At 41.2% G+C, this 72089-nt stretch overlaps 2 protein-coding genes and 1 long non-coding RNA gene across 3 annotated transcripts; 1 reads left to right on the top strand and 2 right to left on the bottom strand.

Annotated features, from left to right (window-relative positions):
* Nucleotides 1-40172: 40172 nt before the first annotated feature.
* LOC146566585 (uncharacterized) lies at nt 40173-65950 on the bottom strand. Its single transcript, XM_085286147.1, has 14 exons — nt 65761-65950; nt 63970-64106; nt 47508-47636; nt 46440-46617; nt 45712-45794; nt 45466-45518; nt 45144-45186; nt 43898-43968; nt 43605-43694; nt 43196-43506; nt 41708-41886; nt 41253-41422; nt 40508-40722; nt 40173-40408 (listed from the first exon to the last, which is right to left on the bottom strand). The coding sequence occupies exons 1-14, from the start codon at nt 65948-65950 to the stop codon at nt 40173-40175; spliced, it is 2085 nt and encodes a 694-aa protein (XP_085142273.1).
* LOC146566587 (uncharacterized) lies at nt 53662-55529 on the top strand. Its single transcript, XM_085285883.1, has 6 exons — nt 53662-53695; nt 53797-53911; nt 54282-54383; nt 54585-54752; nt 54878-55033; nt 55267-55529. Exons 4-6 carry the CDS (start codon nt 54713-54715, stop codon nt 55479-55481), a joined length of 411 nt encoding a protein of 136 aa, XP_085142009.1. The 5' UTR covers nt 53662-53695; nt 53797-53911; nt 54282-54383; nt 54585-54712; the 3' UTR covers nt 55482-55529.
* On the bottom strand, nt 58567-60136 carry LOC146566586 (uncharacterized). Its single transcript, XR_014893734.1, has 3 exons — nt 59997-60136; nt 59793-59860; nt 58567-59282 (listed from the first exon to the last, which is right to left on the bottom strand). It is a non-coding gene; the product is annotated as an uncharacterized LOC146566586 (long non-coding RNA).
* Nucleotides 65951-72089: the final 6139 nt, after the last annotated feature.

Below are 72089 nucleotides of genomic sequence, written 5' to 3'. Positions count from 1 at the left end.
AATTAACTTATGAACAATACTTGGATTGTGTCTTCAATTTAAGCAATGGTCATGTCATCCTCTTACAACGTGAACCTAATGACTGCTGGGTGAATGCATACAATGCAGATCTGCTGAGGGCCTGGAATGCCAACATGGACATCCAATATGTCATTGATGACTACAGCTGCCTGATGTACATGATGTCTTATGTCTCTAAACCTGAATTTGAGATGACACAATTTCTTAATGGCGTCATCCAGGAAGTAAAAAAGTCCAATGTCAATGAAAGAGATGAAATGAAACAGATAATGCAGGCATATGCTAAACACAGAGAAGTCAGTGCCCAAGAATCCGTGGCAAGGACATGCAGCCTGCCACTAAAAAAGTGTTCACGCAGTGTGGTCTTCATACAGACTGATGATGATGCCCTGAAAATGAGTCTCCCGATGAGCAGGTTGCAGAGCATGGCACCAGATGATGAAAATGTGTGGATGTCCGGATTGCCAGAAAAATATGCAAACAGACCCAGAACACCTGACTTTGAAAGAATGTGTTTGGGTGAATTTGCTTCAGAGTACAGGATTCTCTACGGCCGTCAAACAGAGTCCAAAAATGCCATCCCTCTTTTGAATAACATGGGTTATATTCAAAAAAGAACAAGAGGGAAACCTGCAATAATCAGATATCCTCGGTTCTCAGAAAAGAAACAACCAGAAAAGTTTTATAGCAGACTACTAAAACTTTATTATCCACATCGATCAAATGATGACCTTAAAAACACAGAATACCCCACATCCGAGCAGTTCTACAAAAGTGGACGAAAACATGGTTTTGCAGTACGGCCAATTGTTACCTTTAACAAAAAGCGTTATGAAGGCCATGGCAAAACAATGGAAAGGGCACTGGAACAGATTGAACAACAAGGCCCACTTATCAATGCATGGAACACCTTTGCACCTGAGGTTGAAGTAGATCGTTTAGAGTGTGTGGCCTAACGACAATCCAGACATGACACTGACGAAAATGAAATGGACATTGTTCCTGACTACCAAGTCAGTGGTAGCAGCAGTGGAACCATGCCAGCAATCATAGCACCAAAGCTGAGCCCAGACTTTGTCAGAAAAATGTACCAAAGTCTGAATGAAACCCAAGCATCCATATTCTACGCAGTGCGTGAGTGGTGTTTCAAACTTGTGTGGGGTCACTGTCCTGAGCAGTTCTTTTATTTTGTCTCTGGAGGAGCTGGCTGTGGAAAATCACATGTTATCAAGTGCATATATGAGGAGGCAACAAAGATTTTGCACCAACTCCCCAGATTCCGAGACCAAGCAGACATGTCCTACCCTGCAGTACTGCTGACTGCATTTACTGGCACTGCAGCTTTTAACATATCTGGGAAAACACTGCACTCTCTGCTAAAGCTGCCAAGATCTTTAAAACCGCCTTATCAGGGACTGGGGAATGCACTGGATGAAGTGAGAGCTTCACTTTCAAATGCAGAGATTCTGATCATTGATGAGATATCTATGGTTTCTAAAGACCTTTTTGCCTACATCCACTGGAGACTTCAGCAGATCAAAGGAAACAAGAAACCTTTTGGTGGGATGTCTATCCTTGCAGTAGGAGACTTTTATCAGCTGCCACCCCTTGGAAAAGCCAAACCACTCTGTGTGTACGAGGACAATGTCCTTGATCTCTGGAAAGACTATTTCCACATGGTCAACCTGACAGAAATCATGCGACAGAAAGATGATCATTCTTTTGCTGAAGTTCTGAACGGGATAAGAGTGAAGCAAAAAACAGATTCTCTTGAAGCCGATGACAAAGCCTTGCTCACACAGGCTATCCATGACATAAAAGACTGTCCATCTAATGTATTACACATTTATGCTACAAACAAAGAGGTCGACAAACACAATTCAGCAACTGTAACTGCTCTTCATTCTGATATCATAAATATTCAGGCAGAAGACTACAGAAAAGACCCACGAACGGGTGAGATGGTCCTCCTGGCAGAAATGATGAAAGGCAACAAAGGAGATTTACCTGATAACATACAAGCTGCACCTGGAGTGCGTGTTATGATTATCAGAAATTTGGATGTTGAAGATGGGCTTGTTAATGGGACATTTGGAACAATCACGAACATTGTGACAGCCACACAGGATGGACCAAAAACTGTGAATCTCATTGGACTCACGCTGGACAATGAAAATTCTGGGCAAAAATTTCGCAGAAAAATACAAGGATCCTCAGACAATCTTGTGTATATTGAGAAATGTGAAGAATGCACAAGTAAAAAAGGAGTGGTTCGCAGGCAATTTCCAATGAAGTTGGCCTTTGCATGTACAGCTCACAAAGTACAAGGCATGACAATGGAATCAGCAGTAGTATGCTTGAAGCGTGTTTTTGAACCTGGAATGGCCTATGTTGCACTCAGCCGCACAACCTCACTTAAAGGACTGTACATCACAGACTTTGATGAAAAGAAAATCTATGCTGATCCTGCCATCACAGATGCACTCAAAAATATGAGACATGCATCATTTGAGAATGCAAGACCACTGTTGCAATTCTTAAAATCAGTAGATCCCACAGTCCCCACGTTGACAATTATCCATCATAATGCACAAGGTCTCCCAACTCACATGGAGGACATGAGATGCCACCATGAACTCAGCCTTGCTGATGTTTTATGTATAACAGAAACACACTTGTCTGGATCATCGGTTTCTCCCGGCTTCCAGCTGGAACAATACAACATGGCCACACGCAACAGACACGTCTCTTACACAAATCATACAGACATGGCAAAGGTAAATGGCGGTGGAGTTGCAATTTACTACAACACAATTCTTACAGCAGAGTCCCGAAAATACCTGCAAAATGTGACTGACCTTGAATTTGTTGTTGTCAAGGTTGAATCGCCAGTTACAGCTTTGATAGCAACTGTATACAGGCCACCAAATTACAGCCATGTGAGGTTTTTACCACAAATGCAATGTCTTTTGGACTCGTTGGAAATGATGAATCACCAACCAATTATTGTTTGTGGAGACTTCAATGAGGACCTTATGAGCAGAGGAAAAAAACCCATCCAAGAACTGTTGCAGTCAAGAGGATATGCACAACTGATTACTGCTGCAACTACCGAAAAACACATATTGATTGATCACATTTACATATCACAGCCATACGCCTGCCTCCAATCAGGTGTTCTGAATACATATCACAGTTATCATAACCCCATTTATTGTGTTATTCACTAACACAAAATGACTGCAAGGGTATGAGGGATATGGACTTGCCAAGTGTCACTCCCTATTGGCCTACTCTCGGCTAGAAGTCATACAGATGGACCTAAATATGGATATCAGCATCTACAACAAGAAGTACAGGTGAGTCCTCTTGTAACATTCTTTAATGTACTTCTATTTTATTAATTCCTATACACTCTGAACCGAATTTGTTGAAAAATAAAGTCAATCATGTTCTCTTATACGCAGACACAACAGAACACCAGCCTCTACGTGGTGCAAAGCCTACTGCAACCAAAACGTGATCTTCATGTCTTTGCGACTGAGCACATTGAAGAGCTGACCAGAAACGTGAACAGAAAAACTGCAACTGCACCTGATGGGATCCCTGCCATAACAGGTAATTGTATTTTTGTTTCTTTCTTTATATTGTAACATTTGATATTGATAGTGTTTGAAACAAACTATAATCTCATCCATTCATTAAGTCATCCATTCATTCATAACTCCTCAGATGTGTTCTGTCCAGTGAAGGCAGTGGAGAAGCCCTACACTGATGTTGAAACTGTGCCACTCTTCTAGAAACCAGCTACAAGGATGGGCAGGTATAGTGAAATTAAAATGCATCTTTTGTTCAACAGGTTTATATACAGTCAAGTGATCAAAAGACACCAGTATTAAACCCATTTAAGCCAACTATACGCTTTGATTGGAACTATATACAGGCCACCAAATTACAGCCACATGTGGTTTTACCTCACATGGCAACTTACTTAATCAAAAGACACCAGTATTAAACAAATTTCTCTTTTTTACTTCCTTTTTAATTTAGTTTTGGGTTATTTAGTTCTAAAGTTACATTTGTTTTTGCAATTATTTATTAGAACATCATGACTTGCCAGTTCGCTAACTGAAGACCTGCACTTTGTGATGTCTCTTGTTTTGTTTTAAATTGTGTTTTGCTTTTATCTGTTTTCTAGCTGTTTTTGCAAAGTCAGCCAACCTCTTGCTTCCAAATGACCCTTATCCAGAAGTATCCGTGAATGCCTCATGAGAAGAAACTAAAGTGGAGACCTACCTCTCAGAGAAAAACGCACACATAAGAAAAGCGACCCACTTCAGTACTGGAAAGAACATCCTAATCTGTCTCCCTCTATGGCTGCTGTTGCGATCCCAGTGTTCCCCCTGTAGCTCTGTGGACAGTTTTTGATTTGATTACATCTCACCCCAACCGGTCGCGGCAGATGGCTGCCCCTCCCTGAGCCTGGTTCTGCCGGAGGTTTCTTCCTGTCAAAAGGGAGTTTTTCCTTCCCACTGTCGCCAAAGTGCTTGCTCATAGGGGGTCATATGATTGTTGGGTTTATCTATATACATTAATGCTTGTATGCTTTTCATTTATACTTTTGCCTTACTCTTCGGTTCATAATATAAAGTTACTTGAATGGTTTCCTTTTTCCTTTTTATATTGCTTTGCTGTTTACCACAATCTAAATATCATGTTTAAATGGAATACATTATTGTAAATGGTATTTGTACAAAATATAGTTTGAATACGATAAGATACCTTTATTAGTCCCACAAGGGGAAATTTCATAATTTGCATAATTTTCCCTTTTCACATTAAAATACCTTTGAAATACAAATTGAACACCGCTTAATGGACTTTTTTTTTCTACTAAGAAAACTTACTTTGGTTTACAATCTGTTAAACTGTTCACTTTAAACGACTCAAAACTGTAAAATCTAAATTGTAACTTCTCTTGAACACCTCAGACTTAAACATAATTTCTTTTATATCTATTAACTTCTTTTGTAATGGTGTAACTGGAGCATCTTTCTCTCATCTATGTATGCTGCACTGCATATAGCAGAGATCACAATACAGCTTACTTTTCTTTAACTTCAAAATCAGCTGTATTCAATTTCCCTCCCTCTTGTGGTATAAATAGCAAACTATGCTCATGTTGCATATTGCTCCCCCTAGTATTATAAATGGCAACCTGCACTAATTGCACGACATTAAAGGCAAACTACACTCATTGGCAGTAGCATAGGCACACTTAAAATTTCTTCAGAAATTTTCGCTTTCTAGTTTTATCTACTGTTCTGATTTTATCTGTTTTGATTTTTTTTTACATACTGTTTTGTTTGTTTGTTTGTTATTTAGTTAGTTAGTTTGTTTGCTTGTGTTAATCAATTTTAAATCATGCTTTTTATTTGTTTTTGCTTCTAATGTCTCTGTAAAGCACTTTGAACCACCTTGTTGTTGAATTGTGCTATACAAATAAACTTGCCTTGCCTTGCCTAAAGAAAACAAAAAAGGAAAAGGCTATGAATAAGATAGGAAATAAATATGAAAAATTAAAAAGGGTAAATTTAACTTGGAAGGAATAAAATATAAATTAAGGTTAAAAATGAAATAACTGTACAACACAAATTAGAATGAAGGGTAAATTTAACTGGGAAAGAATAAGATAAAATATATAAATTAAAGTTGAAAATAAAATAACTGTACAACAAAATACACAATATAGAACTATATAAGAATGTATGAAGAAATCTAAATATAAATAAATATATACACAATAACAGCAGCTGTACAGTATTAACTGGAAATGAAGAATATAGTGACCAGTGTTGTGCAATCCACATTATGTCTTGTGCAGTGCAAATATGCTTAAAGTGATTAAGTGATGAAGTGAAAACAATGTCCAGAAAGTCCAGTGTGTGTGTAAGAACCATATGTGTGGGTCAGTACTGTGTGGTGGTGTGATTGAGAGACCGTATCGCCTGCGGGAAGAAGCTCCTCCTCAGTCTCTCTGTGTTGGTCTTCAGGGAGCGGAATCGCTTTCCTGACCTCAACAGAGAGAACAGTCTGTTGTTGGGATGGCTGAGGTCCTTCACGATCTTCCTGGCCTTGGTCCAGCACCGCCTGCTGTAGATTGAGTGCAGGTCAGGGAGCTCGGAGCGGATGGTGCGCTCAGCTGACCGCACAACTCTCTGTAGAGCTTGACTGTCCTGCATGGTGCTGTTCCCGAACCAGGTTAAGATGTTTCCCGTCAGGATGCTCTCTATGGTGCACGAGTAAAAGTTCCTGAGCACCTTGGAGGGCAGTTGGAAGTCTCCCAAGCGTCTGAGGTGGTAGAGACGCTGACGGGCCTTTTTCACCACGGTGTTGATGTGACAGGACCATGACAGGTCCTGCGTGATGTGAACTCCGAGGTATTTGAAGCTGTCCACTCTCTCCACTGGGCACTCGTTGATGACGGGGGTCTGGTAGTTCCTCTCCTGCTTAGTGCTGAAGTCCACTATCAGCTCCTTTGTCTTACTGATGTTTAGAAGGAGGTTGTTCCTCTGGCACCAGTTCTCCAGATTCCTAATCTCCTTCAGGTAGGCCGTCTCGTTGTTATCAGAGATCAGGCCCACCATGACGGTGTCGTCAGCAAACTTGATGATGGTGGTGGAGCTGGTAGTGGCCACACAGTCATATGTGTACAAAGAGTACTCCAGGGGGCTCAGAACACACCCCTGGGGGGCTCCAGTGCTGAGAGTGGTGGAGGCTGAGACATGTCCGCCCATCCTTACTGCCTGTGGTCTGCCAGTTAGGAAGTTGGAGATCCACTGACACATAGATGAGCTGAGTCCCAGATGCTCCAGCTTGGTGGTGAGTGTGGAGGGAATTATGGTGTTAAATGCAGAGCTGTAGTCTATGAAGAGCATTTTAACATAATTCCCCCTTCTAGTGTCCAAGTGAGTGAGTGATGTGTGGAGGAGATGAGAGATGGCATCGTCTGTGGAACGATTTGGACGGTAAGCGAACTGTAGTGGGTCCAGTGTGTCTGGTAGTGAAGAAATGATTAAGTCTCTGACCAGGCGTTCAAAGCACTTCATCACTACTGAGGTGAGGGCTACAGGGCGATAGTCATTGAGAGAAGCAGGGTGGGGTTTCTTCGGGACAGGAACAATGATGGACTCTTTGAAGCATGTGGGGATCACCGACTGAGATAAAGAGACGTTGAATATCTCAGTGAACACAGGAGCTAGCTGGTATGCGCAGTCTCTGAGGATGCGACCTGGGATGCCGTCTGGTCCTGCTGCTTTCCTGGCGTTCACTCTTTTGAAGGCTCACCTTACTTCATGCTCGGAGATGACGAGCACGTTTCCGGTGCTGGCAGTATCTTCCTGTCTGCAGCCGTTAGCGCCGCTACCACTAGCATTGTTGGAGTCCTTAGCTGCCCTTAGCTACATATGCTCAAAGGTGTTATTCTGAGCATTGACTGCAGTCATAAGCGCCTCCAAGCTCTTAACCATGCTGCCTTCAGTGAGCCCTTTCTGAGAAGTCGCACCTGTCGTTCCAATCCCAGCGGGCAGCCTTGGGGGGGTTTGAACAGCCGGTTCCGCTTCCTTAATTCTCCGATAAGCCAGGGCCAAGCCAGCTCCAATCAGCAAGAACCCTGTTATCATGGTTCCGAATAGGTAGATATCTTCAGCATCCTCGATCGACAGTCCCGCCAGGGACACGATCCTCTGCCACCGTCCATCGTGTATCCGACAGGGAAAGTCCCCCCAGGGCACTTCGGTTCTCCCGAGCCCAGACTTCTTGTTAAAGGGTGTCAATAGCATTCAGAGACCAGTTGATCAAATCCATAATTCTCTTTTAGGTTTTAGACACAGACTGTGAGAGAGTGTTCCAGGGAAAGTAATACAAAAAAAGCATGAGACTAGACAAGCACATCAGAACTAGCAGGGAAGATAAGGGAGAGGAGAAAAAGTGCGTCCGCCACCTCCGAGAGCCAAAGAAAAGTTGAACAGTTTAAGAAAAACTTCATAAAGCTGGAGGGCACAGGTCTTGAGGAGATAGGGACTCGTGTAGTTTGGTCCAGGAGACTTGCCTGAGTGGAGTCTCCTCATTTAGCTCTGGACCTGGTCATGAATGAAAGTAACAGGTGGGGAGGGGTTTGAGGACTTTCACATGTCTTCATGCCACTCCACACCTCTCTCATGCGGTTTCCACTCCAGCTTTCTACTGTAAGCCTCTTTGATCTTGCCCTTCAGTAACACCTCAACCATTCTCACCACCTCTCTATTGCCCACTCTGAAGCCCCTCTTCTTGTCACCGAGGAGGGATTTGATTTCCTTAGTCACCCACAGCTTGTTATTTGGGTAAAAATGGACAGTCCATGCTGGGACAATGGATATGTGAATGCAGAAGCTGCAGAGAGGTGTTTAAGAGTGCAACTCTGCATCCTGATCGCAACTCTGTATAGTCAGGTTTTGGGTGGTTTAATAAATTTGTCCAGATTTCTAGAAATGAGAGCTGCTCCATCCAAAGTGCAATAGATGCCATCTCTACCAACAAGACCAGGTTTTCAGACAGCCAGCAATTTAATGCGGCTAACTGGACTCCTGGTCCAGTTCGGGAGGAGACCAAACATAGTTCCAGTGTTACACTAAGAACTCATTTAATTTACTAAAACATAATCACAAGCTGCTGTCAAGGTGAACTGCAAAAACCTCCCTGTCTATTTCTAGTTTGGATAGCTCTGTGCTGTCACGTAGGATTGCATGAAAAGAGCAGCAGGGCACTAGTTGGGTCCAGCTGGATGAGTGGTGTCTTGTTTTTGAAGTGCCTGGCCTTCTATAGCATCAATGCAGTTGTATGCGTCATTTACACAAAAGAAATTAAATTTTGCCAGTGTCATTGTGACATAACTGTGAAACCAAACTAAAGAAAAAACTGAAGGTTGCTGCCACAGTGACAAAAGTATAATAAGGTATTTTATTTATTCATCTAACTTGTTTTATTCACTAGTCTCACTAATTTCACTGGTTAACATAACAATGTAAGCAGCAACTATCTCTGTCTGTCTTTTTGTCTTTTTCTTATTTCTCTTCCGCTAGATTTGCTCGCATACTGTTTTCCTTCTCACTTTGTCTGCTTCCTCTCAGACAGACAGGGCTTTTGGTCTTATTTCCTCTCATAAGAAAAAACTATTAAGAAAAGACATTGGCTTATGAATAAACAAATAGATGGCAGGAGAAGAAAAGAATGGGGGGGGGGGGGCGGGGAAGCACAAGCGATGGGTGAGAAGCATAATAATTGTGTGATTCATCCTCAGTGAACCTCCACAGTCATAGCATAATTACACATGAAAAGCTAAATTTATCGTAGTGTGCTGAGCCTCCTCATTAATTTAAAGCTGAGACAGCCATAGTGAAGGCCTTTTCTAATCCACCCACTGTTTTTCTTTTCGTTTTTTTCTTCCTCTTTCTCCTCCTCTGCCATTCTCTATCTCCTCCCATTATGGAGCATTAAAATGTATATTACCCTCAGAGCTCCATTATCATAAACCACAGAGTCCCTGTGGGGTGGGGTAGCTCAGAAGAAGACCACGAGAAAAGGAGAAACAGTGAGTTAGGCTCATTATGGACAAGAAAGGCTCTCATTTACACAGCACTATCTTGGCCCCATGTCCTGCATGATAGCCACCTATTTGTTGCCTAATACCTAATAACCGCTGCAAACTTGGGAGATCCATCTCCTATAATGAGAAGTAGCACGCCTTTCCCACTCAGAAACCTGATTGTGTGGCATCATTAACAATCACACCAACATGCACTAATTGACCGCTGTGTGCTTTTTCTCTCCCTTCCCCCTCTACACCTACTCCTTTTGAATACATATTCACCCTGTAAGACACAAACTTTTCAGTAGTTTGATTTGTTTATATGTTCTATTTGTTTTTCCTTGCTTCCTTAAACTGTAAATCAGAGAAGCAGTGTAGCACGGGGAGCTAATAACCCACCTTCTACATCTGCCTTTATAAATTATGCAGCAAGCCACACTGCAGCTTGTTGTCTGGCAGGACCTATTGGTAAAAGCTGGAAAGATCATTATCAGTTCAGCTCAAACCTGGGTCATAGAGAAGGAAGAGTGGAAACTGTCATTTGTCAGTATTTAAATCTTGAAAAACAGGCAACCAAAGGAGCAACTGTGTGAATTTTGCTTCTTTGTATTAGTCATCATTTCATTTCAATCAGGTTTGGTTTTATGAATGGAAAGAAAGAAAAATGTTATTTACATTAGCTACAACAAAGCAATACTGGTATATTTTTGTCTTTTTTTTCACGTGCTGTAGCAGTAGCAGATTCTGATATAAAAGGCAACAGAAAAAGAAAGTACAAATATTAATAGGAGTTACAATGATAAGTCAGCCTCCTAACAAAGTCACCTGTTTAGGATTATGTATCAAGTTTAGCTTCTTATATAGATACTACTCCATTCTGCTGGTTCCACAGAAGAGGGGCCTGAAAACTGAAGGCTCTGCCTCCCATTCTACTTTTAAATACTCTAGGAACAACAAGTAGGCCTGCAGAGCGAGAGCAAAGTGCTCTAATGGGGTGATATGGTACTACAAGGTCATTAAGATAAGATGGGGCCTGATTATTTAAGACCTTGTATGTGAGGAGCAGGATTTTAAATTCTGGATTTAACAGGAAGCCAAAAAAGGAGAAATCTGCTCTCTCTTTCTAGTCCCTGTCAGGACTCTTGCTGCAGCACTTTGGATTAGCTGAAGGCTTTTCAGGGAATTTTTGGACATCCTGATAATAATGAATTACAGTCGTCCAGCCTGGAAGTAATAAATGCATGAACTAGTTTTTCAGCGTCACTCTGAGACAGGATATTTTCCTAATTTTAGAGATGTTGCACAAATGGAAGAAAACAGTCTTACATATTTGTTTAATATGTGCATTGAAGGACATGTCCTGGTCAAAAATGACTCCAAGGTTCCTCACAGCGTTACTGGAGGCCAAGGTAATGCCATCCAGAGTAAGAGTCTGGTTAGATATCATATTTCTAACAATTTCAGGGCCGAGTACAATAACCTCAGTTTGCTTCCTGCAGTTTAACTCATTGGGGTGTGTTATCTTTTTTCATGGACAGATAGAGCTGGGTGTCTTCTGCATAGCAGTGTAAATGTATGCTATGTCTTCTGATGATGCTGCCTAAGGGGAGCATGTATAATGTAATGTACAGCATGTTCTAATCGCTCTAATAGGATATTATGGTCGATAGTATCGAACGCTACACTGAGGTCTAGCAGGACAAGCACAGAGATGAGTCCACTGTCAGAGGCCATAAGAAGATCATTTGTAACCTTCACTAAAGCTGTTTCTGTGCTGTGATGAGCTCTGAAACCTGACTGAAACTCTTCAAATAAACCATTCCTCTGCAGATGATCTGTTAGCTGTTTGACAACTACTCTTTCAAGGATGATTGATATGAAAGGAAGATTGGAGATTGGCCTATAATTAGCTAAGACTGCTGGGTCTAGAGATGCTTTTTGAGTAAAGGTTTACTACAGCTAGCTTGAAGGCCTGCGGTACATAGCTGATTATTAGAGATAGGTTGATCATATTTAAGATCGAAGAATTAATTAATGGCAGGACTTCTTTGAGCAGTTTTGTAGGAATGGGGTCTAAAAGACAAGTTGATGGTTTGGAGGAAGTAATTATTGAAGTTAACTCAGAAAGATCAATTGGAGAAAAAGAGTCTAACTTAACATCAATGGTACTAAGAGTAGCTGTAGATAATATTACATCTGTGGGATGATTATTAGGGCCCGAGCACCGAGAGTGCGAAGGCCCTATTGTATCTGCTCCGTTTCTTATTATTATTATTAGGGCCCGAGCACCGAGAGTGCGAAGGCCCTATTGTATCTGCTCTGTTTCTTATTATTAGGGCCCGAGCACTGATAGTGCGAAGGCCCTATTGTAATTGCTCCGTTTATTAGGGCCCGAGCACTGACAGTGCGAAGGCCCTATTGTAATTGCTCTGTTTATTAGGGCCCGAGCACTGACTGTGCGAAGGCCCTATTGTATCTGCTCTGTTTCTTATTATTAGGGCCCGAGCACTGATAGTGCGAAGGCCCTATTGTAATTGCTCTGTTTATTATTAGGGCCCGAGCACTGACTGTGCGAAGGCCCTATTGTATCTGCTCTGTTTCTTATTATTATTATTCAGGCAAAACAAGGGCCATTTTGAGGGCCTAAACATGCTCAAAAACTCATGAAATTTTGCACACATGCCAGGTCTGGTGAAAAATTTTGTATTTTAATGGTTTTACATATGAGCACTGGGAAATGGCTCTAGAGCGCCACCTATGCCTTGTTAAATGCAGCCCTACGACCACATCGTTTGAGCTACATGTATGAAATTTGGCACACATATGTATCATGCCAAGACGAACAAAAAAGTCTGTGGGCCCATTGACGCAAACCCAACAGGAAGTCCGCCATTTGGAAGAGAATGTGACATTTTGGCTCTAATTTTGCCATTTCCATGCCTCGAACTTTTGCGAACTCCTCCTTGGGGTTTGATTTCATAACCTTCATATTTGGTCAGTGTCAACTACACCCTTGTGCCATGTTAAATTGCGGAGCTTTTGAGTTTTCACAATACGGTGAGGCCGTGGCGCCATGGCGAATTTCGATGACTCGCCATGAAAATCTTATTGCCTCTCATTTTGTCATACATTTTCTGACCTTGACCAAAGTGAACACATATGATAAGGCTCCACCCCTGAACATATTTCAACTGCCATATTTGACATCAAGGACAGCGCCACCTAGTGGGAACAGGAAATGTCATGCTTTACACTTTGGGGTACAGTATAGTGATGGGTGACATCTGCAGCCTCAAATTTCTCCAGGAAAGGCGTAAGGAGTTGGTCTTGGGGTACAGTGAAAACTGTGAGTTTTCACGAAAGGGTGTGACCTCAGCAGCATGGCGAACTTTGATATCTTGCCATGAAGAAACAAATTAGTATAACTCCATGAAATCCAGTCTGATTAGTACCAGACTTTATAGGCATGATGTCAGACCCGCCCTGACCAGATTGATGTGCCCATTGTCAGCAATACGTACAGCGCCACCTAGTGGCAACAGGAAATGTCATGGCTTTAATTTTGTTGTACTGATTTTCACAGGTTCATCGTGGCCACCTCAAAAGCGGTGAATATCACCATCAGTCCTTCATGATGGTTTAATGCAAAAATTGTGACTTTAAACTGAATGGCGCACCCTGGTGGCAGCGCAGTCCACCATGAAAGATGAAGTGGCTTTTGAGGGGCTTGGAAAGTTTATAGAGGCTTTAAACTTGGCCCACGCCTCCAATGTGATGAAGGCTTTATTGTTATGTAACCATTTTCCTTGAATAGTGGAAAATGGCTCCACAGCGCCCCCTACAAAACTCCAAAATATCAGCCCCTGCTCTGTGTTTTATCTATGAGTCTGAAACTTGGTAAGCTTATGGAAGATCTTAAGATGTACAAAAAAGTCTCTTGGAGCAATATCCCAAATCCAACAGGAAGCCAGCCATTTTAAAGTTAATGTTTAATTTTGGCGACATTTTCCCATCTTTTCAGGCACCGTACTTTGACGAACTCCTCCAAGGGAATTCATCAGATTGGACCGATCTGCAGTTTGTGGAATCTAAAGACCTTTGGGATGTTAAATTGCGAAGCTTTTTACGTTCAGGGAAACGGGGTGGTTATGGCGGCACTTAGAGTTTGAATCACTCGCCCAAAAAGCAGTAATCTGCTGTCACTAAAAAACACAATGTCCAATCTCTCCCAAAGGTCGCAGGTGTAATGAGACTCAACCTCGGAAGTGTTTGTTATGCCATTTGTACATAATGGTTAGAGCGCCACCTAGTGGAACGACTAACTAATCATGAATGAATGAGTTGAAATGTTAGCTGGTGGTTAAATGCATGAATTCCATCAATGTGACATCAGATCGGACGTGCTGGTTTTAGGTGTTGGGCGTGGCTCGACGCGCCGGGGGTGCGAGGGCCCTCATAACGCTGCTTGCAGCTTTAATTATTATTATTATTATTATTAGGGCCCGAGCACTGACAGTGCGAAGGCCCTATTGTAATTGCTCTGTTTATTAGGGCCCGAGCACCGAGAGTGCGAAGGCCCTATTGTATCTGCTCCGTTTCTTATTATTAGGGCCCGAGCACTGATAGTGCGAAGGCCCTATTGTAATTGCTCCGTTTATTATTAGGGCCCGAGCACCGAGAGTGCGAAGGCCCTATTGTATCTGCTCCGTTTCTTATTATTATTATTAGGGCCCGAGCACCGAGAGTGCGAAGGCCCTATTGTATCTGCTCCGTTTCTTATTATTATTATTAGGGCCCGAGCACTGACAGTGCGAAGGCCCTATTGTAATTGCTCTGTTTATTATTATTATTATTATTATTAGGGCCCGAGCACTGAGAGTGCGAAGGCCCTATTGTATCTGCTCCGTTTCTTATTATTAGGGCCCGAGCACTGACTGTGCGAAGGCCCTATTGTATCTGCTCTGTTTCTTCTTCTTCTTATTAGGGCCCGAGCACTGACAGTGCGAAGGCCCTATTGTAATTGCTCTGTTTATTATTAGGGCCCGAGCACTGACAGTGCGAAGGCCCTATTGTAATTGCTCTGTTTATTATTATTATTATTATTATTAGGGCCCGAGCACTGACAGTGCGAAGGCCCTATTGTAATTGCTCTGTTTATTATTATTATTATTATTATTATTATTATTAGGGCCCGAGCACTGAGAGTGCGAAGGCCCTATTGTATCTGCTCCGTTTCTTATTATTAGGGCCCGAGCACTGAGAGTGCGAAGGCCCTATTGTATCTGCTCCGTTTCTTATTAGGGCCCGAGCACTGAGAGTGCGAAGGCCCTATTGTATCTGTTCCGTTTCTTATTCTTATTATTATTATTATTATTAGGGCCCGAGCACTGACAGTGCGAAGGCCCTATTGTAATTGCTCTGTTTATTATTAGGGCCCGAGCACTGACTGTGCGAAGGCCCTATTGTAATTGCTCTGTTTATTATTATTATTATTATTAGGGCCCGAGCACCGAGAGTGCGAAGGCCCTATTGTATCTGCTCCGTTTCTTATTATTATTATTATTATTATTATTATTATTATTATTATTATTATTATTATTCACCCCAAACAAGGGCCTTTTTGAGGGCCTAAACATGCTCAAAAACTCATGAAATTTTGCACACATGCCAGGTCTGGTGAAAAATTTTGTATTTTAATGGTTTTACTTATGAGCACTGGGAAATGGCTCTAGAGCGCCACCTATGCCTTGTTAAATGCAGCCCTACGACCACATGGTTTGAGCTACATGTATGAAATTTGGCACACATGTGTATCATTCCAAGACGAACAAAAAAGTCTGCGGGCCCATTGACGCAAACCCAACAGGAAGTCCGCCATTTGGAAGAGAAGGTGACATTTTGGCTCTAATTTTGCCATTTCCATGCCTCGAACTTTAACGAACTCCTCCTTGGGATTTGGTCCTATAAACTTCAAATTTGGACAGTGTCAACTACACCCTTGTGCCATGTTAAATTGCGGAGCTTTTGAGTTTTCACAATACTATGAGGCCGTGGCGCCATGGCGAATTTCGATGACTCGCCATGAAAATCTTATTGCCTCTCATTTTGTCATACATTTTCTGACCTTGACCAAAGTGAACACATATGATAAGGCTCCACCCCTGAACATATTTCAACTGCCATATTTGACATCAAGGACAGCGCCACCTAGTGGGAACAGGAAATGTCATGTTTTACACTTTGGGGTACAGTATTGTGATGGGTGACATCTGCAGCCTCAAATTTCTCCAGGAAAGCCTTAAGGAGTTGGTCTTGGGTTACAGTGAAAACTGTGAGTTTTCGCGAAAGGGTGTGACCCCAGCAGCATGGCGAACTTTGATGTCACGCCATGAAGAAACAAATTAGTATAACTCAATGAAATCCAGTCTGATTAGTACCAGACTTTACAGGCATGATGTCACACCCGCCCTGAACAGATTGATGTGCCCATTGTCAGGAATATGAAGAGCGCCACCTAGTGGGAAGAGGAAATGTCATGTCTTACACTTTGTTGTACTGATTTTCACAGGTTCATAGTGGCCACCTCAAAAGCGGTGAATATCACCATCAGTCCTTGATGATGCTTTAGTGCAAAAATTGTGACTTTAAACTGAACGGCGCACCCTGGTGGCAACGCGGTTCACCATGAAAGATGAAGTGGCTTTTGAGGGTCTTGGCAAGTTTATAGAGGCTTGAAATTTGGCACACACCTCCAATGTGACGATGGCTTTGTTGTCATGTGATCATTTTCATTGAATATCCCAAAATGGCTCCACAGCGCCCCCTACAAAATTTCAAAACCACAGCCCCAGCTCTGTGTTTTATGTATGAATCTGAAACCTGGTAGGCTTATAGGAGATATCAAGATGTACAAAAAAGTCTCTTGGAGCAATATCCCAAATCCAACAGGAAGTCAGCCATTTTAAAATTAATGTGCAATTTTGGCAACATTTTCCCCTCTTTTCAGGCATCGTTCTTTGACGAACTCCTCCAAGGGATTTCATCAGATTGGACCGATCTGCAGTTTGTGGAATCTAAAGACCTTTGTGATGTTAAATTGCGAAGCTTTTTACGTCCAGGGAAACGGGGTGGTTATGGCGGCACTTAGAGTTTGAATCACTCGCCAAAAAGCAGTAATCTGCTGTCACTCAAAAACACAATGTCCAATCTCTCCCAAACGTCTCAGGTGTGATTAGACTCGAGCTCGGAAGTGTTTGTTATGCCATTTGTACATAATGGTTAGAGCGCCACCTAGTGGAACGACTAACTAATCATGAATGAATGAGTTGAAATGTTAGCTGGTGGTTAAATGCATGAATTCCATCAATGTGACATCAGATCGGACGTGCTGGTTTTAGGTGTTGGGCGTGGCTCGACGCGCCGGGGGTGCGAGGGCCCTCATAACGCTGCTTGCAGCTTTAATTAGGGCCCGAGCACTGACAGTGCGAAGGCCCTATTGTAATTGCTCTGTTTATTATTATTATTATTATTATTATTATTATTATTATTATTATTATTATTATTTCGGCAAATGAATTGGCCGTTTGAGGGCCTAAACATGCTCGAAAACTCATGAAATTTTGCACACGCGTCAGGTCTGGTGAAAATTTACATATTTTAATGTTCTCAGACATGGCCAGGGAAAATTAGCTCAGTAGCGCCACCTAGAAAAATGAAAAACGCGAGCCCCCGGTATGGGTATGACCTACATGTTTGAAAGTCGGTACACCTATATAATGTTCAGAGTCGAACAAAAAAGTCTATTATGGCAATGTCCTAAACCCAACAGGAAGTTCGCCATTTTGGATTGAAGGTGACATTTTGGCTCTAATTTTACCATTTCCATGCCTCGAACTTTGACGAACTCCTCCTTGGGGTTTGATTTCATAACCTTCATATTTGGTCAGTGCCAACTACACCCTTATGCCATGTTAAATTGCGGAGCTTTTGAGTTTTCACAATACCATGAGGCCGTGGCGCCATGGCGAATTTCGATGACTCGCCATGAAAATCTTATTGCCTCTCATTTTGTCATACATTTTCTGACCTTGACCAAAGTGAACACATATGATAAGGCTCCATCCCTGAACATATTTCAACTGCCATATTTTACATCAGGGACAGCGCCACCTAGTGGGAACAGGAAATGTCATGTTTTACACTTTGGGGTACAGTATTGTGATGGGTGACATCTGCAGCCTCAAATTTCTCCAGAAAAGCCTTAAGGAGTTGGTCTTGGGTTACAGTGAAAACTGTGAGTTTTCGCAAAAGGGTGTGACCCCAGCAGCATGGCGAACTTTGATGTCACGCCATGAAGAAACAAATTAGTATAACTCAATGAAATCCAGTCTGATCAGTACCAGACTTTACAGGCATGATGTCAGACCCGCCCTGAACAGATTGATGTGCCCATTGTCGGGAATACGGACAGCGCCACCTAGTGGGAACAGGAAATGTCATGGCTTTAATTTTGTTGTACTGATTTTCACAGGTTCATCGTGGCCACCTCAAAAGCGGTGAATATCACCATCAGTCCCTTGTGATGCTTCAGTGCAAAAATTGTGACTTTATACGGAACGGCGCACCCTGGTGGCAACGCTGTTCACCATGAAAAATGAAGTGGCTTTTGAGGGGCTTGGAAAGTTTAAAAAGTCTTGAAATTTGGCGCACACCTCCAATGTGCATAAGGCTTTGTTGTTATGTGATCATTTTCATTGAATAGCGCGAAATGGCTCCACAGCGCCCCCTACGAAATTTCAAAACATCAGCCCCAGCTCTGTGTTTTATGTATGAGTCTTAAACCTGGTAAGCTTATAGGAGATATCAAGATGTACAAAAAAGTCTCTTGGAGCAATATCCCAAATCCAACAGGAAGTCAGCCATTTTAAAATTAATGTGTAATTTTGGCGACATTTTCCCCTCTTTTCAGGCACCGTACTTTGACGAACTCCTCCAAGGGATTTCATCAGATTGGTCCGATCTGAAGTTTGTGGAATCTAAAGACCTTTGTGATGTTAAATTGCGAAGCTTTTTACGTTCAGGGAAACGGGGTGGTCATGGCGGCACTTAGAGTTTCAATCACTCACGAAAAAGCAGTAATATGCTGTCACTCAAAAACACAATATCCAATCTCTCCCAAACGTCGCAGGTGTGATGAGACTCGAGCTCGGAAATGTTTGTTATGCCATTTGTCGGTAATAGTTAGAGCGCCACCTAGTGGGACGACTATAATCATGGTTCAATGAGATGAAATGTTAGCTGGTGGTTAAATGCATGAATTCCATCAATGTGACATCACATCGGACGTGCTGGTTTTAGGTGTTGGGCGTGGCTCGACACGCCAGGGTGCGAGGGCCCTCATAACGCTGCTTGCAGCTTTAATTATTATTATTATTATTATTATTATTATTATTATTATTATTCCGGCAAATGAATTGGCCGTTTGAGGGCCTAAACATGCTCGAAAACTCATGAAATTTTGCACACGCGTCAGGTCTGGTGAAAATTTACGTATTTTAATGTTCCCAGACATGGCCAGGGAAAATTAGCTCAGTAGCGCCACCTAGAAAAATGAAAAACGCGAGCCCCCGGTATGGGTATGACCTACATGTTTGAAAGTCGGTACACCTATATAACGTTCAGAGTCGAACAAAAAAGTCTATTATGGCAATGTCCTAAACCCAACAGGAAGTCCGCCATTTTGGATTGAAGGTGAGATTTTGGGTCTGATTTTACCGTTTCCATGCCTTGTACTTTAACGAACTCCTCCTTGGGATTTGGTCCTATAAACTTGAAATTTGGACAGTGTCAACTACACCCTTGTGCCATGTTAAATTGCGGAGCTTTTGAGTTTTCACAATACTATGAGGCCGTGACGCCATGGCGAATTTCGATGACTCGCCAAGAAAATCTTATTGCCTCTCATTCTGTCATACATGTTCCGATCTGGACCAAACAGCACACATATGATAAGGCTCCACCCCTGAACATATTTCAACTGCCATATTTGACATCAAGGACAGCGCCACCTAGTGGGAACAGGAAATGTCATGTTTTACACTTTGGGGTACAGTATAGTGATGGGTGACATCTGCAGCCTCAAATTTCTCCAGGAAAGCCTTAAGGAGTTGGTCTTGGGTTACAGTGAAAACTGTGAGTTTTTGCGAAAGGGTGTGACCCCAGCAGCATGGCGAACTTTGATGTCACGCCATGAAGAAACAAATTAGTATAACTCAATGAAATCCAGTCTGATCAGTACCAGACTTTACAGGCATGATGTCAGACCCGCCCTGAACAGATTGACGTGCCCATTGTCGGAAATACGGACAGCGCCACCTAGTGGCAACAGGAAATGTCATGGCTTTAATTTTGTTGTACTGATTTTCACAGGTTCATTGTGGCCACCTCAAAAGCGGTGAATATCACCATCAGTCCCTCGTGATGCTTCAGTGCAAAAATTGTGAGTTTAAACTGAACGGCGCACCCTGGTGGCAACGCTGTTCAACATGAAAGATGAAGTGGCTTTTGAGGGTCTTGGCAAGTTTATAGAGGCTTGAAATTTGGCACACACCTCCAAATGGATGAAGGCTTTGTTGGCATGTGATCATTTTCATTGAATATCCCAAAATGGCTCCACAGCGCCCCCTACAAAATTTCAAAACCACAGCCCCTGCTCTGTGTTTTATGTATGAATCTGACACTTGGTAGGCTTATAGGAGATATCAAGATGTACAAAAAAGTCTCTTGGAGCAATATCCCAAATCCAACAGGAAGTCAGCCAATTTAAAATTAATGTGCAATTTTGGCAACATTTTCCCCTCTTTTCAGGCATCGTTCTTTGACGAACTCCTCCAAGGGATTTCATCAGATTGCACTATTCTTCAGTGTGTGGAATCCAAAGACCTTTGTGTTGTTAAATTGCGAAGCTTTTTACGTTCAGGGAAACGGGGTGGTTATGGCGGCACGTAGACTCTCAATCACTCTCCAAAACGCAGTAATCTGCTGTTACTCAAAAACACAATGTCCAATCTCACCCAAAGGTCACAGGCATAATGAGACTCGAGTTCGGAAATGTTTGTTATGCCATTTGTACATAATGGTTAGAGTGCCACCTAGTGGAACGACTAGCTAATCATGAATGAATGAGTTGAAATGTTAGCTGGTGGTTAAATGCATGAATTCCATCAATGTGACATCAGATCGGAGGTGCTGGTTTTAGGTGTTGGGCGTGGCTCGACGCGCCGGGGGTGCGAGGGCCCTCATAACGCTGCTTGCAGCTTTAATTATTATTATTATTAGGGCCCGAGCACCGAGAGTGCGAAGGCCCTATTGTATCTGCTCCGTTTCTTATTATTATTATTATTATTATTATTATTATTATTATTATTATTATTATTATTCACCCCAAACAAGGGCCTTTTTGAGGGCCTAAACATGCTCAAAAACTCATGAAATTTTGCACACATGCCAGGTCTGGTGAAAAATTTTGTATTTTAATGGTTTTACATATGAGCACTGGGAAATGGCTCTACAGCGCCACCTATGCCTTGTTAAATGCAGCCCTACGACCACATCGTTTCAGCTACATGTATGAAATTTGGCACACATGTGTATCATGCCAAGACGAACAAAAAAGTCAGTGGGCCCATTGACGCAAACCCAACAGGAAGTCCGCCATTTGGAAGTGAAGCTGACATTTTGGCTCTAATTTTGCCATTTCCATGCCTCGAACTTTAACGAACTCCTCCTTGGGATTTGGTCGTATAAGCTTCATATTTGGTCAGTGCCAACTACACCCTTGTGCCATGTTAAATTGCGGAGCTTTTGAGTTTTCACAATACTATGAGGCCGTGGCGCCATGGCGAATTTCGATGACTCGCCATGAAAATCTTATTGCCTCTCATTTTGTCATACAATTTCTGACCTTGACCAAAGTGAACACATATGATAAGGCTCCAGCCCTGAACATATTTCAACTGCCATATTTGACATCAAGGACAGCGCCACCTAGTGGGAACAGGAAATGTCATGTTTTACACTTTGGGGTACAGTATAGTGATGGGTGACATCTGCAGCCTCAAATTTCTCCAGGAAAGCCTTAAGGAGTTGGTCTTGGGTTACAGTGAAAACTGTGAGTTTTCGCGAAAGGGTGTGACCCCAGCAGCATGGCGAACTTTGATGTCACGCCATGAAGAAACAAATTAGTATAACTCAATGAAATCCAGTCTGATCAGTACCAGACTTTACAGGCATGATGTCAGACGCGCCCTGAACAGATTGATGTGCCCATTGTCAGGAATATGAAGAGCGCCACCTAGTGGGAACAGGAAATGTCATGTCTTACACTTTGTTGTACTGATTTTCACAGGTTCATTGTGACCACCTCAAAAGCGGTGAATATCACCATCAGTCCTTCATGATGCTTTAGTGCAAAAATTGTGAGTTTAAACTGAACGGCGCACCCTGGTGGCAACGCTGTTCACCATGAAAAATGAAGTGGCTTTTGAGGGGCTTGGAAAGTTTAAAAAGTCTTGAAATTTGGCGCACACCTCCAATGTGCATAAGGCTTTGTTGTTATGTGATCATTTTCATTGAATAGCGCAAAATGGCTCCACAGCGCCCCCTACGAAATTTCAAAACATCAGCCCCAGCTCTGTGTTTTATGTATGAGTCTTAAACCTGGTAAGCTTATAGGAGATATCAAGATGTACAAAAAAGTCTCTTGGAGCAATATCCCAAATCCAACAGGAAGTCAGCCATTTTAAAATTCATGTGTAATTTTGATGACATTTTCCCCCCTTTTCAGGCCTCATACTTTGACGAACTCCTCCAAGGGATTTCATCAGATTGGACCGATCTGCAGTTTGTGGAATCTAAAGACCTTTGTGATGTTAAATTGCGAAGCTTTTTACGTCCAGGGAAACGGGGTGGTTATGGCGGCACTTAGAGTTTGAATCACTCGCCAAAAAGCAGTGCGAAGGCCCTATTGTATCTGCTCCGTTTCTTATTATTATTATTATTATTATTATTATTATTATTATTATTATTATTATTATTATTATTATTATTCACCCCAAACAAGGGCCTTTTTGAGGGCCTAAACATGCTCAAAAACTCATGAAATTTTGCACACATGCCAGGTCTGGTGAAAAATTTTGTATTTTAATGGTTTTACTTATGAGCACTGGGAAATGGCTCTAGAGCGCCACCTATGCCTTGTTAAATGCAGCCCTACGACCACATCGTTTGAGCTACATGTATGAAATTTGGCACACATGTGTATCATTCCAAGACGAACAAAAAAGTCTGTGGGCCCATTGACGCAAACCCAACAGGAAGTCCGCCATTTGGAAGAGAAGGTGACATTTTGGCTCTAATTTTGCCATTTCCATGCCTCGAACTTTAACGAACTCCTCCTTGGGATTTGGTCCTATAAACTTCAAATTTGGACAGTGTCAACTACACCCTTGTGCCATGTTAAATTGCGGAGCTTTTGAGTTTTCACAATACTATGAGGCCGTGGCGCCATGGCGAATTTCGATGACTCGCCATGAAAATCTTATTGCCTCTCATTTTGTCATACATCTTCTGACCTTGACCAAAGTGAACACATATGATAAGGCTCCACCCCTGAACATATTTCAACTGCCATATTTGACCTCAAGGACAGCGCCACCTAGTGGGAACAGGAAATGTCATGTTTTACACTTTGGGGTACAGTATAGTGATGGGTGACATCTGCAGCCTCAAATTTCTCCAGGAAAGCCTTAAGGAGTTGGTCTTGGGTTACAGTGAAAACTGTGAGTTTTCGCGAAAGGGTGTGACCCCAGCAGCATGGCGAACTTTGATGTCACGCCATGAAGAAACAAATTAGTATAACTCAATGAAATCCAGTCTGATCAGTACCAGACTTTACAGGCATGATGTCAGACCCGCCCTGAACAGATTGACGTGCCCATTGTCGGAAATACGGACAGCGCCACCTAGTGGCAACAGGAAATGTCATGGCTTTAACTTTGTTGTACTGATTTTCACAGGTTGATCGTGGCCACCTCAAAAGCGGTGAATATCACCATCAGTCCCTCGTGATGCTTCAGTGCAAAAATTGTGACTTTAAACTGTAAGGCGCACCCTGGTGGCAACGCGGTTCATCATGAAAGATGAAGTGGCTTTTAAGGGGCTTGGAAAGTTTATAGAGGCTTGAAATTTGGCACACACCTCCAAATGGATGAAGGCATTGTTGTTATGTAACCATTTTCCTTGAATAGCGCAAAATGGCTCCACAGCGCCCCCTACAATATTTCAAAACATCAGCCCCTGCTCTGTGTTTCATCTATGAGTCTGACACTTGGTAAGCTTGTGTAAGATATCAAGATGTACAAAAAAGTCTCTTGGAGCAATATCCCAAATCCAACAGGAAGTCAGCCATTTTAAAATTAATGTGTAATTTTGATGACATTTTCCCCCCTTTTCAGGCCTCATACTTTGACGAACTCCTCCAAGGGATTTCATCATATTGAAGCATTCTTCAGTGTGTAGAATCTAAAGACCTTTGTGATGTTAAATTGCGAAGCTTTTTCCGTTCAGGGAAACGGGGTGGTCATGGCGGCACGTAGAGTTTCAATCACTCGCAAAAAGCAGTAATCTGCTGTCACTAAAAAACACAATGTCCAATCTCTCCCAAAGGTCGCAGGTGTGATGAGACTCAAGCTCGGAAATGTTTGTTATGCTATTTGTCAATAATGGTTAGAGCGCCACCTAGTGGCATGACTATAATCCTGGTTGAATAAGATGAAATGTTAGCTGGTGATTAAAAGCATGAAATCCATCAATGTGACATCACATCGGACTTGCCGGTTTGAGGTGTTGGCAGTGGCTCGACGTGCCGGGGGTGCGAGGGCCCTCATAACGCTGCTTGCAGCTTTAATTAGGGCCCGAGCACCGAGAGTGCGAAGGCCCTATTGTATCTGCTCCGTTTCTTATTATTATTATTATTATTATTATTATTATTATTCACCCCAAACAAGGGCCTTTTTGAGGGCCTAAACATGCTCAAAAACTCATGAAATTTTGCACACATGCCAGGTCTGGTGAAAAATTTTGTATTTTAATGGTAAATTGCGGAGCTTTTGAGTTTTCACAATACTATGAGGCCGTGGCGCCATGGCGAATTTCGATGACTCGCCATGAAAATCTTATTGCCTCTCATTCTGTCATACATTGTCCGATCTGGACCAAAGAGCACACATATGATAAGGCTCCAGCCCTGAACATATTTCAACTGCCATATTTGACGTCAGCGACAGCGCCACCTAGTGGGAACAGGAAATGTCATGTTTTACACTTTGGGGTACAATATTGTGATGGGTGACATCTGCAGCCTCAAATTTCTCCAGGAAAGGCGTAAGGAGTTGGTCTTGGGGTACAGTGAAAACTGTGACTTTTCACGAAAGGGTGTGACCTCAGCAGCATGGCGAACTTTGATATCTCGCCATGAAGAAACAAATTAGTATAACTCCATGAAATCCAGTCTGATTAGTACCAGACTTTACAGGCATGATATCAGACCCGCCCTGAACAAATTGATGTGCCCATTGTCAGGAATATGAAGAGCGCCACCTAGTGGGAACAGGAAATGTCACGTCTTACACTTTGTTGTACTGATTTTCACAGGTTCATTGTGGATACCTCAAAAGCGGTGAATGTCACCGTCAGTCCTTCATGATGCTGCAGTGCAAAAATTGTAACTTTATACTGAACGGTGCACCCTGGTGGCAACGCTGTTCACCATGAAAAATGAAGTGATTTTTGAGGGGCTTGGAAAGTTTAAAAAGTCTTGAAATTTGGCCCACACCTCCAATGTGCTTAAGGCTTTGTTGTTATGTGATCATTTTCATTGAATATCCCAAAATGGCTCCACAGCGCCCCCTACAAAATTTCAAAATCACAGCCCCAGCTCTGTGTTTTATGTATGAGTCTGAAACCTGGTAAGCTTATAGGAGATATCAAGATGTACAAAAAAGTCTCTTGGAGCAATATCCCAAATCTAACAGGAAGTCAGCCATTTTAAAATTAATGTGTAATTTTTGTGACATTTTGCCCTCTTTCCAGGCACCGTTCTTTGACGAACTCCTCCAAGGGATTTCATCATATTGCACTATTCTTCAGTGTGTGGAATCCAAAGACCTTTGTGTTGTTAAATTGCGAAGCTTTTTACGTTCAGGGAAAAGGGGTGGTTATGGCGGCACTTAGAGTTTGAATCACTCGCCAAAAAGCAGTAATCTGCTGTCACTCAAAAACACAATATCCAATCTCTCCCAAAGGTCGCAGGCGTGATGAGACTCGAGCTCGGAAATGTTTGTTATGCCATTTGTACATAATGGTTAGAGCGCCACCTAGTGGAACGACTAACTAATCATGAATGAATGAGTTGAAATGTTAGCTGGTGGTTAAATGCATGAATTCCATCAATGTGACATCAGATCGGACGTGCTGGTTTTAGGTGTTGGGCGTGGCTCGACGTGCCGGGGGTGCGAGGGCCCTCATAACGCTGCTTGCAGCTTTAATTAGGGCCCGAGCACTGACTGTGCGAAGGCCCTATTGTATCTGCTCCGTTTCTTATTATTATTATTATTCACCCCAAACAAGGGCCTTTTTGAGGGCCTAAACATGCTCAAAAACTCATGAAATTTTGCAGACATGCCAGGTCTGGTGAAAAATTTTGTATTTTAATGGTTTTACTTATGAGCACTGGGAAATGGCTCTAGAGCGCCACCTATGCCTTGTTAAATGCAGCCCTACGACCACATGGTTTGAGCTACATGTATGAAATTTGGCACACATGTGTATCATGACGAGCCGAACAAAAAAGTCAGTGGGCCCATTGATGCAAACCCAACAGGAAGTCCGCAATTTAGAAGTGAAGGTGACATTTTGGCTCTAATTTTGTCGTTTCCATGCCTCGAACTTTAACGAACTCCTCCTTGGAAATTGGTCGTATAAGCTTCATATTTGGTCAGTGCCAACTACACCCTTGTGCCATGTTAAATTGCGGAGCTTTTGAGTTTTCACAATACCATGAGGCCGTGGCGCCACGGCGAATTTCGATGACTCGCCATGAAAATCTTATTGCCTCTCATTCTGTCATACATTGTCCGATCTGGACCAAAGAGCACACATATGATAAGGCTCCAGCCCTGAACATATTTCAACTGCCATATTTGACGTGAGCGACAGCGCCACCTAGTGGGAACAGGAAATGTCATGTTTTACACTTTGGGGTACAGTATTGTGATGGGTGACATCTGCAGCCTCAAATTTCTCCAGGAAAGGCGTAAGGAGTTGGTCTTGGGGTACAGTGAAAACTGTGACTTTTCACGAAAGGGTGTGACCTCAGCAGCATGGCGAACTTTGATATCTCGCCATGAAGAAACAAATTAGTATAACTCCATGAAATCCAGTCTGATTAGTACCAGACTTTACAGGCATGATATCAGACCCGCCCTGAACAAATTGATGTGCCCATTGTCAGGAATATGAAGAGCGCCACCTAGTGGGAACAGGAAATGTCATGTCTTACACTTTGTTGTACTGATTTTCACAGGTTCATTGTGGATACCTCAAAAGCGGTGAATGTCACCGTCAGTCCTTCATGATGCTGCAGTGCGAAAATTGTGACTTTATACTGAACGGTGCACCCTGGTGGCAACGCTGTTCACCATGAAAAATGAAGTGGTTTTTGAGGGGCTTGGAAAGTTTAAAAAGTCTTGAAATTTGGCCCACACCTCCAATGTGCTTAAGGCTTTGTTGTTATGTGATCATTTTCATTGAATATCCCAAAATGGCTCCACAGCGCCCCCTACAAAATTTCAAAACCACAGCCCCAGCTCTGTGTTTTATGTATGAGTCTGAAACCTGGTAAGCTTATAGGAGATATCAAGATGTACAAAAAAGTCTCTTGGAGCAATATCCCAAATCCAACAGGAAGTCAGCCATTTTAAAATTAATGTGCAATTTTGGCAACATTTTCCCCTCTTTCCAGGCACCGTTCTTTGACGAACTCCTCCAAGGGATTTCATCATTATGAACCAATCTCCAGTGTGTGGAATCTAAAGACCTTTGTGATGTTAAATTGCGAAGCTTTTTACGTTCAGGGAAACGGGGTTGTCATGGCGGCACGTGGAGTTTCAATCACTCGCCAAAAAGCAGTAATCTGCTGTCACTCAAAATCAAAATGTCCAAACTCTCCCAAAGGTCGCAGGCGTGATGAGACTCGAGCTAGGAAATGTTTGTTATGCCATTTGTCAGTAATGGTTAGAGCGCCACCTAGTGGGACGACTATAATGATGATTGAATGAGATGAAATGTTAGCTGGTGGTTAAATGCATGAATTCCATCAATGTGACATCAGATCGGAGGTGCTGGTTGTAGGTGTTGGGCGTGGCTCGACGCGATGGGGTGCGAGGGCCCTCATAACGCTGCTTGCAGCTTTAATTAGGGCCCGAGCACTGACAGTGCGAAGGCCCTATTGTAATTGCTCTGTTTATTATTATTATTATTATTTCGGCAAATGAATTGGCCGTTTGAGGGCCTAAACATGCTCGAAAACTCATGAAATTTTGCACACGCGTCAGGTCTGGTGAAAATTTACGTATTTTAATGTTCTCAGACATGGCCAGGGAAAATTAGCTCAGTAGCGCCACCTAGAAAAATGAAAAACGCGAGCCCCCGGTATGGGTATGACCTACATGTTTGAAAGTCGGTACACCTATATAATGTTCAGAGTAGAACAAAAAAGTCTATTATGGCAATGTCCTAAACCCAACAGGAAGTCCGCCATTTGGAAGAGAAGGTGACATTTTGGCTCTAATTTTGCCATTTCCATGCCTCGAACTTTAACGAACTCCTCCTTGGGATTTGGTCCTATATACTTCAAATTTGGACAGTGTCAACTACACCCTTGTGCCATGTTAAATTGCGGAGCTTTTGAGTTTTCACAATACTATGAGGCCGTGGCGCCATGGCGAATTTCGATGACTCGCCATGAAAATCTTATTGCCTCTCATTTTGTCATACATTTTCTGACCTTGACCAAAGTGAACACATATGATAAGGCTCCACCCCTGAACATATTTCAACTGCCATATTTGACACCAGGGACAGCGCCACCTAGTGGGAACAGGAAATGTCATGTTTTACACTTTGGGGTACAGTATAGTGATGGGTGACACCTGCAGCCTCAAATTTCTCCAGGAAAGCCTTAAGGAGTTGGTCTTGGGTTACAGTGAAAACTGTGACTTTTCGCAAAAGGGTGTGACCCCAGCAGCATGGCGAACTTTGATGTCACGCCATGAAGAAACAAATTAGTATAACTCAATGAAATCCAGTCTGTTCAGTACCAGACTTTACAGGCATGATGTCAGACCCGCCCTGAACAGATTGATGTGCCCATTGTCGGGAATACGGACAGCGCCATCTAGTGGCAACAGGAAATGTCATGGCTTTAATTTTGTTGTACTGATTTTCACAGGTTCATAGTGGCCACCTCAAAAGCGGTGAATATCAACATCAGTCCCTCGTGATGCTTCAGTGCAAAAATTGTGACTTTAAACTGAACGGCGCACCCTGGTGGCAACGCGGTCCACCATGAAAGATGAAGTGGCTTTTGAGGGGCTTGGATAGTATATAGAGGCTTTAAATTTAGCACACCCCTCCAAATTGATGAAGGCTTTGTTGTCATGTGATCATTTTTATTGAATAGCGCGAAATGGCTCCACAGCGCCCCCTACAAAATTTCAAAACCACAGCCCCAGCTCTGTGTTTTATGTATGAGTCTGAAACCTGGTAAGCTTATAGGAGATATCAAGATGTACAAAAAAGTCTCTTGGAGCAATATCCAAAATCCAACAGGAAGTCAGCCATTTTAAAATTAATGTGCAATTTTGGCAACATTTTCCCCTCTTTCCAGGCACCGTTCTTTGACGAACTCCTCCAAGGGATTTCATCATATTGAACCAATCTCCAGTGTGTGGAATCTAAAGACCTTTGTGATGTTAAATTGCGAAGCTTTTTACGTTCAGTGAAACGGGGTGGTTATGGTGGCACTTAGAGTTTGAATCACTCGCCAAAAAGCAGTAATCTGCTGTCACTCAAAAACACAATGTCCAATCTCTCCCAAAGCTCATAGGCGTGATGAGACTCGAGCTCGGAAATGTTTGTTATGCCATTTGTGCATAAGGGTTAGAGCGCCACCTAGTGGAACGACTAACAAATCATGAATGAATGAGTTGAAATGTTAGCTGGTGGTTAAATGCATGAATTCCATCAATGTGACATCAGATCGGACGTGCTGGTTTTAGGTGTTGGGCGTGGCTCGACGCGCCGGGGGTGCGAGGGCCCTCATAACGCTGCTTGCAGCTTTAATTAGGGCCCGAGCACCGAGAGTGCGAAGGCCCTATTGTATCTGCTCCGTTTCTTATTAGGGCCCGAGCACTGACAGTGCGAAGGCCCTATTGTAATTGCTCTGTTTATTAGGGCCCGAGCACTGATAGTGCGAAGGCCCTATTGTAATTGCTCTGTTTATTATTATTATTATTATTATTATTATTATTATTATTATTATTATTCCGGCAAATGAATTGGCCGTTTGAGGGCCTAAACATGCTCGAAAACTCATGAAATTTTGCACACGCGTCAGGTCTGGTGAAAATTTACGTATTTTAATGGTCCCAGACATGGCCAGGGAAAATTAGCTCAGTAGCGCCACCTAGAAAAATGAAAAACGCGAGCCCCCGGTATGGGTATGACCTACACGTTTGAAAGTCGGTACACCTATATAACGTTCAGAGTCGAACAAAAAAGTCTATTATGGCAATGTCCTAAACCCAACAGGAAGTCCGCCATTTTGGATTGAAGGTGACATTTTGGCTCTGATTTTACCGTTTCCATGCCTTGTACTTTAACGAACTCCTCCTTGGGATTTGGTCCTATAAACTTCAAATTTGGACAGTGTCAACTACACCCTTGTGCCATGTTAAATTGCGGAGCTTTTGAGTTTTCACAATACTATGAGGCCGTGGCGCCATGGCGAATTTCGATGACTCGCCATGAAAATCTTATTGCCTCTCATTCTGTCATACATGTTCCGATCTGGACCAAAGAGCACACATATGATAAGGCTCCATCCCTGAACATATTTCAACTGCCATATTTGACATCAAGGACAGCGCCACCTAGTGGGAACAGGAAATGTCATGTTTTACACTTTGGGGTACAGTATAGTGATGGGTGACATCTGCAGCCTCAAATTTCTCCAGGAAAGCCTTAAGGAGTTGGTCTTGGGTTACAGTGAAAACTGTGAGTTTTCGCAAAAGGGTGTGACCCCAGCAGCATGGCGAACTTTGATGTCACGCCATGAAGAAACAAATTAGTATAACTCAATGAAATCCAGTCTGATCAGTACCAGACTTTACAGGCATGATGTCAGACCCGCCCTGAACAGATTGATGTGCCCATTGTCGGAAATACGGACAGCGCCACCTAGTGGCCACAGGAAATGTCATGGCTTTAATTTTGTTGTACTGATTTTCACAGGTTCATCGTGGCCACCTCAAAAGCGGTGAATATCAACATCAGTCCCTCGTGATGCTTCAGTGCAAAAATTGTGACTTTAAACTGAACGGCGCACCCTGGTGGCAACGCTGTTCACCATGAAAGATGAAGTGGCTTTTGAGGGGCTTGGAAAGTTTATAGAGGCTTGAAATTTGGCACACACCTCCAAATGGATGTAGGCGTTGTTGTCATGTGATCATTTTCATTGAATAGCGCGAAATTGCTCCACAGCGCCCCCTACAAAATTTCAAAACATCAGCCCCAGCTCTGTGTTTTATCTATGAGTCTGAAACCTGGTAAGATTATGGAAAATATCAAGATGTACAAAAAAGTCTCTTGGAGCAATATCCCAAATCCAACAGGAAGTCAGCCATTTTAAAATTAATGTGTAATTTTGGCGACATTTGCCCCTCTTTTCAGGCTTCATACTTTGACGAACTCCTCCAAGGGATTTCATCATATTGAACCATTCTCCAGTGTGTGGAATCTAAAGACCTTTGTGATGTTAAATTGCGAAGCTTTTTACGTTCAAGGAAACGGGGTGGTCATGGCGGCACGTGGAGTTTCAATCACTCGCCAAAAAGCAGTAATCTGCTGTCACTCAAAGACACAAAGTCCAATCTCTCCCAAAGGTCGCAGGCGTGATGAGACTCGAGCTCGGAAATGTTTGTTATGCCCTTTGTCTATAATGGTTAGAGCGCCACCTAGTGGGACGACTATACTCATGGTTGAACCAAATGAAATGTTAACTGGTGGTTAAATGCATGAATTCCATCAATGTGACATCAGATCGGACGTGCTGGTTTCAGGTGTTGGGCATGGCTCGACACGCCGGGGGTGCGAGGGCCCTCATAACGCTGCTTGCAGCTTTAATTATTATTATTATTATTATTTCGGCAAATGAATCGGCCTTTTGAGGACCTAAACATGCTCGAAAACTCATGAAATTTTGCACACGCGTCAGGTCTGGTGAAAATTTACGTATTTTAATGTTCTCAGACATGGCCAGGGAAAATTAGCTCAGTAGCGCCACCTAGAAAAATGAAAAATGCGAGCCCCCGGTATGGGTATCACCTACATGTTTGAAAGTCGGTACACCTATATAACGTTCAGAGTCGAACAAAAAAGTCTATTATGGCAATGTCCTAAACCCAACAGGAAGTCCGCCATTTTGGATTGAATGTGACATTTTGGCTCTGATTTTACCGTTTCCATGCCTCGAACTTTAACGAACTCCTCCTTGGGGTTTGATTTCATAACCTTCATATTTGGTCAGTGCCAACTACACCCTTATGCCATGTTAAATTGCGGAGCTTTTGAGTTTTCACAATACCATGAGGCCGTGGCGCCATGGCGAATTTCGATGACTCGCCATGAAAATCTTATTGCCTCTCATTCTGTCATACATTTTCTGACCTTGACCAAAGTGAACACATATGATAAGGCTCCACCCCTGAACATATTACAACTGCCATATTTTACATCAGGGACAGCGCCACCTAGTGGGAACAGGAAATGTCATGTTTTACACTTTGGGGTACAGTATTGTGATGGGTGACATCTGCAGCCTCAAATTTCTCCAGGAAAGCCTTAAGGAGTTGGTCTTGGGTTACAGTGAAAACTGTGACTTTTCGCGAAAGGGTGTGACCCCAGCAGCATGGCGAACTTTGATGTCACGCCATGAAGAAAGAAATTAGTATAACTCAATGAAATCCAGTCTGATCAGTACCAGACTTTACAGGCATGATGTCAGACCGACCCTGAACAGATTGATGTGCCCATTGTCGGGAATACGGACAGCGCCACCTAGTGGCAACAGGAAATGTCATGGCTTTAATTTTGTTGTACTGATTTTCACAGGTTCATCGTGGCCACCTCAAAAGCGGTGAATATCAACATCAGTCCCTCGTGATGCTTCAGTGCAAAAATTGTGACTTTAAAGTGAATGGCGCACCCTGGTGGTAACGCGGTTCACCATGAAAGATGAAGTGGCTTTTGAGGGGCTTGGAAAGTTTATAGAGGCTTGAAATTTGGCACACACCTCCAAATGGATGTAGGCTTTGTTGTCATGTGATCATTTTCATTGAATAGCGCGAAATTGCTCCACAGCGCCCCCTACAAAATTTCAAAACAACAGCCCCTGCTCTGTGTTTTATCTATGAGTCTGAAACCTGGTAAGCTTATGGGAAATATCAAGATGTACAAAAAAGTCTCTTGGAGCAATATCCCAAATCCAACAGGAAGTCAGCCATTTTAAAATTAATGTGTAATTTTGGCAACATTTTCCCCTCTTTTCAGGCTTCATACTTTGACGAACTCCTCCAAGGGATTTCATCATATTGAACCATTCTCCAGTGTGTGGAATCTAAAGACCTTTGTGATGTTAAATTGCGAAGCTTTTTACGTTCAGGGAAACGGGGTGGTCATGGCGGCACGTAGAGTTTCAATCACTCGCCAAAAAGCAGTAATCTGCTGTCACTCAAAAACACAATGTCCAATCTCTCCCAAAGCTCATAGGCGTGATGAGACTCGAGCTCGGAAATGTTTGTTATGCCATTTTTACATAATGGTTAGAGCCCCACCTAGTGGAACGACTAACTAATCATGAATGAATGAGTTGAAATCTTAGCTGGTGGTTAAATGCATGAATTCCATCAATGTGACATCAGATCGGACGTGCTGGTTTTAGGTGTTGGGCGTGGCTCGACGCGCCGGGGGTGCGAGGGCCCTCATAACGCTGCTTGCAGCTTTAATTTGTTTTTAAATTTCGAACTTTATGAATAGTGTTCTCCTGTTGTTGCCTCCTGAGTCTCCATGATAATAGCCTAGCAGCTTTGGGTCCTGCCTCATACCACCGTTGTCTATGATATTTTAATTTTTTTTTCAATTTCCTCACTTAAAATTTTGTGGATCTCCTGTTTAACCGGCCTCATCTGCTCCAATACCTGGGGGCACCTTGTAACGGTGTGCAATTGTTCCAATTTTCCCAAATTTTCCTGCAAATCTGACAGCTTTTTTGCTCTGACCTTCTTTAGGACTGCACATTTTGCAATAATTTTACCCCTAAGGTATGCCTTAGCCGCATCCCATAAAATCGTAGGATTAACTGTTCCATTGTCATTGAGTTCTAAATATGTTTTTAACTCCTGTCCCATTTCTCTTTTAAACAAGTCATTATTTAACAGACCTGTGTTAAGCCTCCATAAGGTGTTTTTGGGGCTAGCTTTAAACCCAATCTTCATAGTTAGTCCCGAATGATCAGATAAATCTCTTTGTCCTATTATACAATCCTTCACTCTGTGGAGATCTTTACTAAAAGTAAAGAAATAATCAATCCTCGAGTACATATCATGTCTCGCTGAATAAAATGTAAATTTGTGTTCATGTTTGTGTAAATATCTCCATATATCTATAAGCCCCAACTCAGACAACATTGTTTTTACTTGTTTCTCTAATTTAGTTCCCCTCCGGTCTCGGCTAGTTGTATCCCATTTTGGATGGAGAAGTAAATTAAAATCTCCTGCACATATACATGTACCAACACTTTCTGCAGCAATAAGACTGAATATCTCCTTATAGAACCCTGTACTACTACCAGGGGGTGCATATATATTACACAGTGTGACGTCCTCCTGTTCCATTTTCCCTTTCACCAACACAAATCTTCCCTCTTTATCTTTATGTTCTCCAGTAAACTCAAAACCAACCTTGTTCGGTATCAGGATGGCCACTCCTCTTTTTTTGCCAGATCTATGTGAGGCATAATAGATATTTTTGAATCCCATTCTCTTCCACTTCTCATGTTCTTCCTTTGAGAGATGCGTTTCTTGTAGAAATGCAATATCAATTTTTTCCCTTTTTAGCTTTGAAACTATCTTACTCCTCTTAATGGGATTCTTTATACCATTTACATTCAAAGACAATACCTTATAATACCGCATATGTTCTATATATTTCCAACTTATTTTCCTGCACCAACATAACAATACTCCCAGCCCTCAGAACACATAATAAACACACATGAACAAAGACAGAACTTGTCTTAACCAAATAAACCAGGTCTTCCATAAGAGAGGTTTTTTTTCTCTCCTCTCAGTCTGGGGGAAATGCCACAGCGTGGGGCCCCTCTCGTTTCCTATTTTAAAAGAAAAAGGGAAACTAAAAAACAAAAACAAAAAACATGTGAGTCACCTGCATCGGACCCTCACCACTCTATGCTCAAAGGGGTATCGACGTGCCATATTCCATCACGGCCAGGGGAGGAGGCCATCCAACCATATATCCCCCTGTATTGATCAGCAGCCCAGTGCACCTGTTGTTCCGTTGGTCTTATGTTCATCTTAACAGCGAAACGGGGCGGGTGGGGCGCAGGTGTTACTCCTCCGTACCGACGTCCTCCGTGCGCTGGAAAACCTTCAGCTTTTCCCGTGCGCTCCCGCGTAGATCAGCTGTATTCCCGGCGCGTCGCGGCCCACCCACGCTCGTCGGTAGGATACTGCTGATCATCTCCGCCGTAATGCCTTTGGGCTTTCTTGTGGCCACCGGTCCCACCGTGTATCCGCGTCTTCTTAGATCCGCCGCAGCTTCCTCCGCGTTATTGTATAGGACCATTCCCGAGTCAAAATGAACCCGCATTTTAGCAAGCAGGGTCTGGAACCGGATGGCGTTTTCTTTAAGTACTTTTTTAACCGGGCCATACTCTTTTCTCTTCATTTGTATGTTTTCGGCATAGTCGTGATCAAAGAAAATCCGTTTCTCCTTTATATATACAGGCTTCTTCCATGCAGCGCGTAGGATTTGTTCTTTAATATTGAACTTTAAGAAGCGCACCACCGTTGATCGAGGGGGCGCCCCCGGCGGCGGCTGCACTCCCAGCGCCCGGTGAGCTCTCTCTATCCCTAGGTTCTTCTCGCTGCCCAAGTCCACATCGTCCCCCAACTCCGATATCATCATGCTTTCCACATACCTTAGCATGGAGGTGCCTTCTATGTTCTCAGGGATGCCATATATCCGTATGTTATTACGGCGTGAGCGCCCCTCCAAATCCGTAACCTTCTCTTGGAGCTGCCTCTGGTTATCCAGCAGCTGAACAATGGCATCCCTCACTCCAATGTCCCATTTCTCCTTCCCTACCATGTTTCTTTCAATTTCTTCCAGACATTTCCCCGCCTCCTCGATCCTGCTTGTGGCGGCGGTAACCTGTTGATTTATCTCGTGTGTTAACTCGCTCATTTGGGCTTTCATGTCCTCTTTCAAACTTGTTCTCACGAGCGATAGCTCCTTCTTCATCTCTGCCTTAAGGTCTTGCATGCCCTCCGCCACTACTTCACTCACCACTTGTCTGAGGGGGCCTAGCGCTGATGTTGCGGCCTCCGCTGCCATCTTCTCGCCCTCTTGCTCGGAGCGTGTTTCATATGTCTTACTCTCAAGTCGCGTTTCTAAGCTTCGGCCTGGGGCTCGTCCCTTCTTATTTTTATCTCCACTCATTATTCTTAAAGGGAAAGTCGCTTTTAATGAATTATATTCTTGAATTGCGGATTATTTTAGCTATCGATGCAGGAGCTCCTGTTTATGCTGCTACTCTCGCCACCATGACACCGGAAGTCCATCAGAGCCGGCTCTTTGAAGTGAATGACGCGAACCGACTCCTTATTGGGAGGCATCGGGTTTTTTTTCTTTCTCTCGCCCTCTCTCTCGCACTTTCTTTCCGCTTCACTCAGCACGCGAGCCTTGTGCTGAGCAGTGGGGGGAGGGGCAGTAGTTACACTCTCAGTAGCACAGGAACAGAGCCGGAGGGAAAGAGAGAGAAAGAGAGCCAGGGACAACAACGTCACATTAGAAAGGTATAGTAATCATCAACAACTATTTTAAGTTGCAGATGATAAAGGATTCAGAAAGTTTATTCATGCAGTGAATCCAATGTTGCAATTCAAAGCAGGAAAACACTCTCCCAAAAAATCATCCCCGGCCCATATGACAGAGAATGTGCATGTTCTTTTTGTTTTGCATATTTTAATTTATATTTAATTGTGTTGTGGTTTGCAGCGTTTTGTGTTGTTTCACTTTAAATTTGTTTAAAAGAAAAAAGCTGAAAATGTAAATAGTTAAAAGCTGAAATGTAAATAGTTGTTTTTTGTATTTTATAATTTATTTATTACATTTTATGCGGGGTGAATAAATAAAAATGTATTTACAGAGGCCCCTAGTACGGTGGACCTGAAGTGCAAATCACACCAACAAATTGCTAAACACAACAACAAAATTGAGAAATACAACAACAAAATTGAGAAACACAAAAACAAAATTGAGAAGCACAAAAACAAAACTGAGAAGCACAAAAACAAAACTGAGAATCACAAAATCAAATTAAGAAACACAAAAACAAAATTGAGAAGCACAAAAACAAAAGAAGAATCACAAAAACAAATTGAGAAGCACAATTACATTAAAAAAAACGGAAAGGGTAGGTACCAGTCGGCAACAGGAGACATCACTGATTGGACGTCCGCGCTGTTCATCTTTGGAACCGGAAGTTACTCTGCCTGTAGCACATTTTTTTTCAAACATGAACATTAGCGGTGACCCAAACATAGCTGTCGCTATGCGAGAATATTTTGATTCAGGACATACATACGAGGTGATACTGGATATGCTCAAGTGTAATCGTGACATCTCAATTAGTATGCGTACACTGAAAACGCATTTAAAAGAATCTGGACTGCACAGACGAGGCAACTATTCTCCACTTCCTGAGGTGAGGCGTGCCATTTTGGCTGAGCTTCGAGGACCAGGACAATTGTTTGGATATCGGACCATGTGGCAAGTTCTCAAACAAAAACACAAGCTGCGTGTCAAGCGTGATGTAGTTATGAGGCTGTTGAGACAACTAAATCCTCAAGGAATCGCTTTGAGAACTCGAAGGAGGTTCACAAGACGCACGTATCACTCCATGGGGCCCAATTACATATGGCATGTAGATGGCTATGATAAACTGAAACCCTTTGGCTTGGCCCTGTCAGGATGTATAGATGGCTTTTCAAGAAGACTGATGTGGCTTGTGTGTGGAGCAACAAACAACAACCCGGCTGTTATAGCTCACAATTATATAAACTGTGTAAAGAGTCTTGGTGTGATACCAATGAGATTACGAACAGACTTCGGGACTGAGAATGGGACTATGGCAGCCATACAGTGTACCCTCCGTCACGCGCACACGGACTATTATGCTGGATCGTCAAGCCACAGTTATGGATCATCTACTGGGAATCAGCGCATCGAGTCATGGTGGTCTTATTTCAGAAGAGGAAGGTGGGTACATTTGTGTCTGGTAGGTGTAAGCTACAGTGAAAGCTGATCAGATCGGTTTTTTTTACATGCATTTAAGAAAATAGAGTAGCGTCCTGCTGGACGTGTTGAAAAGTTGGATGAGATAGACGTTAACAGCCGTCACTTTATTGCAGGAACTCAAAATGGTCACCGTCAGCTGTTGTGCCGAAATGAGCATGCTTGCCTAGATTTAACGACGCCAATACAAAATGAAAAACTCAGACCAAACTCTCCACTCCTCACAATCAACACACAGAACAGAGTGAAAAGAATACGGCATTTTTAACAAGAACATTACTGCAGGGTCGCTTCAATATTTATTGAAAACTAATATGCATTACTTTGTTTGACATCCATTTGTGGCATGTTTTAAATAGGACCAAAATGTAACAAACCCTATAAAATGACCAAGAACAAAGCTAAATTGATTCTTAAATATTAATTATATACCCAGGTCTCAGTTTTGGATGGACTTGTTTGGAGACCTAAGAGACTCTCGAAACTTAATGGAAGCCACGAACACCAATGCTTGCTGAGATTCTGCTTCAGAGGGGTTCTACAGAAAGACCTGGATGAATGCAAGGACCTCTGGAACAAACACAGGATCCGGCCAAGCAGACTTGCATCGTGTCCAGGGGGGATTCCAAACAAACTCTCTCTTGCCTCACAGGTATTTGAGTTCTTAACAAAATGAATTAACCTTTTGCATCAAACTAAATGCAAGGTGTTGTTATTGCTTAAGTTGGTTAATATATATTCATAATTTTACACATAAGTATGATAGAGCAGTTTATAACATGTCACTGCATGCGTTGATTTATATAGTTCCATATTGTCAGCAAAAAATCCTTCACTGTTCTATTTTCATTTTGCAGATATGGTTCAAGAGACTGTGGATTTGCTGTTGAGGAGAGGGAACTGGATGTGTTTCCCGAGGAGGGGCTACTGGTTGGATTGTGTGGTGATCCAAACATTGAGGAATATTTACAACAGGTTGTACAACAAAACACACTGCAGCAGCCACAAGACTGGGAATCGGCCACAGAACTGTATTTGGCCCTGAAGGACATAGCTGGGTTTTAGATACCAACTGAACTTCAGTTTGTAATGACATTTGTCAGAGTTACTCTGACGAAGACACACACGGTGTCGAAACGTTAGTTTCTTTCCTTTTTTTGCACCTAATAAAACCTTTGGACTTACTTGAATGCTCCAGCCCTTCTGTTTTTCCTTCATTTTTTAATGTTAGTAGTGTTTCCTTTCCCTCTTGCTAAATTGAATATAATATTGTTCATAATATACAGGAACTGGCATGGATTTAAATATTAACATTTAACCACAAGGAAACATTTAAAATTTTCTTTAATAAAACCATTTACAAATAGTGTCCAGCATTTCTGTCACTTTTCCAACATACACAATATTCAGAAAAAACAACTAAATGTTTAACAATATGGAAGTTGCTTGTCACATGAATGTGTTAAGTAGTGTGCCAACGGCAGATGAACCTAACAGGGTAACTCAGTAACTGTAACTTGATGACCTTGCTGATTTAAGAACATCCAAATCCTGGAGCATTTTGAATTCCAAAGTCCATGTTGGCCTTAAAGATGCCATATGAGTCACAGATGGGTAGCTTCAGAGTATTTGCACAGGTGTTTGCAACTGGAAAAGGCGAATCACTTAAAAACTGGATGCATGGTGGTGGTGTCATTCCTGCCGGTGGAACTGCCATCAGCCCTGTGGCAAACATCATCAAATCTTCCAGACACACTGCTGTTGCCTTCTCTGAAAGAAGAAAGTAAACACTGTAGTACATTACAGAAAATTAATTTCCTTACCTCTCCTTTCATAAAACTATAAACAATTAAAAACGGCCATTCAAACCTTCACAATCAAGGAGATAATCTGCCCAAAAGCCAAGTGTTAGGACCTCCTTATGCCGCTTGTTGCTTCCTGCTGGGCTGAGATCTGGTCTGAACATGCTCTCCAGTTCTGAAGCAGTCAGGGCCTTGGCAGAGAAGCATAGGAGTGGGGCCAGCACACTGGAATGTTTTTGCAGTGCACTTAAAAAATTCAGACTTTCCAGTCCATCTTTAAATCTGCAAAGGATAGACAAATAACTAATAATTGGTTTATAGCTATAACTATTGCAGTCTTCTAAATTGTGTTTAAATGTCTTTACCTACTAGATCTTTCATTATAAATTTGGACAGATTTCAAATGCATACACAAAAACAATTCATAGTGCTCAGAAATTAACTGTGACAGCAAAAAAAGAAGAGCTCATTGGGATTTCAGCTTTTTAAAAAAAATCAGTGCTTTCACACTGGAATAAACAAGTGTGTCAAACAAGGGATCACCTCTTTTTATAAATAACTAAAAATTAATCATGTTGCATGACTATGATTATTATGGGTCATTGTGAACAATAAATGTATACTAAATTAGAGTTCTAGTGTCAAAAGGTTAATAGCGTGCGACAGTGGCTCAGGAATTAACTTGTTGTTCATCAGATCACACAGATGCTACCGAATCAGTTTTTTCATATACATCTGAAGGTCTGAAAATGTCAGTGGCTGCTGTGATGAGCATCTGGCCATCCTGAATTTAAAAGGAGTAATGAGTTTACCGTTGTATGACACTTTGGTTTCTTTCAAGGATGTACCATCTGAGGTACTCCTCCACAAATGCTTGTTTCTCACAAGGCTTGACGTTTCTGAGGCATCCAGCAGTTTGGAAGATTGTGCTGTTTTGCAAAATAAGATTATGCAAAGACTCCTCTGATTCAGCTTTCAGGACCTATAAAAAAAAAAAAAAAAAAAAAGATTTACTGTAAGAAAAGCAAAAATAATTTTCACTACTTTTACGATTCATTCAAACATTGGATTAAAAAAATAATCAATTTGTTATTTCACTTGTGTTGTTGGGAGGTGGAAATCTGTCCTTTCAGATTACAGAATCTGCCTTGAACCTACTTTCAAGATATGATCCAACCCGGATAACTTTTATCCTGATTAAATCTTTTAAACTGGCCCCAAGTGTCTTCTAAGTAAACCCATTCCCTGAGCCTAGGTAATTTTCTACCTGATGTAGAACTTTTGTGATCTCCTCATCTTGCACATCTTCTACAGTGGCGCTGAAACTCTGATTCCCTGTGATGTGGTTGACCAGGTTCTTGGAGAGGAAATGTGGTGCTGGTCCCCCATGCACAATGGATACAGCGATCATCCTTCCTGCTAAAAAGTACTCATCTTGCCTGGCAGCTGTTATACAGGGCACATAATTATCATGGTTAATTGCTATTAAATATGCTAATGTGTGTACAGCGTCTCTTTATGTCTGTCTCCACGTTGGTTGAGTGTGGAGTGAGTGCATATGAGAGCATGAGGGTGGGAATGGATGTTTGTGTCTGTGTGTGCCTGTATGTCTGTGTCTATATGTCAGGTTGGGTATCAGACGCCACCTCTCTGGGGACACCTCAGGCCCTCCAAGGTTTGGAGGCCTATCTCCACCCACCACCACTTCCCCTGCCGGTGGCGGACTCCCTCAGGTGTCGGTGTGTTGGTGGTTCTTTGTGTCTGGGGGTGGGCGTCCGGGTACACACCGGCTCACTCCTTGGCGGCCGCTTGTCGGGGCCTGGGGCCTGGGGCTCGCTCGGGCCCCTTTGGAGGTGGGGTGCCCCCGGCCTCTCGGCCTGGGGCTCGGTCACTCAGGCACAGCTGGGGGCCGGCGGAGCTCACGGGCGCGTCACTGCAACTCCCCCTGACTTCTGCTCCGCGGCTGCTGGGCGAGCCCTCATCTGGGACTCTCCTCAGCTCTTACTGGAACAGTGGCGCGGCTGCCCCTCTGTTGGTCTTCCATGGTCTCTTGTGTTCTGGGGGCCTCTGGATGTCTGGAGTTTTGATCTCCTCCATACCCGCTTCACACCCTGGAGGACGGGGCTGTGGCCCCCCCACACTCCCTAGCAGATCATTACATGGAGAAACCTTTGGAATGCAAGCATGCTGATCCACACAGGTATGCACACATGGGTATTCACAGACGCGGACTAAAGCTTTCTTGGCTGCTGCCTCAAAGCACACTGTGCGCTGTCTATCTTGCGTGCTGCACAATATCGTTTATTATTTAGTAAATATTGATATCTATGACTAGCTAGTTTATTGTGATGGTGCTTTGTTTTCTCTATTATTATGTTGCTCTTTGTTGTTTGCTGTCTCCTCTGTTTGTTTTTTTTGTTTGTTTTTTTTTTTTTTTCTCCATACAGGTGACCCAGGAGTTCTTTTTTTTTTTCTCTCTCTCTCTTCCCCCCCCTTCTCACCGTCTCTTCTCCCCTTTGGTTTTCTTTCTTTCTCTCCCCCTCTTTCTCTCATTCATTCCCCCTGTCCTATTTATTAAAAAAAAAAAAAAAAAAAAAAAAAAAAAGACAAAGGATGAACTGAAGCTCTGCCATCACGTAATGTCGCATACTGCTGTTTCTGATGTCATTTAGAAAAAAAAAAAATATGCTAATGAAAAAAATAAGCCAATTTTTATTAAAATTTCCATTGTAATAATTACGGAGAAAACATCCACCTCTTGAATTATATACAAGATAACGGCTCTCTGGAGGTCCATCAAAGATGGGGCGATTTGTCAGACTGCCCATAAGAAGTGTGAGGAATTCACACCCCAGGCCACCTGTATCCAAACCTTCTTCAAAGCTGCCAGCATCATCATTAAACTTGATGAACATGTCGTAGTTGTCAGAGTATGTGCTGCGTCGAAATCCTCTAACAGCTCCATCCCATACAGCTGACCTTGATATATTGAACCTGCTGACCGTCTTGTGGTCAAGTTCCAGTGCCAAATTTGCAATAATTTCATGTGCCTGCAAATTGGTGTCTCTAAGAAAAAAGGGTGTATATACTTCTCTCATGATTGCATGATGTCTTGTACAGAACAAGATGGCGGTTAATTGGATTCAAATGTTTAAATTACTAACACAGGTTCTTCTGGGGGCTCAGCTTTGGCTTCGTTAGGAGTAGGATCTTCATCATCAATCACAATCGGTTCAAACAGCTGTGTGTAGTTTCTGCAGAGTGAAAACATGTACACAAAGTGTAGATGCAAAAAGACAAATGCATAAACATGCAGTTCCAGTTTTATAGAACGATTCTACTATCTTTTTTTTTCTGAAGAATCAAATGTAAAAGAGTCAAACTACATACATTTATAATAATTGTGTGTATATATTTTGTGCAACCCTCTGGAGTAATTACTCAAGATACAACGCACCTGTAACAGGAGCTCTCGACAGTGAGGCATTCAGTAGTGCCTGTATCGTTTTCTTCTTCCAAATCTATGACCTGGAAATACAGAAATGAGGATGAATGAAAATTCATATTTGACCAATTGATAATTATTTTAATATAGGGAGCCTAAGTCTCCTCCCCTTCTGGTCTGCTCGTGGGTCCCTGAACAAAAGAAAAATGAATGGAAGTGAATGGAGCTATAAAAGTTATTTTCTGGTCTGCTTTGCCTTACTCTCTGAATCACACATATGTTGTACTTCAATTTAAATAATAAATAATTGTGTTTCGACTATGTCTGTAATGTAATTTGAGATTTGTTAGCTTGTAAAAATTCGTCATTAAAATGACTACAAGTCAGATGTCGCAAATATGACGTCGCCTCAGAAGCTTTTCTCCCCCAGCATAACTGCAAATTATCACATGACCAGATTTATAGTGGTTTTCTCCACATCATCCTGGAAGAAGGATTCGAAGCTCGCTAAACAAAACTAAGCTTGTCCTCTTCTCTGTGTCTGGTTCAATGATGTCAATTTTGTGAGACGAACATTTACATTTCGCCACGTCTTTTCAAACAAAACCTAAAATAACCTTTGCCACCTGTCGCTTAAGCACTTTTTGGCATCAAAATGTGTTTATATACTTCACGGACATCATATTTTAAATCCATGGCACACATCAAACGGGATCAGAAAATAATTTTTATTGGCTCATAGACTCCTATTTTTTTAGCAGTAGGGGACCCATGGTCCGGAAGTAGATGGATGTACCTTAGGTTCCCTATCCCAATAGATTATCTAAAGGTACAATAAGTAAGTAAGAATGAAATAAGAAGAACATCCTGTGGTCAAATCTGTGTACTGCAGTCTATCTTTATAAACAAACGAGTGACTCTCCCTCCTCCCGTTCCATGAGTTTCATGGCTACGGATCAGCGCCAGAAGATTCTAGATGACAAAGACGAGTCATACACAGTTAGTTTCAATGTAACCTTCCTTCCAACATGATTGAGACATTAGACTGCTTTGTGATTATTTCATGTACTGGTATGACTTATTGTACCTTTAAGGGGTGAATGTTATAAACTATTGATAGTATGAAAATTGATGATGTGAAATGCATTGTATAATAACAATGAATGTAATAAGCAAACAGTGAATCGTTATCTAATTGCAAAGTAAAGGCGGTGGAGATTGTCTGCTGCACTCTTTTACTAATAAAATAGTTTTTTACCTGTTGTACTTCATTAGCAAGCACAAGATCCCCAGCACCCTTCCTTAGAGAAAAAAGAAAAGCATTATTGTTGTGTACTGTGAAAATATTAATTGACACTTTGAAAATATTTAAGCATCTTGATTAACAAACAAGCAATACAAGTATTATGTAGTCCATGTTCCAAAAACCATATACAGACTGAATGACTGTGTGTTATACTTGTATAACTATGCATGTGACAAATAAAGAACCTTGAACCTTGACAAAAGAGTATATCTCATTAATACAAAGTGTTGGCAAAAAACAGTAAAAGATTACATGTTCTTAAAATATCACTTACTCATATTCTGCCGCTTTCTGTAAAGGACTGCTTTCATGTTGAAGTTCCCATGGCTGAAACAAACAAACAAACAAACAAACAAACAAACAAACAAACAAACAAACAAACGCACGCAAGCACGCACACACACACACACACACACAAAATGTATTTCACATATAACTATTAACTGTTTTACTGAACTGAGGCAAATGGTGGTGGCTAAACAACAAGAAAACTCTATAAAAAATGTTAAATTGTACTTACCAGTGTATCAGCAAGATCAAACTCAGAGGGCCTTTTAATAACAATCTCTGGGTCAGAGTCAGACAACTCTGAGTTTTCTCCAACTACAAAACATGAAAACAAATCAAGCTAAGCTAACTAAATTCATACTAATGTATGAAACTTTATTTGATCATCAATAATAGATTAATACGAAAGGCATAAAGTTAGCATTGAAAACTCATGACTCAGTAGCTCCAAAAATGGCTGAATTTCATGTTTCCAGGAAGAAACATAACATATACAAGCTAATTTAGGGAGCAATGGTGGCAGAGGAGTTAAAAGCCCACCCTGTAATCAAAAGGTTGAAGGTTTGAGCCCTGCTCAGTCTGTCGCAGTTGTTGTGTCCTTGGGCAAGACACTTCACCCTCCATGCCAGGTGGTGGTAGTGGGAGGGATAGGTGGCATCTGTGTACAGCAGCCTTGCTTCAGTCAGTGAGTCCCAGGACAGTTGTGTCCACATTGTAGCTAATCACCAGCAGTGTGTGAATGTGTGTGGGTGAATGACTGCTTTTGTTGTGAAGTGTCCTTGGGGGTTGTAGAACCCTAGAAGGTGCTATATCAAATACAGGCCATTCACCATTTTAATGTAGGTATGCTATTGACTTGGGTGCTTTATGCATAATGTTAACATTTCACAATTTCAAAATTAGCAGTTGTTGAAACTAAGGGAATCTGTGTCAAAATCCAAACAAACATTAGCAGCTTACCATCTTCAAAGTCACTCTTCAAGCAGATGAAAACAGTGATTCTTTGATAAGGCTTGCCAACTTCAGCCTTATAAGCCTCAAGTGCAAATGGTCTTTGTGTTCCAGGGACAGTAATGACCTCAGTGCCATCCGGATACAGAAGAAGGAAAGGTCCATCTTTTAGATCTTTGTTAAAGTCCTTCATTTTTTTTTTTTTTTTTTGTGTCCCGTTTGGATCTTTAGCCATCAGAATTGTTGTCTTAAGGCCAAGAAAGATGCCAAGCGGATTTATTTTACCAAGTGGATGATCATGGCCTTGCCATATTGGTCCATTTGATTGACCTTTATTATAATTATGAATTTATTTTATTTTCAGTTCCTACAAACGGGACAGACATGACTGGGGGATAGGACAGGGAGAAAGAATGAAAGAAAGAGAGGGAGAGAAAGAAAACCAAAGGGGAGAAGAGACGGTGAGAAGGGGTGGAAGAAAGAAAAAAACAAACAAACAAAAAAAACAAAACACCTGGGTCACCTGTATGGAGAAAAAAAAAACAGAAGAGAAAGCAAACAACAAAGAGCAACATAATAAAAAAAACGGCACCATCACAATAAACTAGCTAGCAGTAAATATCAGTAGATACTAAGTAATAAACGATATTGTGCAGCACGCAAGATAGACAGCGCACAATGTGCTTTGAGGCAGCAGCCAAGAAAGCTGTAGTCCGCGTCTGTGAATACCCATGTGTACACCTGTGTGCATACCTGTGTGGATCAGCATGCTTGCATTCCAAAGGTTTCTCCATGTAACGATCTGCTAGGGAGTGTGGGGAGCCACAGCCCCGTCCTCCAGGGTATAAAGCAGGTATGGAGGAGATCAAAACTCCAGACATCCAGAGGCCCCCAGAACACAAGAGACCAAGGAAGACCAACAGAGGGGCAGCCGCGCCACTGTCCCAGTAAGAGCTGAGGAGAGTCCCAGATGAGGGCTCACTCAGCAGCCGCGGAGCAGAAGCCAGGGGGAGTTGCAGTGACGCGCCCGTGAGCTCCGCCGGCAGCCAGCTGTGCCTGAGTGACCGAGCCCCAGGCCTTCATTTTTTTAACAGCTTGATTGAGCAGACTTGTGGCAGTAACGTCAGGGTCTGTTGTTAGGAAAATAGTTTTTCCACGGTATGGCTTCAAACCACCCTTTTTAATGGTCATCAAGCCGACATTTATCTGTAAGGAAAAAGCAACCCGTTCTCACTCCCGACGCATAAAATAATGACGATTTGTCACGTCCCTTAACTTCTCATGCTGACGCCTAAGGTACCCTTCCACGTTTTTATGTGACGCTGTGGGTTGTCAATTCATTCCAATATGAACCCGCTCGCGGCGATCAGAGACGCTTCGAGCAGAGGCTCCAGCCATCCATTTACTCCAATAATAACCCCGTCACGGCGAAACATGACGCCGTGAAGCACAATCTAACTGGAGAACCGCGGACCCTCTCCGCGAACGGGTTTTTCTCCCTAATTTAATGCTTTCTTTTAATGACATCGTTAACATTTCTCAACAAAAACACGAAAGTATCACTGATAATTCAACAATAAAATCGCTTCATGTTGTGGCCATCACACAGTGTTTTCCAAACTGATTCACGATCTGAAAGTGCGCAGATTTAACGTATACATAATCCTTTGTTAGGTTTATTATTTTCATTTCACACGTAAAACACATTTATAGATTCATTCACCACTCCTGTTAGCTTTGGACGCGCTCGGCTCCAGCCAATCAGACGCAACCTGTGTAAGCAAAGCCTGATGGGAGAACGGAGAGACCCATTTATAAGAATAAGAAAATGAGGCGGAACTGATTGATTCTAATGCAGGTATGTAAAAAATACATATATTTAAAGTAATACCTTGATGTGTGTTTCAAAGTTTGTTTTTTCATAAAAGCTTCAAACAAACAGAGGTGACTGATCTCGGAAACGGTGTAATGTATTTAAAAATGGCTACAGCTACCATCAGCATGCTTGCTAGGTAACGACTACACGTGGCTACTGCAGCATTAGCCATTTAATCCAACGATGATGGATTAAATCTATTACAAACGTTAAAGGACTTGTGTGCTGCAAAATACCCTCACATGGTGCGTAAAGCAGTTTTTGCGCTAAGAGTTCTGCTAGCTCTTTACAAACTGATGATGCTAACGTTAATTGCTAACATTAACCGGAGCGCCAAGACTGAAAATCATTTGAATTGCGTTAGTTATGTGTTTATGTCACTGAGTTCTGCAAAAATCTCTTTCCTCTTTAGCTTGAAAATGAGTGATTTAGAGGATCCCGAGCTGGAGGAAGAGCTTCAGGCTGCTGACGAACTCCTTCAAGATATGCAGGTAACATTTTTAGTGGAAACAGTTGTTAAAGAGGGAACACGCTTGTCTAATATTTTGTACGGAGTAAACGTTATGTTATTTGAATTTTTTTTAAAGTTTATGTCAAATTAAGTTGGTTAACTTAAGATGTTTGATAATCTTTGCTTTAACCATAGACTGTATTTTAGGTGTTCCCTTTTTTCCTTGTTAATTGCGTAGAATGATGCACAGAGTGAACCTCAGCCAAGACCAGTGCGCTGGAAAAAACGTGACAGACAGGGAGATTTTATTCCTCAAAGACCATCAACCAGTCGAAGTACTAGTTGCATGCCACGTGGTCAGTGTTCACACAACCATTGATTTTATCTCACAACTTGTTTTCACCAAAGAATTTCAGTAAGTAAATATTCTTCATTCCCCCCCCAGTGTCCAGAGAGCAGCATCAATGTCCATGTGAAGAACCTAGTTATGTTGCCAGTGTCAACCCAACAAAAGGTACTTTACCTTCTTGTATATATTGTGATTTCTGTTTACTTTTATATTTGTTGTTATAGTTGAGTTATGCAGGGCTTTTGTGCAGTCCTAAGAAACATACTGCCCAGAGTGTTTTTCACTTTGTGGAAGAGTTTCTTCCTTTCTTTATTTTTTTTCTGTTAGTGTATGGAACTGAGGTGCTTCGTCAGGAGCTCCTTCAGTTGTTGGAGGATGGAGAAGAGGACACAGCCATGACTTGTGAGATGTCGTCTGAGTCAGCTGCTACTCACTGGGCGATCAGAAATATGGTGTCCTCGCAAAAGTGGAAAGAGGCCAGGCCTTGTCTTATAGACAATATGTTAGCTACTCTGGATCCACAGTCACACCGTGTGTGTCAGTGTGGCAAACAAGTAGTTGTGAGGTGTCTGGACTGCCTGCCTCTTCCATTCCTTTGTGCTGACTGTGATATTGCAGTTCACACACGCTTTGTCCTGCACAACAGAGAGGCAGTAACAGGAGAGTTTTTGCAGCCTTCATCAGAGTTTCACAAGCCAATAGGTACAGTTTTTAAGTCTTATGCATTTCTTGCTATGTATGAGTATGAGTGGGTGCTGTTATTGTATATTTATTGTGTATCAGTTAATTTCTAATTCTTTTTATATATATTGTGTGTTTTAATGTTAGTTCGGCTGTTGCCTGTGCAAAGGCCAGACCATGTGTGTGACTGCCCAGCAGGTAACGTTGAGGTTTCACCCGGCGCAATTGTGGCTCTTGTAACCATAAATGGTAAGTTGCCCTTTTGTCACACACTACATACACAATAGATGTGTTTGGAGGTTTTATTGCAAATTGTGCATTGCTATCTTGGTTTTAATTACTCTCGGCCCGCAGTATATGTGGGAACCTGTCAAAGGTCATTTGGATTTACCAGACCGATTTGAAAACAACATGAAAAAAATGAATGCTTTGAGCCATGACTGAATTTATCCTTATCCTTTCTAAAGGCCGTTATAACCTTGCACTGCCAGTGGTGAGCTGCACCAGCTGTGGCCTAATGTGGTCCCCCTCAGTTAAGGACATCCTGGGTAGTGGATATTGGCCTGGCACCTTAAATTTCTGCACCCTGTTTTCAATGGATGTCTTTCAGTCTTTCTATGACATTAAGAAGGCTGCACCAGGGATGTCACTTAAGGCATTTGTCAAAATGCTGGATGAACGAACAGCCCATTTTGGAAGGGTGAGTTTCTAAATTTGCTAAGTTTAAGGAAATTGTGCAAATCAATGTTTATGATGACTGTCCTTGAATATTCTGTTGTATGTCCTCTATGTAAAAGAATGGCCGAATATCAGCTGATGCCTTCAGTAAAAGTTTCTTGGAGTGGAGTGCTGTAAAGTTTGAGGTGGACAGGATGTGCAAGGAGCCATGCTTTAGCTGCCCTGCCTGCACTCCAGACATGCTTGCCGTCTCAGTTGATGGAAACCGCAAGCTTTATCGCTTTCAGTCTAATGCAAGGTACGTTATGCATTGTGTACATAAGTCAAATATGGATTTGTAGAAAAATGTATTTTAATGTTTCTTTTCAAACAACTGTCACTGTGTTCGTTCAGCACTTCAGAGCAGGGGAATTTTGAAGGTGTCTTCATTGAAAAAGATGAGGAAGTTGCTGAGTTTGTGAAATACATCCAGAGACACACAAATCATGTAAGATACACATATATATATTAGTGCTGTTAGCGTTAATCTTGTTAAAATGACGTTAATGCCGTAACCATATACACATACGTGTGTGTGTGTGTGTGTGTGTGTGTGTGTGTGTGGACATATATGGATGGGTCGATATTTTTTTTTATTTTTCTCTTGGTGTTGTCGTAATACTATTTACTTTACTTTATCTTAATGTGTACTTAATTTTGTCACCATGTGTATTTAAAAAAAACAACATGATTTTTATTTTGTGTTATCAGTGCTGTCCTGGGGAGATATGAGGTCTTGTGTGACTCGAGGCTAATTCAGCTAATTGTTATGCATTTGTTTTAAAAAGTTTGTCCCTGATAGGGCTTAATCATGTCATATCTTTTATGTTAAAATCTTTGAGTGTATAGGTCCCGGGGAAAGGGTTGTGCGGATCTTCATCTTGGACTGCAGCAAAGGAGTCGTCCAAAAAGTCCACTGGGAAGTTGGATGAGGAGGGCATGGAAATAGCTGTTTGTCGCCACGGAGTCCTCTTAGCTGCATTGAACATGTTTCGAGGGGAGATCTTTGCTTACCCCCTTTTTCTCCAGAGGAAGTTGGCAGCTAACGTCCCAGGACATACAGTGGGGCAAAAAAGTATTTAGTCAGCCACCGATTGTGCAAGTTTCCTCACCTAAAATGATGACAGAGGTCAGTAATTTGCACCAGAGGTACACTTCAACTGTGAGAGACAGAATGTGAAAAAAAAATCCATGAATTCACATGGTAGGATTTGTAAAGAATTTATACGTAAATTAGGGTGGAAAATAAGTATTTGGTCACCTCAAACAAGGAAAATCTCTGGCTCTCACAGACCTGTAACGTCTTCTGTAAGAAGCTTTTCTGTCCCCCACTCGTTACCTGTATGAATGGCACCTGTTTGAACTCATCATCTGTATAAAAGACACCTGTCCACAGCCTCAAACAGTCAGACTCCAAACTCCGCCATGGCCAAGACCAAAGAGCTTTCGAAGGACACCAGGAAAAGTATTGTAGACCTGCACCAGACTGGGAAGAGTGAATCTACAATAGGCAAGCAGCTTGGTGTGAAAAAATCAACTGTGGGAGCAATCATCAGAAAATGGAAGACATACAAGACCACTGATAATCTCCCTCGATCTGGGGCTCCACGCAAGATCTCATCCCGTGGGGTCAAAATGATCATGAGAACGGTGAGCAAAGATCCCAGAACCACACGGGGGGACCTGGTGAATGACCTGCAGAGAGCTGGGACCAAAGTAACAAAGGTCACCATCAGTAACACACTACAACGGCAGGGAATCAAATCCCGCAGTGCCAGACGTGTTCCGCTGCTGAAGCCAGTGCATGTCCAGGCCCGTCTGAAGTTTGCCAGAGAGCACATGGATGATACAGCAGAGGATTGGGAGAATGTCATGTGGTCAGATGAAACCAAAGTAGAACTTTTTGGTATAAACTCAACTCGTCGTGTTTGGAGGAAGAAGAATACTGAGTTGCATCCCAAGAACACCATACCTACTGTGAAGCATGGGGGTGGAAACATCATGCTATGGGGCTGTTTTTCTGCCAAGGGGACAGGACGACTGATCCGTGTTAAGGACAGAATGAATGGGGCCATGTATCGTGAGATTTTGAGCCAAAACCTCCTTCCATCAGTGAGAACTTTGAAGATGAAACGAGGCTGGGTCTTCCAACATGACAATGATCCAAAACACACCGCCCGGGCAACAAAGGAGTGGCTCCGTAAGAAGCATTTGAAAGTCCTGGAGTGGCCTAGCCAGTCTCCAGACCTCAACCCCATAGGAAATCTGTGGCGGGAGTTGAAAGTCCGTGTTGCTCGGCGACAGCCCCAAAACATCACTGCTCTCGAGAAGATCTGCATGGAGGAATGGGCCAAAATACCAGCTACTGTGTGTGCAAACCTGATAAAGACCTATAGTAAACGTTTGACCTCTGTTATTGCCAACAAAGGTTATGTTACAAAGTATTGAGTTGTATTTTTGTTATTGACCAAATACTTATTTTCCACCCTGATTTATGAATAAATTCTTTACAAATCCTACCATGTGGATTCATGGATTTTTTTTTCACATTCTGTCTCTCACAGTTGAAGTGTACCTCTGGTGCAAATTACTGACCGCTGTCATCATTTTAGGTGGGGGAACTTGCACAATCGGTGGCTGACTAAATACTTTTTTGCCCCACTGTATTACGTTCCTTTGCTCCGATGTGGCCTGTAAATATTTCCCCTATTTAACCAAGGTGGCTCAGCAGTGCCCTGAGCTGAGGAACCTCTTGTCAATGCGTCCTTTTCTCTCCGTCATGCATGCAAAGGCTCATACTTGGAAATGCGAGGTATACTGCAGCTTGTAGTTTTGGATTAGTTTGAGACATTTTGTTATAAGGTTGAATGAATTCAGCAGTCATGTATTGTGACCTCCTTTCTATAGATCAAATGGGGAGGTGCGTTTTAGGATGGGGCCGGTTCAACAGTTGGAGAAGAGGTGGAACAAGTAAACAGTTTCCTGTCTAGGGCGGCCATCACAACGAAGTACATGTCTAAAGCAGGTGTGTGTCCGTGTCTGAGATTCCACTCAGTCTCCTGCTCATTAATTCTAATTTGTATACTAACTGAAATGCAGGGCGAACAGACATGCTGACCCTCCTGGCTTTGGGGTGGAACAAAAGGAAAATGGAACAACTGGGCCGCACTTTGAGCCAGCGATATCTAAAGGTCATTTTTTCAACACCCATTTTAATGTGTGTGGTAATGGGGGGAAAACACCAGTACTCTTTTAATGTCAATATGAATGACATTTATGAATGCATTCTTAGATCATAAGGATCCTTAGAGAACAAGTGGAGAGCCTGAATGCGACCAGAAATGAGCTGGGTGTGGATGACGACACACTGCAGCAATGGGTGGCCGATGTGCAGAAATGGGCTGAAGGTGAGTCTCAATATAATGCACTCATGTATAACAATAGGACCCACCATGGCCTCATTAAAGAACTTAGAGTTAAGATCTTTCTGACAGTGTCAACAAACAATGAAAAATAAGCCTTGTAAAAGCAAATTTATGGCAGAGTTGTTGCGTTTCATCAAATTGGATAGAACCTGGGTTGAAATGATGTCGTACTAGTTGGTTTTATAAACCTGAACACCAACATACTTGTTATCTCATGATTATCATGAGATAGCAGCACATGAAGGCTCCAGATGTCTTATAATGAATGTCATCAAGTCAGTGATTACAGAGTCCACTGTAGTTTGGTGACTGTTACTCATCCTGTGCTCTGATTAATATTCCTCTCACTTAGAAAGTGATCAAACTGATGGCAGCCTTGGAGCGTTGCAGGCACGAATAGAGGAGCTTGTCGTCATCATCAGAGTGCGAACACAAAGTCTTTACAGACAAAATGGTACGTCCCAGTTTCTTTGAAACGGACCGTTTGATGCTCAGTTTGTACAGCTTGTGCAGCTACTTTGTAAACAGAATCAAATCAGATCCAGGTTTGTTTGAGCTGGATGTGATTTGTTCTAGCAAACAAATTGATGAGTGTAGATTAAAATGAAACTATATACATTATGTGAAGGTGTGAATTTTTTATGATTATTTACAGATAGCAACAAGAGGCGACACAGAATTCGCAAGGTCATCTTAGTTGAGAAGAAACGCTTGGCGGCTGCTGTTGACGACTACAACAAGCTCGCTGAACCAACAAAGCAAATCGTATCCAGTGATGCCCTCATGCAGACCGATATTTGGCCCTGGCAGAGCACAAGTGAACGTAAGCTCTTGATTTATAAATATCCTTTTTAAACAAACTCCCAGTATCTGAGCAGTAGTTGAATGTTTTGTTCTTGAATCATAATATGCTACTATGTTTTCCCATCTGATGTTGTTAAACTGTAGCTGCTGCTGACCTCCGGACAAAGAGAAAGGTCTTTGAGAAGGTGATGGCTGTGAGGCGCCTGAGAGAGGAGGAGATGATCCTTTGCAGGGAGATGCGGCATCACTGGACAGTGTTGCGAATGCGTTCTGTGGTGTTGGGGACAATCTCCTCAGACTGTAAGCACTTTATTTATTTATTAATTTTTTGATGAATCGATTGAAAATAAGAGCAGATGCTAAAGTCTTACTGGATCTTTTACCTATATCTAGATTGCTAGCTAACACTGCCTTCTCCCTTTTAAAAAAATGTTTAATTACAGCATCCTAATTCCTTGTGTTTATGAGGTGAGGTTTTTTTTTGTTTGTTTTTTTTACTTTTCTCATATTTATTTGTTTTGTTCTTTTTACAGCCTCCTTTGTTGGCATGTCGGAGGATGCACAGAAGGGACTCTGTAGCCTGGTTTTAAAAAAACAAAGTGAACTGAAAGCTGAAATGCTCAAAGTAAAGGACGTGTACAAGAGAATCCTCAGCCACCAACCACTCCTGGAAATGGACTCGGAGGAGGAGGAGGACATTCCAGACGATGCCACTGAGAGTGATTTGAGCACTTCTGATGAAGACTGATTGTGTCATCATTGATGTTATGTTTGGTAAAATAAAAAGTTAATCACATCTCTGTTCAATGTGATTTTTCAACAGACATTTTACATTTTGATAAGAAAAATGGAATTTCCTTGGTGCAGTTGTTTACCCTGAATCATTATTTCCCATCTAATTTAATGACTAGTGTACATGTTCAGATACGATAACATAATTTAATTTATGGGATGCTTTCTGGGCTGCTCAAATTATCACAAAATTTAAAAGCACCAGGCAGCACACTCACAAGTAAATTTTTTGTTCAGTGTTTTGTCGAAGAAATCAACAAGTACAATTGAGATGTTTGCTGTAGTGGTGTGTTTGTTAAGAAGCATGCCAGCACACTGGTGAACTGACAGTCCCAGAATGCACCCGAGCCATTGACTCGCCCCAGAGCAAATGAAATTGCTTATCTAGAAAGACAACCGTCATCAAAGAAGAAGTAAAAGAGTATGAAACAAATGGTAAGGGAAGGTACTGTGGGGTAGGAAAGAAAGGCCAGAGCTGTGCAAAATGACCTCCAGCAGGCCACAAATGTGCACGTCTGCTCAAACGGTCAGAAATGGACTCCATGAGGACTCCTTTATCTCTCTCTCTCTCTCTCTCTCTCTCTCTCTCTCTCTCTCTCTCTCTTAATTTGCCTTTGAATATTGTTATAAAAACCTGTAAATAGTGATTGAGGCGACTTTTGTTGTGATTTGGCGCTATATAAATAAAATTGAATTGAATTGAATTGAATGAGGGCGGTATGAGGGCCCGACGTCCACAGGTGGGGTTGTGCTTACAGCCCAACACAGTGCCGGATGTTTGGCATTTGCCAGACAACACAAAGATTGGCGACTTTGCCACTGGCGCCCTGTGCTCCTCACAGATGAAAGCAGGTTCACACTGAGCACTTGTGACAGTCTGGAGACGCCGTGGAGAATCTTCTGCTTCCTGCAACATCCTCCAGCATGAGTTTGGCAGTGGGTCAGTTTTGGTGTGGGGTGGCATTTCTTTGGGGAGCTGCACAGCCCTCCATGTGTTCGGCAGAGGTAGCCTGACTGCCATTAGGTACTGAGATGAGATCCTCAGACCCCTTGTGAGACCATATGCTGGTGCGGTTGGCCCCGGGTTCCTCCTAATGCAAGACAATCCTAGACCTCATGTGGCTGGAGTGTGTCAGCAGTTCCTGCAAGACGAAGGCATTGATGCTGTGGACTGGCCCGCCCATTCCCCAGAACTGAATCCAATTGAGGACAACTGGGACATTATGTCTCGCTCCATCCACCAACTGCACCACAAAATGTCCATGAGTGGGCAGATGCTTTAGTCCTGGAGTCTGGGAGGAGATCCATCAGGAGAGCATCTGCCACTTCATCAGGAGCATGCCCAGGTGTTGTAGGGAGGTCATACAGGCATGTGGAGGCCACACAGACTAGTGAGCCTCATTTTGACATGTTTTGAGGACATTACATAAAACCAGATTAATGATTCTGTATTGCATTGATCAAGGAACCAACCCAATAGGAGCTAAAGGAATCCTCTTGACATTACTTCACTCAGTAAGTTTATATTATGTTTAATGTACATTTTCTTCATCATTTTAGAACATAACATGTTAGCGCTCCCTGGTCCTTTTTGGAGACAGATCCTGAGACAGCAGGCAGCTATGGAGAACTCGTGTCAGCTGTGGTAATTAAGGAATACTTTGATTTAATATTGATTTCATGACAACTATCCTCTGGCACATATTCCTGGATATATATAATGACATAAGTAAACTCCCATTTTAGAATCATTGCCTTCTTTGATCTGACTTATTGCCTCAGACTTTGGCCCTGTGTCCCCAAAAGTATAGAAAATCCATGACACTGAGTAAGAGGCCTTTATCATGTTATAAGTGAGAGAGTTTGGTGTAACAGTGGTTGAACATGCCAAATCAATCCACAACATACTGCCATTCCCCAGCTGTAACCTGCATATGCATCAAACCAAAATCCAGTATCATAGCCACAAAAAAGACATAAAGATGAGGTTAAAAGGGTTGTCTCATTTTGCCAGATAGCTTCATCCCAAAAAAGATAAACATTCTTCAAAAACAAAAGTTTGTGAATATTTGCTGTATTGCCAGGCCTAAACCAACCTGTTAAACTTATCAAATTATTGTCATAGATACGAACCTATTGATTGAAACAGAATAATCCATTGAAGCCTCCATCATCATCCACAATCACTGTTACTGTTCAGATTATTTTATCTCTGTTTTCCTCTAGAATGTTTTGAAAATCAGCATTTGATCAACAGACTTTTTAAAAGTTTATTTTGATCCTATTGTTTACGTGTGTAATTGCATTTTTATTGAAATTATGACAGGAAAACCCTCAATCAAATTGTATCTTTGATATCTAATAATAATATTAACAATAATGTTACATATGTAATATGTACACAAAAATATTGTGCAAACAAACAAGAAAAATAGCAAAAAATGTCAATTTTTTTTAATACCCTGTATATAAAGACCACATATGACCACAACTCCAAATGTGCAATTGTCACTGCATCTAAACATGACATATTACAAAAAGGTAGAAACATATAATATACAATATGTTCTGAAGCTGGTACTGGTGCAGTTAACTTTGCTTTAGGCTCCCATACACAGTAGGTGTTACTTACTATACGTGCAGTGCAGTATTACTTTACCTTGTAATATGTTATAATAAGCAAGTCACTTCTATATTTATGAGGATGTAGACAATAATGTTGGCTGATATGTAAAACTATGAGATGTCGAGTGCAGGGAAGATATTATTGATCGATCAGATTCATGAATATGTTAGGTACTTAAGCCACAATTAGAGAGTGAAACAGAGACTGACACTGGTTGAAATGTATAGTAAATATTTTATTTTGAACTTTTATGCTGAACTACAAGCTGTGAACTGTGCGATCTCTGCGACCTGTGGTGCCTGGTTTACTGTGTGTAAAACTGCGCAGGTTCCCATGTGTCATCCCACACTTTGCCACTGTCAGGAGAAAAACATAACAAACAACAACGACAACCACACACAAAATAGGACAATTTAGGTTGTGACATATGACAATTTTTTAGGATGAAATATCTTCTATATTCATGTCATGCTTTATACACCTTCATTGTAATATAAATTAATCAAATCAAGTCAGAGAGTATTAATATATGTAGTAGATGTCAAGCAGGACCACAGCAGCAGCCACGATCCATTGGAACCTGCTGGATGAGAGAGCACAGAAACTCCAGGGAAGAAGTTTAGTTAGTAACATGCATGAACTGCATTACTGAGACATGTATGTTTACAGATGGTGGTGAGGGAGAGGGGGAGAGTTTTCAGTAAAAGGAGACGTGACTGCATCTCCAACCAATACTGAGCCTGCATAACCCTGAAAGAGACAGAGAGAGGGGGGGGGGGACACTAACCCCCAGCAGTCTGGTCCTATTACAGCATAACTAAGGGCTGAGCTGAACCAGCCCTAACTATAAGCTCTATAAAGAAGTAAAGTCTTATGCCTACTCTTAAAAGTGTTGACCATGTCCACCTCCAAAACTCATAATGGACTTTGGAGGTGGACAGCTATCAAGCTCCTCACAGAAGAGGAGCTCGATAGCTAAAAGCTCCCAATTTACTTTAGTCCAAATACATGAATTCAAATTGAGTTGATAACTATTTATCAACAATATGAATGTCTGTTCCCCTCCAACAAAGTTGTTACTACATACCATGTTGAGCAAGGCTTCCACTTGACTTTAACTTCTTCTTTTTCCTGAAAAACATGATATAAACAAACAATTAATTAAGAAAGACATGCAAGTTGCATACAAAAAGGAGCTTATAAACATTTGTGTACTATTGAATGGCTCAATATATTATACAATTAGTTTACAAAAACATAAGAACCACTACAATGCTTGTACTGCCAGCATCGAGTGCATGTCAGCAAAGCAACACTGCTTACATTGTGGCTCACAAGCAAAACTAACTGAAGCAGATGTTACTGAATGGGAAGGAGCACCTCCACATCAATCACTCCTTCTGAGCATGATGTCAGGAGGACTTTAAAGAACTTAAACATCAGGAAGGCAGCACGACCAGGTCGTATCAGGTGGTCTGTTCTTATTTAATGTCCTATTTGGAGTGAAATCCTGACTCAGTGGCTGAATTAGTGTAGATTCATCAAATACAAAAGCTTATGGATATTCAGTCAGGCACAGTTCAAATCCGGGAAGTCCAAAGACGCAAACAAATCTGCACAACAGCAGGCTAAATTACTTACATTTACAACTCTCCTGTCTACTATCTCTTCATATTTGAAAATCTTCTGTGTACGGTGTTTTCGGCATTCTGAAAAATAACAAATGAAATATTTACATGAGTTCTGTAAAACTGGAAAAAATGCAAAAATTAAGAAAAAGAAATCTTAACAAACTTAACGAACATGTCATGTGTTTCGTACATTTACAATACCATAACGTCTAACCTTTCCTTGTCCTTTTTTTTGTTTGGGACATCCGAGGTGTATACCGTAGAAATTGAGGGAGATGCAGGATGTGGAGATGGAGAGGAGGATGCAGGAGAAAGCAGAGATGAAGAGGAGGATGCAGGAGGAAGCAGAGATGGAGAGGAGGATGCAGGAGGAAGCAGACATGGAGAGGAGGATGCAGGAGAAAGCAGAGATGAAGAGGAGGATGCAGGAGGAAGCAGAGATGGAGAGGAGGATGCAGGAGGAAGCAGAGATGGAGAGGAGGATGCAGGAGGAAGCAGAGATGGAGAGGAGGATGCAGGAGGAAGCAGAGACAGAGAGGAATATGCAGGAGGAAGCAGAGATGGAGAGGAGGATGCAGGAGGAAGCAGAGATGGAGAGGAGGATGCAGGAGGAAGCAGAGATGAAGAGGAGGATGCAGGAGGCTGACAGAGGGAAGATGTTGGTACAGGCTCTAAATGAAGAATAAATTCCTCGTTTAGAGCCTCTGGGTCTGGGACTGGTCCAGCATCGACACTGTCAGCAGAGGATGGTCCAGCTGCTGGTGTAGAACTTTTAGCAGGAGGTGAAGCTTGTAATTCTGAAAAATTTTAAATATTAAACATTCATTAAAATGGGTTGAAAAAATGTACAGTGCACATAAACACATAATAAGTAGTGATTTGCATGTTTTCAGTTAAGTTTTTACTAAAGATACAACTGGTAAATATTGGCATCAAATAAGTCATCTCGCACACTCACTGACCCAAATAATTCAGTACAAGTGCCCTCTAGGGTAGTGTGACATCTGTAGTGCTTTTCTACATTGTACATTAAAAAATTAATGAGTGTGACTATAAATCCAGATAGATAATGACTTTTTCCTCTGATGACACTACTTTCCTGACTTTGTAGTGAATAACATTTGACACTTCAAGCTAGTACTGTGACTTAGGAGTTTTGTACAGTGGTGATGCTAACTACCTCAGGGAGGTAATCAGGTAACCTCTTAAGAAGTATATAAATTATTTAAGAATCTTGGTGTTCATATTGGTAACATTATATAACATTTGTTATACTAGAAAGTCTCAAAGAGAATTATCAGGTCTGGTTTTCGTGAAGATTTTTAAAATTACATTTGTATATACATGAGTGTGAAAGACCATACTATACACACACACACATACAAAATTGTTCAGGTGGGTAACACCAGAGGTTCAGTATGGCTAGCTTTGGTGATGTGACCGACACATGGGGAGGTAATAAGGCAGATATAACACTATTTTCATGTTAGCAACAGGACATGTAGGGCAGCTGTCACCTCACAGCAAGAAGGTTACTGGTCTGAACCTTGGCTGAATAATAGAATAGAACAGAACAGAATAGAGTAGAGTAGAACAGAATAGCTGGTGACTGTTAACTATCCTCATCCTCACCATCTTGTTTGTCTCTATGTACCCCGTGATGATCTGCCTTCTTATCTAGGGTGTACCATGAGTATCACCCAAAGACAGCTAGGATAGGCTACCTGATAAGGACACCTGGTTACAGATAATGGACAAAGCATATCTTACTTCTCAGAAGGTGTTCATAAAGCTTCCTCATCTTCATGAGGATGTCACGTGCAGCACCTTCCGCTGGTTCGATCTGAGTGATCACGTCCCCTACTATACGGCCCTTACGGTCAAACTGTCCAAGAAACAGAATTGGTTGGTAGCCCAGGGCATGTAGCTTTGAAACCTGCAAGAACAACAAAGAAAAACATGCAGCCAGTCTTTCATGTAAGCAAATTGATGTATAACAAACCTTTAAGTTTCACATCTTTGTTGTTTTATTGTTGTCGATAGTTAAAAAGTATTTATGGTGACCAAACCTGTAAATGTATGATAAAATCCATCTTGAAATGTTTTGTCTCTCAGTTAATAGCCGATTAAATTAAAAATCAGAAGTAGCTTGAATAAAAATAGTTTTTAATAAGTTTTTTCTAGTTGGATGTCTTTAGTGTGATGATGTTATTCTGATGTGAATAACTTTTTTATTTATGCTCTTTTATAAATTAATATTTTATGTGTATATACATGTCTTGTTAGTTTCTTACTTCATGATATACAAGAAAACATTGACAACTGTGATTAATAAAGAATTGTCTACCAGACCAACCACTTATTAGATCAGAACTTTTAAACTTACTGACAACTGGGCTGAATTAACCACCCTGCTCGCATTTCTGTTTTTTTTAACAGAGGCAGCCCAGTTACTGTTTTTAAACTGTTCTTGTTTTTTTTTTCAATCCCTCCTTTAGGTTCAGGCTGCCCAGGCATCCACTGCATGTCTTCCTGTTGCAGGTGTTTGGGGCCTGACAGGAAGGGCATGGTTTGGTTTTTGGCTTTGTCATTTCTGCAAATGAAAATGGAACATGTAGGGATTATTTCAGGTCTGTTTTGGTGAAACGATTACAAAAATAATTTATGACCAAAGAAATAACTTATATTACGAGGCAGTATTACACCATATTTAGAAAAAAAAAATCAATTACGAGATTAAAGTCATTAATATTGAGTTAATTACGTGAATAGGGTTAAAAAAAAACCTGAATTGATTACAGAAAAGATACATTGCTAAAATAGAGCAGTACTAACATTAGCTGGGTGGCCAAGCAAGTGTCTTACACATGAGACTACATCACAAAAAAATTTAAATAAACTTTTGCAGAAGTAGTTCTCTTGGTACACAGACTGCTCTGTGAAAACATTTCAAGTTTAATATCAGTTTAATATCACTGAAATTAATATTTCAGTGAACATGCAAATTACCCACAGTTTATCACAACTTACTTAGCTAGGATCTGCCTCGTGTCCAGTCGAAAACTTCGCTGCAGGACCGTGAGTTGAAAGATACATTTACTACGACTCCCAAGATGCTTAAGATCTGTTGACGTGTCGCTAAAGGCGCGCTGTAGATAAATATTGCAATTTGTAAAAAATAAAATACTACAATTTGCATTTTTTAATTACATAATTAAACACTGGGCCAGTTTAATTTCGTATTATCGCTGGTTATTATTTTAGAGTAAATAAAGGAATAACGGGTAGCACCAAGCTGTTGTTATCTTCATTTCCATAGCGACGGCGGTTGAGGATTATGGGTAGTGTGCAGTTACGGGATTAGTGCGTCTGCGTAAATTGGTCTGATTGGTTGGAGCCGAGCGCATCCAAAACTAGCAGGAGTGGTGAATGAATCTATAAATGTGTTTTACGTGTGAAATGAAAATAATAAACCTAACGAAGGATTATGTATACGTTAAATCTGCGCACTTTCAGATCGTGAATCAGTTTGGAAAACACTGTGTGATGGCCACAACATGAAGTGATTTTATTGTTGAATTATCAGTGATACTTTCACGTGTTTTTGTTGAGAAATGTTAACGATGTCATTAAAAGAAAGCATTAAATTAGGGAGAAAAACCCGTTCGCGGAGAGGGTCCCCGGTTCTCCAGTTAGATTGTGCTTCACGGCGTCATGTTTCGCCGTGACGGGGTTATTATTGGAGTAAATGGATGGCTGGAGCCTCTGCTCGAAGCGTCTCTGATCGCTGCGAGCGGGTTCATATTGGAATGAATTGACAACCCACAGCGTCACATAAAAACGTGGAAGGGTACCTTAGGCGTCAGCATGAGAAGTTAAGGGACGTGACAAATCGTCATTATTTTACGCGTCGGGAGTGAGAACGGGTTGGGAAAAAGACATGAACAATGGGCCAAGTAGATACTAATATGACTCTAAGCAGATCTATTCAAACTTGAATATTTATTAACTGCAAAAGAGGGATCTTCCTGACAACCTAAATGTACAATTACTCCTAAACAATTGTTCTTATTCTGGATAGCTTTACTACACTGAACATTTTTTACACAACTCCCCTAAGGAATAACAAAAGAATGTCATTAGAAAATTAACCTCAACTTGTTTTCAGACTGAGCTAGCCAAACTACCTGAACCTTTCTTTTTTCCTTTTTCTTTAAGCCCTTCCTCCCTTCAGAAAACTTTTGCCTCTCTTCATTTTTCTTTTTTCTGTATTCTATGAAGGTGCTGAAGGTTGGAGTCGGGCAGTTTGAGGTAGTCTGTGATGCTAAAGGGAAACAAAGGAAAAATGTACTACAATGTCACACATTAAAGACATTCATTCATGTGACATTCCATTGTCCACACAACACGCAAATAAGGACAACACTGAATAATCTCACTAGAAAATTTCTACCAAGGAATGACAATGCAACTGATACTATTGACCAATACAATTCTACACCAGTAAGTTTTAATGTATAGACACATAATAGTGTTAGTTCCTAAAGTTAACCAAACATAATAAATGAACTAATTTATTATCGTTTCAGTTGTGGAAATGCTCAGAGGACTGTTCCACGAAGCAAGCTAATCCCAAAAGCCAGGCTCACTCTGAAAATCCAGGCTCGATTGCCCCAAATTCGGTTCCAGGAACGAGGCTAACCTGCAGTCTTTCTGCTCATTCATTATGCAATATGCTTGTGGACAAGTCTGGTCGGTGGCACCCTAGCTGCGAGGTTTGTTAACACCAGAACTGCCCTCAAACCTTCACTACTAGAAAGGTCTTGAGCAGTCATTTTGACAGCTGCGTGCATTTTCAAATGAACCTCGATTTTCTGAGCTCGCTTAGTGGAACAGCCCTCTGGTCTGCTATGGTCTGGAAACAGCTAATGCTAGGCTAATAAATCAATAAATAATAAACATTTTATTATGCTTATTACAGTTTTTTACAGACGCTAGGACACATTTCTCAATACTTAGGTCACGTTTGCAAAACTCCTCACACAGTGAGCACAACAGAAGTCTATGTGGGCTAAACTGAGGACCAGTTATCATTGTTTTGGCACAAAATGCATTCAATGACTACATCTCTCAAATTTCATGAATTATCTTCTCACTCAGACACAACAACTGCCAAAAATCTTTGTACGGACAGGACATTTTGCATGTGCTTACATACTGTTTTCAAAACTGTTAAACGTATGGCCAAAACAATAACACAATGCAAAACTTAAAAAGACAGCAAAATGCAACAGCAATATTTTATTGAAACATATTTTAAATCTAAAAATGCAGTTTAACCAGCCACAGCTGATTCTCATTGTAGATGAACATCTACACAGGTGTTACTCCTTCAATTGTTCAACTCCTTCAATTCTGGCAGCCAGAAGATTCTTTCCTAGGTGTGTTGCCCTAGATGACATAAGATGTGATGTGGATGAGAACCTGTGGCCAAATGGAGAAGACCGAGTAGATTAGCATTACTATTGTATGTGTATCAGTGGATGGTGTGTATACAAATTCTTGTATTTTGGGATTACTTAGTGCAAAAAAAATAAAAATACAGAAACAAATATTAACAAATTCTGCATGATGTCTGATTCATTCCAGTAACATATATTGAAATTATAAACAGAGATGTGTCCTTGTTTCACACAAGAAAACACTGTGTAATGCTACATGTTGTTAGTGTTTTTTAGGTCATTGTTTTGTGGGTGACAAAGTGTGTTTGTCGGCTGTCAACCTTTGCTAGTGTTCTGGAAGAATGAGTTTATTTGAGACCTGAATGAAGTGTTTTGGTAGTTGTAGTGCATTTTGAATGTGAAATGAACTGCTTTGCCAAGCTGACGGTCAGTTAGGAGGATTGTGTGAAGTGTTTTGCAAAAGTGACCTAAGTATTGGGAAATGTGTCCTAGCTTCTGTAAAAAACTGTAACTTACTCAATGGGAGTGAAGTGTCTCCGATGCAAGATGCGTGATAAAGCCTCTCGCCACAGCCGCTGCAAAAGTTCGGCGACTCCTCAACCAGCTTTTTCCCACAGCTAGGACAAAACATTCCGCCGTTCTTCTTCAAACGAAATGCGCTACAGGCAGAGTAACTTCCGGTTCCAAAGACGAACAGATCGGACATCCAATCAGTGATGTCTCCTGTTGCCGACTGGTACCTACCCTTTCCGGTTTTCTTAATGTAATTGTGCTTCTCAATTTGTTTTTGTGATTCTTCTTTTGTTTTTGTGCTTCTCAGTTTTGTTTTTGTGCGTCTTAATTTGTTTTTGTGCTTCAGAGCTTCTCAATTTTTTTGTTGTGTTTAGCAATTTGTTGTTGTGATTTGCACTTCAGGGCTACCGTACCCTAGAGACAAAGCATGTACAAACTCCAAAACACGTACAAACTCTAAAACACAACGGAAGTGCTCCAGGATGCTAGGGGGCAGTGTTGACCTTTTGTTACCTAGTGGCAGGTGGACTCTAAACTTCTAGCAGAAATCTAGCAGAGGTGGAGGATGAACTCAACCTGGGTGTCTGTAGTCTTATGTATAGGGCTGTCAATCAATTGAAAAAAAAAAACTAATTAATCGCACAAGAATGTACGCTTAAATTCAAAGAGAATTTTAATAGTTTTCTTCAATCTTTTAACACGGGTTCTCTCCTGTGAAATACAACTTTAAAAAAAAACCTTCAAGGTCATCAACAGTGACTCACATTAAAGACATCTTTCTAGTATCTGCTCATAGGAAATAATACTGAACCCACGCCTAAAAAGTGGAAGCAGAATACCATAACAATAAAGGACATTAAAATGAGATTTTAGTTTTAATAATAATACTTTCTTATAGAATCTAGCAACAATAGAAATGTAAACAACAAAATGTGTAACATCCTAATGCACAAAAGTCAATATTTAAAACACAAAAAGACACAGCTGAAAACCCAGAATGTTGAAAATTTTTCACTCCAAAGAAGTAATTTGACCTGGTCCTTTGCACTCAGCCAATAACTGAGGCAGACTGTTTTGTTTACATTATCTGAGGACAAAGAAGTACGCTTATTTTGAATGATGTGACATGAGAGTGAGAATAATCTCTCACACTGTTTTATGTCCATGTACAACTTGCTGTTCCTTTAAATTCCTGAGCGTTTGCTGGACTATGCTTAAACTATCCAACAGTCTTGTGACATTTGGCCAAAACCCTTTCAAATCCACTGTCATGAGAGAAACTGTGACTGTCCTCTGCAGAATGCGGGCCATGCAGGGCAGGTGTTCAAATGGAAGTAGTCTGCCAACTGCAACCATGTTACGAGCACTGTCGATGACAGGGGTGGTTAACTTGTCCTTGATTTTCCATTCATTTGCAATAGTCAAAAAATGTCCAGCACACGCCTCAGCATAGTGTCTCTCTTCAGTTTTACTCACCGTTAGTGCAAACGATTGTAGAGTCGAGTCAATATTGTTACCAAGTAGTTATCGTTGTTCACCAAAGTCCAGTGGTCTCCTTTGAGAGCGACATTCCTCACTTGCACAAGCTTGCTGGACCACTGAGCCCGTCCGTTCTTGTCCATGCTTGCATCTGTAGCCTGTAGCATGGTATCACTTCTTCTTCTAACCTGTTCCAGCAAGCCAAAATGCCAGTACAGCGCAATGCTGCCCCCTCCTTCAGAGCTGCTCACAAGTTTAAAGGTCTTGGATTACAGGAAAACAAGAAAACTGCATTAATTGAACAATACACAAGAATGGATGATTTAGTCATAAGTGGTCTGGAGACGCAACACCGAACCTACGCCAGAGTAACAGCTGGCGGAGGTAAAGACGGTGAAGATGCCCCGGTAGAGGAGCTGCAAACGCTTGAACAGCAAGTGATAAAATTCCTTCAAACGAAGAATGTAAGTATTCAGAGCCATCATATTGCAGCATGCCACACGCTCCCCAGAAAAGACAGTAAAACAAAGCCAGCAATCATTCTTCGGTTTGTGAGTCGCAAAACAAAGATTGAGTTACTGAAACAGGGTAAGAAGCTAAAAGGGACTGGTGTGTATTTAAATGAACATTTAACGAAAAAGACTGCTGAAATTGCAAGACAGGCACGCAGCCTGAGAAAACAAAATAAGATACAAGCGACATGGACGAGGAACTGCAAAGTAATGATAAGACTAAATGGCAATCCCGAAGAAGCGAAAATTGTGATGATAAGAGAACTCAAAGACTTAGAGCAATATAAATAATCAGGAATCTGCTATGGAATCTATTGGAAAAGTGACGATTGGATAATGAACAATGGGTATGGAAAGTGTTTCTGGCCTTATGGCTCAAAAACAATGGAAACAACAACAACAAAAACACATAAATGACAAGTTTGGACACAGATTATAGGTTTCCATTCGGAGATATTGAAGAGGAAGACTTTGATTATGAAAAGGACTGTCAAGGTGGTTATTTTGCCACACACGTTGAGAAAACGAACTTCAAAACGTTTAACTATGCAGAGCACAACATGAATGACCCTGAAAGTAACATTGACCCAGATACCCACTTCTACAATAACACCAATAATACTTGTGAGTACTATACAGATGACCAATTCAATGTGAATATTAAAATGGCAAATGCATTGTCGGTCATACATTTCAATAGTAGAAGCCTGTATAAAAATGTTTCTAAAATTACAGAATGTTTAAGTAAGTTAAAAAAGTTTAACATAATTGCAATATCAGAAACATGGCTCGATAATGAGAAAGTTAGTGAAATGGGACTGGAAGGATACGAATTATTTACAATGAACAGGGTGAATAAAAAAGGAGGCGGTGTTGCTTTATATGTAGATAAAGTTTTGAAATGTAGTCTGATTGAATGCATGTCAAGCACCATAGATAACATATTGGAATGTGTCACTATTGAAATTCATGTTGAAAAAGCTAACAATATAATTATAAGTTGCATCTATAGGACACCAGGTTCATGCCTTGAGATATTCAATGAAAAACTTGCTGCTATGTTTAGCAACCTAAATGATAAAAAAGTGCAAATAATTTGTGGTGATTTTAATATAGATTTGCTAAACCCAAATGGACATCAGAAAACAACAGATTTCATAAATACAATGTATAGTAACTCCCTTTTCCCTGTAATTATAAAACCAAGTAGAATAACAATTGATACAGCTACATTGATAGATAATATATTCACAAATAAAATTGACCATGAAATAGTAGGTGGACTTCTTATAACTGATATAAGCGATCATCTTCCTGTTTTTGCAATTTTTCAAAATTATTTTGGGATTAAAACTAAACAAAAGAATCAAATATTTGATATGATACGACATAGAACAACAAGAGCCATTGCTGCCCTCCAGGTGGACTTAAAGGAACACAATTGGAATGAGGTTTTTGCAAATGAAGATTCAAATAGTGCGTATGATGCATTCTTATCAACTGTAATTTCACTATATGAAAAACACTGTCCTTTAATGAAAATCACTAGAAAGCATCACAGATCAAATAAGCCATGGATCACAAAGGGGATAGAAGATGCATGTAAAAAGAAAAATAATCTATATAAGAGATTCATAAAACAGAGGACAAAAGATGCTGAAATAAAGTACAAGTTATATAAAAATAGATTAGTAAATAGTATAAGAACAAGTAAGAAAGAATATTACCACAAATTATTGGAGCAAAGTAGAAGTAACACACAAGAAACATGGAGGATATTAAACAGTATAATCAAAAAGGGCTCAAAAAATAAGAATTATCCAGATTATTTTAAAAAAGATAAAGATATTGTGCTTGATAAAACTAAAGACATTGCAAATGAATTTAATGATTTCTTTGTAAATGTTGGCTTTAATTTAGCAAAAGAAATTCCAGAGTCAAGAAATAATAACGACCTAAATAAACATATTACTCAGAATGTGTCCTCCATGTTTATTGGTGCTGTAACTCATAGAGAAATAATTAACATTGTGAAGACATTTAAAAATAAAAAGTCCACTGACTGTTTTGGTATTGACATGATATTAGTTAAAAGTATTATAGAATATATAGTGCAACCTTTCGCATACATTTGTAATCTGTCCTTTCAAACTGGTGTGTTTCCCTCACAAATGAAAATAGCAAAAGTTATTCCAATCCATAAAAACGGAGAGAGATGTCAGTTTACCAATTATAGGCCAATATCACTACTCCCACAGTTCTCCAAAATTTTAGAAAAGTTATTTGTTAATAGACTTGATAAATATATTGAGAAGCATAATCTCCTAAGTGATAACCAATATGGCTTTAGAGTGAAAAGGTCCACTTCAATGGCAGTGATGGAACTTGTTGAAGGGATATCTAATGCAATAGATAATAAGGAATATACTGTTGGTGTTTTTATAGACTTAAAAAAGGCGTTTGATACAATTGATCATTCTATATTAATGAATAAACTAGAGAGATATGGCATAAGAGGGATAGCATACAAGTGGATGAAAAGTTACCTGGATGAAAGATATCAATATGTCGAATTCAATAATGTAAAATCTAAGCAGTTGAAGGTAACTTGTGGTGTTCCTCAGGGCTCTGTGCTGGGCCCTAAATTATTTATATTATATATAAATGACATATGTAGTGTTTCCAAACTGTTAAAATGTGTATTGTCTGCTGATGATACCACTCTGTACTGCTCAGGTAAAAACTTAGAACAGCTTCTGACTACAGCGGAAAAGGAGTTAAATATATTAAAAAACTGGTTTGATGTAAATAAGTTATCATTAAATATAAAGAAAACAAAATTGATTATTTTTGGCACTAGACAAATGAAAAATGTATCTAAAATCAGGGTTAATGGAATTGAAATTGAAAGAGTGTACGAAAATAAATTTCTTGGAGTGATAATTGATGATAAGCTGAGTTGGAAGTCTCATATAAACCATGTGAAAACAAAAATGTCAAAAACCATTGCTATTCTCTATAAAACAAAGCATGTCCTGAACAAAAAATCATTATACACACTTTATTGTACTCTGTTGCTTCCATATATGACTTACTGTCTGGAGATATGGGGTAATGCATATAAAACGAACACTCTTCATATTTTCAAGTTACAAAAAAGAGCTATAAGAATTATAAACCAATCAAACTATATAGAACCAACTAACATTTTGTTTATTAATCTGAATACCCTGAAATTTTATGATTTAGTTGAATATAAAATGGCACAGATAATGTATAAAGCACAAAATAACTTGCTTTGCCCCAGTACTCAGAAGCTGTTCAAAGTCAGAGAGAGTCAATATGACTTAAGGGGAACAGATTTCTTTAAAAAAAAAAACAAGATAAGGACAAAAATAAAGCAGAGATGTGTTTCTGTTAGAGGAGTTAACCTGTGGAATAGTTATGACAGTGATTTAAAAAGGTGTAGTTCATTTTCCTTGTTTAAAAACATGTTTAAAAATAGAGTAATAGAAAAATATAGAAATCAAGAATGAAAAGAGCAAAAAGGAGAAAAAAAAACCAACCTCTTGATTCTTTTGCTTTGATGTAGTTACTTATCTAAGGTGGAAAGTTTTTTTTTTTCTTTGTTTTTTTTTTTGTTTTTTTTCTTTGTTTGTTTGGTTTTTGCTTTGTTTTATTATTTTCTTCAAGCCCTGTGTACAGGAGCTGCATACAAAAAGATATTTTGTGAAAAGGGTTGGCGTAATAAGCAAATGCTTCAGCCAATACCTTTGGATTAGCCTTGTCTCATGCTTTCTTTCTTTATGGTAGATTTTTGTTCTGTTTTCACTGTTTGTTTGTTTTTTTTTTTGTTTTTTTTCACTGTTTTCACTGAGATTTGAATTTGAATGTTAATCAATAATTATGTTAAATTCTTTTAACGCATTAAATGTTTCACATTAATCTGATAAATTATCGCATTAATTTTGACAGCACAACTTGTGTTGTGTGGGAGTTGACTGAATGCTGCGGTGGGTGTAGTTTTCCCTGTGCAGTGGGGTCGGGTAGGCTGCCTCGAGCTCTGTGGGGCTCGGTGGCACTGCTGTTGTGGGGGCCCTTGCCTTTGCAGGGCCTTGGAGTAGGGGTGTGTCACCAGGGTGCAGATGAGGCATCCCCCCCTTTGTCCCCTTCTGGCTGCCTCTGCCTCAATTTATCCCACAACTTAGACATTCACATTACTCACACTCTCATTACACATACAGTGGGGCAAAAAAGTATTTAGTCAGCCACCGATTGTGCAAGTTCCCCCACCTAAAATGATGACAGAGGTCAGTAATTTGCACCAGAGGTACACTTCAA

Source organism: Mchenga conophoros, linkage group LG9, assembly GCF_057382185.1.
Source record: "Mchenga conophoros isolate Kocher_MC1m ecotype Shallow Benthic linkage group LG9, M_conophoros_male_GT1.1, whole genome shotgun sequence".
NCBI lineage: Eukaryota > Metazoa > Chordata > Actinopteri > Cichliformes > Cichlidae > Mchenga > Mchenga conophoros.
The sequence above is the reverse complement of the archived record's forward strand: the minus strand, read 5'-3'. Positions and strand labels throughout refer to the sequence as shown.

Bases quoted from the DNA above. Each gene is read 5' to 3' on its own strand.
- LOC146566585 (XM_085286147.1), bottom strand. From the start codon at position 65,950: ATGTCCGATCTGTTCGTCTTTGGAACCGGAAGTTACTCTGCCTGTAGC. The intron at 40,723-41,252 runs GTAAACTCATTA...TATCCTTTGCAG, and splicing joins AACCAAAGTGTCATACAACG to ATTTAAAGATGGACTGGAAA. The intron at 40,409-40,507 runs GTTTGAATGGCC...TTCTTCTTTCAG, and splicing joins TTATCTCCTTGATTGTGAAG to AGAAGGCAACAGCAGTGTGT.
- LOC146566587 (XM_085285883.1), top strand. From the start codon at position 54,713: ATGCAGACCGATATTTGGCCCTGGCAGAGCACAAGTGAAC. The intron at 54,753-54,877 runs GTAAGCTCTTGA...GTTAAACTGTAG, and splicing joins CTGGCAGAGCACAAGTGAAC to CTGCTGCTGACCTCCGGACA. The intron at 55,034-55,266 runs GTAAGCACTTTA...TTCTTTTTACAG, and splicing joins GGGGACAATCTCCTCAGACT to CCTCCTTTGTTGGCATGTCG.